The sequence below is a fragment of the Gordionus sp. m RMFG-2023 genome, chromosome 5, assembly GCF_954871325.1.
Source record: "Gordionus sp. m RMFG-2023 chromosome 5, tfGorSpeb1-WG-v2, whole genome shotgun sequence".
In the NCBI taxonomy this organism is placed as follows: domain Eukaryota; kingdom Metazoa; phylum Nematomorpha; class Gordioida; order Chordodea; family Parachordodidae; genus Gordionus; species Gordionus sp. m RMFG-2023.
Window position 1 is genome coordinate 10831942 of NC_088779.1, and position 60948 is coordinate 10892889.

The 60948-nt window shown below is 27.3% G+C and overlaps 4 protein-coding genes across 5 annotated transcripts in view; 2 read left to right on the forward strand and 2 right to left on the reverse strand.

Annotated features, from left to right (window-relative positions):
• Positions 1 to 8425, reverse strand: part of LOC135929261 (sodium-coupled monocarboxylate transporter 2-like) — a 12956-nt gene extending 4531 nt beyond the window's left edge. Inside the window, exons 1-3 of the mRNA XM_065465763.1 lie at positions 8300 to 8425; positions 2169 to 2284; positions 1 to 239 (exon numbers count right to left, since the gene is read on the reverse strand). The exon at positions 1 to 239 is cut by the window's left edge and continues 95 nt beyond it. Of these exons, the coding sequence (XP_065321835.1) occupies positions 1 to 118 (118 nt within the window). The 5' untranslated portion in view covers positions 119 to 239; positions 2169 to 2284; positions 8300 to 8425. The remainder of the gene's footprint in view (positions 240 to 2168; positions 2285 to 8299) is intronic.
• Positions 8426 to 16492: 8067 nt separating this feature from the next.
• On the forward strand, positions 16493 to 17409 carry LOC135930151 (ataxin-7-like protein 3). The gene is made up of 2 exons (XM_065466935.1): positions 16493 to 17250; positions 17406 to 17409. The coding sequence occupies exons 1-2, from the start codon at positions 16493 to 16495 to the stop codon at positions 17407 to 17409; spliced, it is 762 nt and encodes a 253-aa protein (XP_065323007.1).
• Positions 17410 to 25764: 8355 nt separating this feature from the next.
• LOC135930153 (zinc finger CCHC domain-containing protein 9-like) lies at positions 25765 to 26361 on the reverse strand. Its single transcript, XM_065466936.1, has 3 exons — positions 26243 to 26361; positions 25947 to 26181; positions 25765 to 25905 (listed from the first exon to the last, which is right to left on the reverse strand). The coding sequence occupies exons 1-3, from the start codon at positions 26359 to 26361 to the stop codon at positions 25765 to 25767; spliced, it is 495 nt and encodes a 164-aa protein (XP_065323008.1).
• A 16171-nt stretch (positions 26362 to 42532) lies between these two features.
• Positions 42533 to 54308, forward strand: LOC135929769 (regulator of chromosome condensation-like). 2 transcript variants are annotated; one of them, XM_065466479.1, is made up of 9 exons: positions 42533 to 42614; positions 42659 to 42755; positions 43085 to 43377; positions 43422 to 43607; positions 44034 to 44256; positions 46348 to 46503; positions 46775 to 46897; positions 52590 to 52748; positions 53962 to 54308. In XM_065466479.1, the coding sequence occupies exons 1-9, from the start codon at positions 42612 to 42614 to the stop codon at positions 54132 to 54134; spliced, it is 1413 nt and encodes a 470-aa protein (XP_065322551.1). In that variant the 5' UTR covers positions 42533 to 42611; the 3' UTR covers positions 54135 to 54308. The 2 variants fall into 2 exon arrangements, with proteins under 2 accessions (XP_065322551.1, XP_065322552.1); XM_065466480.1 differs by having other exon boundaries at positions 43196 to 43377.
• Positions 54309 to 60948: the final 6640 nt, after the last annotated feature.

The following is a 60948-nucleotide window of genomic DNA, read 5'->3' on the forward strand; positions in this document are numbered from 1 at the left end:
AATATTGTGTTCCGTACAAATAAATTTCGGGTCCGGTTCCTAGAATGGATATGGCTGATACAAAGGAAGCTATCAGAGAAGCTCCAACTGGAAAAATACCCATTTTTTTATCACCCATCAAAAATTCCTGTGTAGTTTTCTGTTTGCCGCCTATAAAGGCATATGCCGATCCAATTATCAGGGATAAAAATAAAAATACCGCGAATAGAGCGTAATCTAAAGTAGAAAAACGTTTGATACTAGATTGGTTTGCAACGATATCCATTATATTTTTTTAAAAAAGTTTTTTTTAAAAAAATGTATTATATTTTTAATAAAATATTTATTTTAAAAAAATTATATTTTAAGAAAATTTTTAAAAATTTTAATTTTGAAAGTGGTAAATAACAGAATGATAAAAACAAAAATATCATTTATTACAAGAAAACATTAAAAAACAAATCTTTCATTAACCATAAAATTAAATAATTTAATTGGAAACAAAAAAAAGATAAATTTTCTTTGAATAGTTTACCAACTATATATTATAATATAATAACAATCAATTATAAACAAAAGATGAATTTTAGTTGTTTTAATAAAATAACTAGTTATTTTCTTGTCTAACGGCAAGCTTTTCTAATAGATTGATTATGATCATTTTATATGATTGATGAGTTTTGAATATCAATTGATGGATTCTCATCATTATTATTATTTTAAATACATTTCCTTACTACAAGTCATATGTTCCAAGAGTGAGTGAAAATAAAAAAAGGAAAAAAATAAAATTCACTATACATATCAATTTTTTTTAAATAAATTTTGAGTCAGGTGTCAGTATTCCATGTAAAATATATTCTGAATCAGCTTATCCTTGTTTTCAAAAATTATCCGATCAATTTTTATATCCCGAGATTTGATAGATTCTCTAATTAAGGCTTTATTGAATCTTAAATTTTTTCTAAATTATTTTTTGAGCTTATCGCATTTATGAGTAATAGTAGTATCTCTAAGAAGGATCAATATCTTAAGCCCAAAAATCGCTATATTTTAGTGAATAGATAGGGAAATTTTACATTTTAAGAATCATGTAAAACTATTATTTATTAATGTTACTTAAAAACGCGTAGCGTATCATCCCTTTCCACACATATGTAGAAAATTAATATAAATGCTGCTAGTAATGTGCTAAAGCGTGACAGGAACTCAATAAAATAAAATATGAACGCCATTAATTTTTTTTTATTAGTTCGTTTAAATTTTCTGCTTCAAAATTACTATTTTAGAAACCCTAAATTTCCAGTCTATAACAAAATTTTTGAAAAAAAATAAGAATTTTTTTTTATTAATTTAAAATGCAAAACCACATAGTGCACGCGTAGAGAATAAAGCCCTGACTATGGGTCAAGAAGGACTCCGTTTATTGCAGAGTTTGAAAAAAAATCTTTAAAGAAGAAGAAAGATTTTTTAATAACATCTTACTTAAGGCTAAGTCCTCGCATTTGAAACTTTAGAGGAAAAAAATATATAAGCTTTTTGTATAAAAACATGTCCAAAATATAATCCTAGAATAAAATTTTAAAACTTCTGGAACTTTTAAAACAATTCAAATTTTTTAAAAGAATAGCCTAAAATATATTTTGTGAAAACTCATATAAATAAATATTTTGTAATTTTTAGGCATAAAAAATCTTTCAGAAATAACGATTAAGATTTTTGCTCAAAATATTTTTAAAGATTTTTTTCAAACTCCAGCTTATTGGTTTTGATATGATGAGCCTTGAGGGGCAAATACCTACGGTTAATATGGGAGGGTCTTTGTCCATTTCGGCCAACATAGACGACATCATTATTCATACAAATTTTTATGCAGCATGCAGCTAATTATTCTATTTATGTATTTATTTAATATATCAGATAATTCCATGTAATATTTTAACAATATTTAAGATATAATCTTAATTTGACTAATCAGAAAAGTGGACGAATTTACAATCAAATGATTTTACGATCATAGTTAGGAAAAACGTGAATATATACTCATGACATTGATATTATTACAATTCATATGTAAAATGCTTTGTATTATTTAAAGTAAAATAAATTTTTTGATTTGATAGAAATTTTAAATAGTCAAAAATTTCCACCACATCCTTCTACCAAAAATAAAATTGAGAGAGCTTTACCCCACATTAGGTTAGCCCGAATTTGCGTCGAATGATTTTTCGCCACTAATTTGCGCTGACTGTGAATTCAGGGTTAGGCACACATATGTAAAAGGAGCTAACGATGCCAAGCTATCCTATTATAATTATTTTCAATGAAAAATGAATGATAATTTTATATTATTAAAATGTTAAATAGAATGATGAGAATCAATAATTGAGATTATGAAAACAAGTTTTATAAGGTATTTCTTACATATTTTTCTCTCATGTAATTGTGTCACAAATTATGTGCTCCATTAGGGAAATAGAATAATATAATATTTGGTGATACTTTAAATACTTCCCAAAAGGAAAGACACTTACAATATCTGAAAGAAAGGCAAACTTTGATGATAACATATTAAAATAATGAATATTTATATTTACAGTATATATTGATAAATGATCATATTGCTACTACTTTCCAAAAAGATAACTGATAAACTAGCAAAAGAGGGCATAATAAGCACCAGGTGAATAGATTGGGGAGGGGAGGCAGCAGAGGTATTTAATCTGCTTGCCAACATGGAAAAAATAGTGGGCCCTTTCCAAAAAATTTGGAATAAATAAAGTGATTTTTTTTTTTAAATAATGGATATAGTCAAAATATTAATGTTTATTACCATGAAATAAACTTAATATATTATAAACAATGTATATAGTGTACATGGGATAAAGGATAATCTTTGAAAAATAAATATTTAAGGCTAGATTTAAAAAATAAAAAGTTAGATAAACTTAAATAGTAATATTAAGATCACTATCATAAATATTTATCTTAGACTTCCGGTGTATGGTTCAATTGCATTGTTTATAAGAGCAATTTACAAAATAGAATACATAAATTAAAATGTTTGCGTAAAATATTTTTTGAAGAAATACTAATTCAACAAATACCTAAGTTGCTGCCAAAAAAAAGGTTATGAAATCATTTTTAATTAGTGTTGTTAAATGGCTCGATTTTTAAAAATTGTTAACCCAATATTTTAGCCAAAAATGTTATGCAAGTCTGAATATTTTGCTCTGGGCATTTATTAACGAAATCTCGAGATTTGTATTTTTGGCTAAAATATTGGGTTAACCGTTTTTAAAATTCGAGCCGTTTAACAACACTATTTTTAATCATTAATAGATCAACTAAACAAGAGACAACGGTTTGGATACAAAGCATAATGGAAATCAATTCAGTGCTTTAATGGAAATATATAATAAGATGCACTTTTTCTTACTTCTGCTTGATTTTATTTCAACCACTTTACCAATACTTAGTCATTTTATTCTAAGTATTAAGTAAAATAGTGAAATCGGATCCTTCACGTAATTAGTAATAGCTCCTTCTACACTTTTTTTATTTAGATGGGGGATTTGGCTACAAATAAATCTATAATTTGTTCTACTTTGTTTTTGTTTCGAAATTTTTTGGTTAAAATGAAAAATATCAATCGTTCTACCCCGGTCTCCCTATATCACACATTTCTTCTTAATTCTTAAAAACTTAATTTTGTCCCAATTGTATTTCAGCATACTATAACCTACCCTACTATATTCATATTGATCGAAATGGTAGATCCAGAACCCTGAGTTCCAATATACTTCTAAATCATACACATCATATCGCATATATTTACTGTCAATATTTTGTAACGATTTATAAATATTTCAATTCTAAGTATTGACTTAAACAGCGCCCTCCCCCTCTCTAAGTCAGGAAATATAGGTAAGCTAAAATACTTTTCAAATATATTACTGATTCCTTTCCTACATTTTATAACCTATATATTACAATTTACATTTAATTATTCTTCACAGCCAAAATAAATGCTCTGCTAATTTATTATGAATTAATATCGATTTCAATTTCCCTTGGAGTTATATTTATCCACTCCTTTAAAATTTCCCAAATCATTTGAAACTTTTTCACTGCTAAAGTAAAATATTTCAAAAAAAATGACATAGATTTGATTATGATTATGAGAATAGCTGAAAGCATTATTTTGTAAACTAAGGAAATTAGAACAAATGTAGATGACAAATATCATAAATTATATGTCATTGTTAAGTTAAAATCTGCGCTCTGAGTTTAATACTTGTCTACATCAACTCGGATCTAGGCAAGCCCATCGTTCCAATATTAATATAGGAGCCCTAAGTAATACTATAAAATATATCTCTTTATCCCCCTCTTGGATTTATAACTCAAATGAATAAATGGTTTTTGAATTAATTAGGCAGCACTTACAAATCTGCAAATATTATCACAGCAGAATCTATCCATTATTTCTAATCTTGTTAGAAAGAAAGTTAAATATTTGGCAGATTGATAGTTCATTATGAGATTTTTTAAATTAGGACAAATTAATTTATTAAAATATGTTAATCAAAATTATTCTAAATAACATAAATAAAACTAAAACGTAAAGTAAAATCAAATTATAAAAAGTAAAAATTATATATCTTTCTCTTTTCTTTTCTTGAATTATTACATTTTCGATCTCACTATTTCAGTGGCGTATCCAGGATTTTCTTATAGGGGGGGGGGGAAATATTTAATAATAATTATATTTCTATTTTTAACTATTATTTACTAATTCGTGCTTATGGATAGGATATTACAAGCCTCTTTTTTATTATTTCAAGTTAGGTATATTATATTTAATAAAGTTTTTTTAAATGTAAAGGTTTTTTTAAATGTAAAGGTTTTTTTAAATGTAAAGGTTTTTTTAAATGTAAAGTTGAAATAAAGTGTAATGTCATTTTTTTTATAAAATTTGCTTTAAAAACTAGCCTCAGCTTAAATTCTCATACAATATAAGTAGAATATACTTTTTTTATTGAAAATACTAATAGTAGTTTAAAATATTGACTAGAAAATAATTAAATTAACAAGTTTTTTTAACTTCTTATCAAATACAAGATTTTTAATTATTTCGTTTGTCGTTGGAACCAAATCTCTGTGTATATTTAACAGAGCTAACCCATTTAGCCGAGATTCAGTACTTCGTAAATATGTTTTCAACCTTCTCAAGTTAGAAAAAGTCCTTTCATTCGTACATGTTGTAATAGGCAAACATGCAAGAATATAAAAAAAACCACTTCAAAATATTAGGAAATTGAGCCAAGGTTTCTTTACACCGATTGAGCGCATCAATAGCATGCTCAGGTAAAATAGCTAAACGTATAAATATTTGTACCGAAATTCGAATTCACTGATTAAATTTATTTCAGTATCAATCTCATAGGAATAAAATTTTTCTAAATATTTAATTTTACCAATAGTGGCATTTGAAAATGAAGAAGGATCTTTGGGTAATAAAATTTGAAGATTGCTAAAGACTTGTTTTTTATCTAAAACCCGTACTTTTATTTGCGATAAAAAAGTATCTAAGAATGGGATGAAAATGGATATTTTATAATATTCTTCAGTTGAGCCAATATTTATCTTCATCTCAATAATGGCCTAGGTGCTAGACGAGGTTTAATTAGTATTATATCATAAAATTTAGCCTTCGATTCAACGTCTAGATAAATATTATGAAAATATTTATCTACATTATTATTGTATCTACCTGTTCATGTATATTTTCCGCCAAATCAATAACCTGAACCAAATCTAAGTTTGGTTTTTGTAAATTTCTACAAAGTAGTGAGTTAAAAATAATTTATTGATGCAACTAGCAGCAATGATAAACTCTGATTGATCATTGAATTCAATAATGATATCGCTGCTAACGACACATTACTTTTTTCATGCTCATGCTCAGCCTTATTTATAAATTATCGTTTGATTTCAATCTCTTTGACTAAATATTTTTCCATTTTATTAATATTTTTGAATAATATGTTGGAAAATTGATATTCAAATATTTGTAAAATTTTGATTGGTGGGGGGGGGGTTCTGGGGGTGGGGGTAAAATTTTTATTAGCTTAAAATGATATTTATGAAAATAGTCAAATTTGGGGGGGGAATTTCCCCCTTTCCCCCCCCATTGGTTACGCGCCTGCACTATTTATACTACTAAAATTTACATATCATCGATATTTTCATATAATTGTCATTTAATTTGATTACAATTTAAACCTTCCAATTACCTTTACAATTTAAACATTTCAACTATCTTAACAAATTTTTTTAATAAATCGGTCCATTTCTAACAGTAGGAAAAATTCGCTAAGCCTTGAGGCAATAGTATATTTTTAGAGCTATCTATTAGGTTTAAACCTCAAGCGAGGCTAGGGTGATAGTTTTCGTTTAAAAAGTTGACTTAGCATTTTTAGAGTTGGCTAAAACCGGGAAAATGGAGACATTAATCATCAAAACTTGTTGATGCCCATTTAAAATATCAAAAGCGGCGGAGGCATAAAATTTCTATAAAAATAAACATATTGGAAAATAAAACTTTTTGCTTCTCTATTTTATATGTTAAAAATTAAAAACTTTTGACTATAAAAATTCTAATTATTATAACAATAATAAAAGAAAAGGGATTCAAATTTAACACCAAAAAATTTTAAAATTATTTGGCGAGGTGCTTAGCCCCGCCCCCCTCAAAATTTGGAAATACGGCTAAAAATCAAATTCCCTAGCACGAAACATAATAGAACTATTTTGGAATCAATTTTTATTTATATGGGAACGTGGTATACATATAATAGTTAAAGATTATCTGACTATGAATACCAAACACCTATATTTTAAGTTCTCGGAAAATTTATTAACTTTTCAAATTCCTTAACTTTTTTGGCAAAGGTATATTTCATAGTACTGTAAACATTTAAAAATAGTGTTCGTCGTTCATTGGCACAAAAATCAAATGTGTTCAATTTCAAAATTCATGATCGAAAAAATAGGAAAGTGTTCAAATTCGTGTAGGGCATTCCCGTTCATTCATAACTAAAAAAATTATTTTTTTGAAATACTTTTTGCATTATATAATTGCGCCATTATTAATCGTTATATTTTAAAATTCTTATTTTGTAGTAGAAAATGAGTTAAAATCTATTCCAATATAATATTTTGTTAATTATATTTTTCTATTAATTTTTAATATGGAATTGTGTTTAAAATTTTTTATCCTAAAATGCTTTTCGCCGGAGCCAAGGATAGGATTGCATTTGGAATGATATTTTTGGGAAAAGGGTTTTTATTTCTAGAAATTTGTTGAAAATATTTTATTTTATCTTTTGTTAATCGATAGATAATCATCATCTGAATTTTCCACAAATTCTTCGTCAAAAAAAAGGAAAGATTTTAGAGTAGGACTCTGTTCTACAGCACATTTCTTCATTCTCTACTAATTTCTTTAAATATAATACTAGGTTATTTTCAATTATTCTTTCCGTGAAAGCATTATCCAAAATTCGAATTCAAATATATATACTGATCTCTATGTATTTAAATATAAAAGATTAAAATATGAGTACAATTAATTTGATAATGACAAATTAACTTTTATCAATCCCATTCTCATCTGACAATAGGTTAAACATGTAATTAATTTTTTTTTTAAATTTTGAGTGATATTATCAATATTGTGGGCTTTAAATAGCCCCATTTCAAGTACTCTTCACTGTCTCAAATGGAAAAATTGGTGAGCATTCCATGATCTAATGCAATATTTTCATATACAGATTTATTTTAATTATTTAGTTTAAAAGAAATTAAAATATCTATTGTAATTAAGGACAGGAGAAAGATATTTTATCTTAGACCGAACTATCAGATATATCTGACTATAAAATTTTTTTATAAACTTAACATAATAAAATTTAAACTATGTTAGAATAAAATAAACATACACGGTCAAAATATAAAGTGGGCTGTGAAATATTTGGAGGAAATTAGTGAATAAGAAAATTAAATTTAATATCATTATAAAATTTTAAACTTTCCATGAAAATTCATTTATAAACAAAAAAATATATATAAACTTTTTAAATTAAATAAACTTAAAAAACGAATCCATTTGTCAAAAAAATGAATATCTTCATGTTCAAAATTTCTCTCAAAAAGGAAACCCAGTTTATACTGTGTTTTCAAAAAAAAAACGAAGCAAAATTATATAAGGTGTTCATTTTAAATGAGACATTGTTTTCTATATCATTAAGATTACTTGGTAAGGTATGTCTTTTTATTAAAAAAATAATAATAATTTGCACAAATCATTTGAAGATTGAAAATTTTGTATTCATCATTTTTAAAAAAAAAAAAATTGTGTATAGAAAAGCCAATTGTTAAAATATTTGAATAAATTATCGAAATATTAATTATTTAATAAATAATAATAAAGGAAACCAAATTACTAAAATTAATCATTTTATAAAATTAGCCAATTTAAGTTTTAAGAGAAAAATCGCAACTATAGACGAAAATAAAAATATTTTTACAGAAAAAAATAATAATTGATAAATAACCTTGGATATAAGTAAACTGAATTATACAGTGAAAAATGATGTTATAAGGAACTTAAATTATTTAAATTGTATATAAGTATAATTAATTCATTAAAAATTAATTTTTATAGAATAATAAAATAAGGCCAAACAATAAAGAATTTATTTATATTTTCGTTAATATCTTATTTATCACTTATTATAATAGTCAGTTACTCTTCTTTTTTTCATCGGAGGTTTCCATTTTAATCTAAGATTTTTTATACCGCATAAATATGACTTGTCCCTCCCCCTCCCCTCATCAAATCCGATTTATGTTTAGGGTCATCTCTTTCATTCCTTGCTTTAATCTCTTTTTTTATATGTTTCTATAGTCATCTTTTCTGATACATTTTTGATAGTTGAGAGAGAGATTTGGGCATATATTTAATAAGACTGGTCTAATTATTGATTGCATAGGCTTGGCCATTAATTAATGATTGCTTAAGAGTTGTCAGCTTATTAAGTTCTTCAATGCGAAAAACTACTCTCATGTATATATGTAGTAATGGGTAAAATCGCGAATGTCTATTAACTATTAATTAACATTTGCCCAGACTTAATTTTCAACGCCTCAATAAGATTATGAGGATATTTTGAAGGCCTAAAAGAGGCTATATTTGTTACATTTTTAATATTTCATAACCAAACCAATCACTATATCGGAAACATACCAGTAAGCTAATCGCCTTATATTTCATTCTTATAATATTTAATTTTTCTCACTAGATTTTGATAAAAAAAGAATTTTTTTTTAGTATAGCTACCAGGGAATAGCATTTTTTGCACATGTCTAGGCCGACCCTACCCACCATTAATAAAATATTTTACTAATTTCCATGGGCATTTAAAATTTTAAGAAAAATTAGGTCCCGGCCTGTTTATTTTTTTAAAAAAAATTTTCCCTCCAATATATTTTTAATGTCTATATTTATCAGGGATGTGAACCCGAACCCTGAAACCATGTATTTTGACAGGACCTGGAAACGAACCCTGTTCAAAAGTAGATGGTTATTGGTTCTAGTAAGTGTTGTTAAACGGCTCGATTTGACCCTATTTTTAAAAACGGCTAACTCAATATTTTAGCCAGAAAAACATTAGGCAATCCTGAAGATTTTGGTCATAGATGGTACAAAGGTTTGGACATCTAGCAAAATCTCAAGGCTTGTGAAATATTTTTAGGCTAAAATGTTTTAGCGGTTTTTAAAAATCGATTCAAATCGAGTCGTTTAACAACACTAGTTCTAGGTGTCAAAAAATATTTTTTTAATTAAAATAAATTTAAAAAAATTTTTACGATTTCTTTTCCCATTTTTCAAAATTTTCTGGCTTTTATACTTCCATTTTATATCTAATATATTGTTTTAATTTATTTCCATCTTAGAAAGTAAAATATTGTGAATTTTGTTGTGTAGATAATAATATTTTATTATAAATGATAATTTATTAATATGCTGTATAATAGGAATACGTTTCTTACCTTGTTTTATATTAATTTTAGAAAGTAAAATATTGAGAATTTTGTATTAGGTGAGTAAAGCCCCCTTCCTCTATTGCAAATTTGCTAAGTATTATTTTAAGGTAATAAAAATTTTACACCCAAAAAAATGTAAACAATATATTACGAATGAAAGATAAATTAGTAAAAGCTAATCTTTTAAAATAACGACTATAATTCAAAATTTTCAGGAAAAAGCATTTATAAAAAAGGTTGAAAGGCCTAAATTTATTTAATGAAAATCTAATATAGCCAAAGTCCTACAATAAATGAACCTAAAGATCTCCAATAAAATTTATGGGGAAAACCCCACCTAATAGTGCCCCCCCCCCTAACAAATCCTGGATATGCCTATGTTTTGTAGTGTAGGTAATAATATTTTATTATAAATGATATCAAAACTATGCGATTAAATAAAACATCTAAATTATAAATTATTTCTAAATATTTTACTTGTAAATTATGTATGTGTAATTATATGGATAGGGAATGAAAAAAATTAATAAATGGAAAAACTTGATGATATTTCGAGTCAATATTTATTTAGGTTTTCCAAACTCTGAACCCGAACCCTTTTTTTTAGATTTTATTCCTGAATTCTGATATGGACCCGGACCATTTTTTTTGAAGAAGGGTTCACATCCCTGATATTTATATCTCATTTTTTCCAAACTATCGCATTTAGATATCTGAATTGTGTATTTGCAATCGGATAACAACATAAATGACTTGTTTATTATTTATAGATTTATGGTAATTAGAACAGCTCCTAAACTTAAAAGAAATAATATTGTAATTTATTTTAATCCTAATATAGGCATAAAATTTTTAAAAAATATATCAATTTTAAATTTTTTTCCAATATGCAACATCTCATCTAATGTATTTTTGTATTACACGGTCGTCATTTTTATATCCATATTCATGATTTAGTTGGCACAATCTCATTGACCAATCATAAAAATATTCGTTAACTTGTTGACTGGCTATGTCGAATTTAATAATTTTTTTATTATGGTTTAATAATTTTAATTTCTTAATAAGAAACTCATAGTTACTTAATTCAACTTTCAAACACAAGGATTTTAATTTTAAATACATATATATTAAATAGAATTTCTACCTTAATGCCATTACTGCAAGAATGACTTAAGAAGTATCTCTTTATCTTATCAATGTCGATGATTCCTTAGGGTAACCTAAAAAAAATTTTTTAATATACGAGATATTATTATTTTCTATTTTATTAATATAAACACGACGTTAAAATCTAACAAATAAGCATGATGTCATGTCAGTCGTCCATACCATTAATAACATACATCTTATCTACACTCTTATAACGGTTTAGCATGTCCTCGATTTTATCAAATTGCAAGTACAACGCATCACTATTAAGTAGTCTTATAATCAATAAGGTGATCCATTGTCATGTCTAAAGAGTGGCCAATGAATAACAACATCAGAAAGGAATTTACTTTAAATATAAACATTTTTTAAAATTTAAGATAGAAAATAATTAAAATGAGGATCCTTAATATTTTTAAGACTTTTATAACCATTTTTATTTCATATACAAGATACAATGCAAAATTAAAATTTTATTATATATTTTTTTTCAATGTTTTTTTACCTTGTGTTATTTACATAAGAATTCGCTATGTTACTTTATATATATTTTTTAAATAGGATCTGCAGACTGAGTCATGGTGCCATAGGTAGCAACCCTTTCCCAGCAGTGGTCAGATGGGCATTCTTTTGAGGAATTATTTTATTTTATATTAATGGATTTTATAAAAGTTTTAAAAAGTTGACTTAAATTTATTTTTTTATATCCTTTTCAATAAACCAGGGGGATTGTAGCCTGGGAATCACAAATAGCGCGGAATTAGAAATGACCATGATGAGTTACAAATGGCTATGGATCACAAATCATAATATTAGAGTTTAAACAAAATATAAAATAGGTTGGGGCTGAGGAGGTGTATTAAAGAAAATATTATAAATTTATGTATACCCATAATATAAATTAGTATATTTTCATTAGCTAATTATATTAAGATGGAACACTGAGAAATAAGAAATCAAAATTAAACAAATTTATACTAACATTGCAGAATAATAAGTATATACGAATAAAGATGAATATTGTTAACTCGTCATTTTTTATCTTATATCAGGGGCGTCGCTAGCCTTTACAATCTCAGGGGGCTCAACTAAAAATTTTTTGCCTTCCAATTTGCGAGCCTTCGGCCTGCTTTTGCCCGGCCTTCGGCCGGGTTTTATATTAATATTTTAAATTTTCTAACTCTAAATAATTATTCTAAATGTCATTTATTATATTTTACATGCAAAATAAACTAGCATATAAAAATAATACAAGACATTTCTAAAAACAATATTTTTTAATAGAAAATCTATTTATTACAGTATAAAATATTTTCGATTGTTAATATAAAATGATTTTGCGTCTAAAGAATAATAAATGATAAAAAAGGTTAATTAATTCATATCCTCAATTGATAATAGTTTTTGAAAATTACATAATATAATATAATTCTTAGCAAATTACATTGACAAAAGGTCATGAAACTAATATAACTCCCTATTACCATTTTAGACAATGTTTTATAGAATGAACTAATAAGGAAATATTTATAGACCTTACCAAATCTACAATTCTTGAAGAAGAGAATATAAACGACCAATCCAAATCATAAAGCTATATGATGGTTAGAGCTTCCTCTTAGATGACATGATGGAAGCTAGATAAGTAATCGAGAAAATTATTGTATGATATTAAACTTCTAAAAGATTATCTTCTATTTTTAATGTTATATAAACGACTACACAGTTGGCCTATTGCTTATCTAAAATGTGCGATCATATGCTCTCAGCAGCTATAGTAATAATCTTAAAATACATAGCCACACAAATAATAGATGCTGGTTAATTTGCAGTCCTATCCATGACACTCACAATGGTAACCCATCACAATTTATTCTGTTAGATAAATTGATAAACAAAAATATTAAAACCTTTAGAATAAATTATGCAAATATATTGAAGCCTTGAGTTATTTACACGGCAAGGATGCCATATTAGAAATGAAACATAACTACAAAATAAGAACCAGAGTGATATCATGAAAGCAATTAAGATTTTATATATTATTGTCGCATCATCTCTAGTTGGTATATTATATCTTAAAATAATAGTAGTTTCTAGTTTGTAATAATATCAAAAATATATTTGTATTAAAGATTTAACTCAAATCTATTTTTCAAAGAAGAAAAATATAGCTTTTCTAAAAACACGTAAAAAATAGAAGAAAAGATATCTAATTTATTACATGTGGGATGAATAATGATACGTTTTTTTATTTTAAATAAATAGATGGCGTTAAATATTTGTAAGCAAATTGTTACTATAATTTATTATCAAAAGCATTTATTAGTAAATATTAAAAATATTAACTGTAATATATTATATAACTCAGATACGTCTGTAAAAGTGGCATTTTACCTAATATTTTATAAAAAATTATATATAATAGAGGATTATAAACTATATGTCTACTTACCTTTTATAAATAAATCTCTTATACTTATTTGGATTTGGACCTTGAAAATAATTTTAGGAAGAGACATGATAATTAAATTTAATAATCAATAATATAGTTGATTAGTGATTTTGAACTCGGCTAAAATATTAAATTATTAATTTTCAATTAATAAATGATTATATTTATTAGGGTTATATAATAATTTAAATAATAAAAGTCAATTAAGCTTCAACTGTTTAAGCTAAATTAATATTTAGTGAGTGATATTGTTATATTTTTAACATAGAATTTGATTGCAAGCTGACTTAGTATTTTATATGAATAGTATTCATTTAATAAAAATTATGATAGTCATTAATTTTTTTAATAAAATAATATCTATATATTACTTAATAGAATTATAGAAGAAATTATTCAGAGAGTAATTAAAAAAATTTATTTTTAGCTCGGAGATATTAAGGAGCCATTAAAAAAAAATTTTTGCTTCAGGAGGCTATTCAAATTTTTCAAGGGGCTCGAGCCCCTGCAACCCCTAGCGACACCACTGTCTTATATAAAAATATAATCATAATTTTGAACAGTATGAGAGATAAAGACAGTAAAACATTAAATAAAATAATAAAAAACTTGCAGAGGTGTTAATATCAAGTGGATTTCCTTATAAAATCAAGGTCCATTATTATAAATATCTCTATTACGAAATGAGGGTATTTCTTGCTTATCATATTCTCTAGATCGTGGAAGTAATTCATAAGATAGCAAATGATTTAATGAAAAAAATGACACAAGTTAATGAGAATAAAATATAGATGATTTTCTAAATACATATTTGCCTTTAAGAAATATTTAGATTTTATAAATAAGGAGAAATGAAGGGAATGGGTAAAGAAGAAAAAAATGGAAAGAAAAATGAAAATTGAAAGGGGATAAGGAAAGAAAGAGCAAAAGAAAAAGAAAGGGAAATGAAAAGAAAAAGAAAGGGAAATGGAAAGAAAAAGGAAAGGAAAAGAAAAGAAAAAAAGAAAGAAAAGGAAAGAAAAGAGGGAGGGGGGGGGGGGTGAAAAGGAAATAGAGGAAGAAAAAAAGAAAGTGGAAGGAAAAGAGAATATAAAGGGGAAAAAAGGAAAATGAGAAAGGAAAGAAAATGAGAAAGCGAAATTTAATAAATAGAAAATTAAAAGAAGAGACAAATGGAAAGAAAGGAGGAAAGCGAAAGAAGGGGGCCAAAAAAGGGTAATAGTGCGCACAAATTGAACATTTCAACGCTGCATTTCAAAACACAAATAATGCATTTTAATTGCATACGTTTAAATTGAGTACGTTTGCGTTTTGTATTTTAAATTATTGATATGTATTTTAAAACGCTGCGTTGAAACGTCAATTTGTACGCACTATAAGGATAGATAAAAGGCAAAGAGAAAAAAACGAGAAAGGAAAAGTAAAAATAAAGATAAGCAGAAGGAAAAGAAAAAATAAAAGCCAAAGAAAAAGAAAAAAAAACAATAGGAATAGAAAAAGGAATAGGGAAAGGGAAAATAAAATAAAAGGGAAAGAATAAGAAAACAAAAATGGAAAGAAAAAGGAATAAGGAAAAATGTGTAAAACGAAGGCAAAGAAAAGGTGGAAGAAATAGGGAAAAAGATCCACCTATTTCCTTACAAAATATCCCAGATTTTAATACTATTTCTCCTCAAAATTGTGTATAAAAAAATGCTTTGCTAGGGGAAAAATTATTGAGTATTTTAAATATCTTGTAGTGTTCCTCCTGTCCAATTATTAAAAAATTGTGCATATATATATATAATATAGATTTTTTTTAAATATCATCATATCTTTCATAGTTTTGTTTATATTTGTTGTAAAAATCTTTCATAATTCAACAAATTTATTATGTACTTTAATTTTGAATATATGATATATAAACCTAAAAATGAATTTAAAAATAATATTTAAATAATAAATATTTTTTTGGGTTCATGATGTTATTTCAAAAAAATAATCATTAAGCGAGGACAATACATAATGAGGACATGAGAAGTGAGAACATGATGTAGCGAGGACATAAAGTAATGAATTAAGTTAAATTGTAAAATAATATAAGATATTGATAAGGTTAAAAAAAAGTATCTTATTTGAATCACAATATTTCAAAAATTAAACGATAAAAAGTATATATAAAATAATAAAATTTAAATTAGTGTAAGTATTTTGAGGGAAATTTATCCTATCATTAGTGTTGTTAAAGGGTAAGATTCGGGCCGATTTTAAAAATAGCCCGATTAAGATTTTAGATAAAATAATATTATGTAAGCCCGGAGATTTTGTTGATAGATAGCAGAAAAGACCTCTATTTGAAATCTAGAGGATTACATTATATTATTTGGCTAAAATCATAATTGGGCCGTTTTTAAAAATTAGCCCAAATGGGCCGTTTATCAACACTACCTACCACCCATTCTAAATCCAGGTATGCCATAAACAAGCTTTCAAAATATCTTATTGCTGCAACTACAAGTAAAAATTATTGGATAATGCCTTAAATACTATTTAAATAATGATTTAATTAAAATAATTTTTAATCATTACTTAATAAGTATTTACTTATTACAATTTTCATTTAATACTATTAATAATAAAACAATTTTGTTTGGAGGGATTATCTTAATCCTTATTTGCATATGATAATTTTAAATTCGAATAATTCAGGTGCTATAGACTTTTTGTAAATCAATATTTTATCGACATTTCTTGCTTAATATTTTTTAATCCACATGAAAATGGAATTACTTTATATTTGTTTTTAAGATATTAATGACTACCTCTCACTCGTTAATTAAAGATGATATTAATGATAAAATTGAAGAATATATATTATTGAAAATGATTGATACATTATCATTAGGAATATGCTTAGAAATGCATAGGTCTATCAAATTTAAATTATTTAGAGAAAAAGATCTCGATACCAAAGATAACAGTAAATTTAATAAATATACAAACCATACAAATCTGCATTTAAATTCTAATATTCCTTCATTAGTATGTAAACCAAAAATTAAATCTAATTCAATTTTATCAGACAATTACTTTTATAATAGAACACGTACATTTACTAATAGTCAATATGATATGATTAAAAATTATCAATGTGTATGCATAAATTGTAATCGTAACATTGCTGCATCAAGGTTTGCTCCTCATTTAGAAAAATGCTTAGGTATGGGTAGAAATAGTTCAAGATTAGCAACCAAAAAAATTAAAAGATCAATTTATATAGAAAATACAAATAGTAATGATGAGTCATATGATGATGCTATTTTAAATAATGATAATTTAAGTGAATACATAAATGAATTTGATAATCCAAATTCAAATGTAACAGATGGTTCATCAACATCATCTATCTCAAATTCTAGCAATAAAATTAATAGTTTTAAAAAAAGTTTAAAAAAGAAAAAGAAATATAAGAAAGAAAAATTGGAGGACAAATCATATTTTGTTCAAGATGTTACAAATCATTCACCATTGGAAAATTTATTACAAAATGCCAATAAAGTGGATTATAAAAAGTGCCTAAATTTAAGATTCCAAAATTCATATAATCATATTCAAAATCCTTCACTAGATAATTTAAATTTGCCAAGTTCAATATATTCACCATCAAATATATATTTAATATCCCAAAGTAATTTAATGCAACAAAATATCTACAAAAATATAAAAGCTGATTCACAAAATCCAGATAAAAAATTTCTTTTGAAAAGTAATGAATATGATATCAAGGATATATCAGAAATGGAAGTTGGGGATATTGTTGTTTTAAAGCTGAGTTATCTAATTGAAAAGAAATTGATATCCTTACCATTAAATAAATATTTTCTTAAAAATTCAAATATATCTACTAATCTTGAATTTCAAAATTCAAATCCACTATTTCAAAGATGGATAGGAGAAGTTATTAAATTTTGCAAATCTTCAGAATCTCAACCCTTAGTGGATTTAAGATGGCTTGACATAATATTAGAAAATAAAATTGACAACTATAATTTATTCAAAAATTTTGCAGAAAAGCAGTGTCAATATTATCGACTTATCAAAAGTAATTATACTTCTATATATATTTTAATGTTTTTTATCTAGATAAAAAATTGTTAAACCAAACTTATCCAATAGAGAGTTCTAATCAGTTAACCTTAACCATTGATGCTAATGCTATAGCTATGCTATTCAAATTTGATTTGACTCAGACTTTATCAGAAAATTCATTAAAAGTTCTTGAACACTCCTCTATTAATTCTTGAATCAAAACCAATTACTTAATGTGCCTATATTACAATATTATTCCATTTCTTATAAATACTCAGACTATATTTATTTGTATTATGTAAAGTTTTAGTATGATGTTTGAACTAAATAGCTATAGTATTCAAATGTGCAATTATTTGTTTGCTTTCAAAATGAGGTCATCATAGGATCAGCTATTAATCACAAAATATTTCAATAATATATTTTCTACTCATTTAATTTAATATTTAACAAAAAAAATATTGCTCAAAAAATTGTAAAATTAGCTTCTAATAAACATCTTTTATTAGGTATTCTTGAGTTTGAAAGCTTTTATTTTATGTATAATATAATTTTGATTTAATTTTCTTATTATGAACTTGTTAAAATTATATAATAATGTAAATTATACATGCATTAATAAAATTATTAAAAAGTAATCTACATGTATACATATAAGGAGAGGGGAGTGGACGCTAGGCTACAATAATGTATTCATGTCCTTCTCTTATAGATGTATTTACATTTGAATTTTATAATAAATAATTATTTAATTTTTAATAAAATGGCTATGAAATTAGTGTTAAGCTTTAAAAAACATCTGTCATATTCCTCCAAAGATACAGATATATCAATTATTCGTTTTTAATGAATCGATTAATTTATCATTCATGTACAAGTTAGCCACGTCAAAATTTCCAAGCGGGGAAAATTCTTCAAACGAGAGAAAATTTGCCCACGTTCGGCCTGTGATGGCGTGATCTTTGTCCAGTCATATGGGCTTATTCAACTTCCTTTATTAACTTATTACCTTATAATTTTCTTTATAGTGCTTAAAAATTAAGGCGCTTTATTGCATTTTATTTAATGGTAGATATAGAAGAATAAATCTATTAGTTGGATTTTTTGTTAAGAAATTATTTCACGAATCTAAATTTGTTTCTTAAACGACATTGAAAATGAATCTTTTACATAAAATATGATTCTTTTTATTAATTGGCAATTGAACTTTGAAGATATCTATTTAAATGATATTAATAATATCAAATTTACTCATTTAAATTAATATAAAATAATTTTTTTGCTTTTACCCCCAAAAGAAAAAATGCCGAACTTGTGTGTCTTATTATTGATTAAATTATCCAGGCACGTAGCCATGAATTTTCTTCAAGGGGAAATATTTTTTTTAATATTGAAATGATTGTTTTTGAGCATTAAAAATTTATTAGAACTAATATAAATTTATTAAAACCAATCATATTAGAAAATATAATAATTTGGTACACAAATAATAAAATATTGGAAAACACAAAGTATTGAGAGCGAAAATAATACGTTTGAAAAATATTATTGGTATGTAAATCACAGTAAAATATAAAATTAAACATTTTATAATGATTTAAAAAGTTAGTCAAATTATCGTTCATAAATGAATTTGATCTTTGCGATTGGGCCAATTGTTTTGTGTTCGGGATTAGATCTCGATGAGTAAAGCTAGTCTATTCAATCAATATTAAGATGTCATAATTTTAATATAGTTTTTATTCTCTGTAGAAAAAAAGGTCCTCTCTTTGTGCATGTATTAATTTTTATCATAACCAAATAGTTATTTTAATATATTTAGAAAACTTATAAAATATACCTTAAAGTATGTAACACTCTCACTGTATTTCTTGGAGAATTATCTACAAAAATGAATCTCATGCCATTTAAATTCTGAAATTAATTGACTTTCGGATACATTTTTATCCTATGAAAAAAATTTAGCATATTTAATTTTTCAATATCAAGATTTGATATATCCTCAGATTAGAGGGAGTTATAAGATATAGTATTAAATTTGAGAGCTAATTGGTAAATCACAAATCGTTCCATGATTTGAATCAAAATTAAATCCAAAAGTGGAATAAAAATGGTTATTTTATAGTAATTCTCAATTCAGTCCACCTTAATATTGGAACGATATGGTTGTCGGTGAAAATCGAGACTTGTAAAAAATCTTTCACTTTAATAATCACATAAATCTCGATAAATTCCTGATCGATATTATTTTATAAGTCAACTACTAAATTGTCTATCGGTTTCAGCAAATCCAACCAAAATCTAGTTCTCCGTCCTAAAAACATCTCCTCTGGCGACGGCTCCTTTTCTACTGTTGTTATAGTACGCCACGGCCACCCACATCTCTCCGCCTCCATCCTTTGACTTTCTCAACCAGTTCTTTACCACCGCTACCATCCTCTCCGCTTGTCCATTCGAACTCGGATGATATGGATGCGCTAAAATGTGTTTCGCTCCAGTTTCTGTACAAAAGATTTTGAATTGTCTACTAATGAAGGCAGGACCCCCGTCCGTTACCACTATCATAGCAACTCCAAATTTGGCCCATAAATTTTTTAATATTTTTATCACGATCTGTGTTGTTAATCCTCTTACTTCCTCATATTCTACCCATTTCGAAAAAGCATCTACCACTAATATATATATTTTATTTTCGAAGTCAAAGAAATCCAAATGGATGCGCTCCCAAGGCTGCACTGTCTTCGGCCACACACTTTCTTTATCTTTTCGGGACATCGGAGCCCAAGAATTACATCTAACAGGTTCGACTGATATTTTCAATGTCTCGGTTCATTCCTAGCCACCAAACATATTCACGTCCCAACTGTTTCATTCTTTCCATTCCTTGATACCCAGCATAAATCATCGCCATTACCGCTTCTCTTAGTTTGGGTGGTACAACACTCCTATTTCCTCGCACCAAACACTCATCTATTATCGCTAATTCCTTTTGTACATATTTATAGGTCCTCTCTCCCTCCCGTCATGTTTTCTGTCCCTTAAGGCACTCTTTGATCCGTCTCAATTCCTTATCTTTCAAATGCCCACTTTTAATCACTTCCCATGTTACTGGACCGCCTCTAGATACTCCTGCCATGATCTGAATCAGCCCTTATTCAATTACTTCCTCCCTTTCCTCTTGTTCTTTCTCCTCCAAATCTTCTCCAGCTTCGCATCTGGATAAAATGTCTGGTAAATAATTTTCCCTCCCTCGTCGATATTTCACTTGTACATCAAAACTGCCTACGAGCAATAACCATCTCTGCAGCCTAGGCGATAGCATTAGTTCCTTGTTGTCCTTCCGGAATAGATGCACCAACGGCTTGTGATCGGTGTAAATAATAAATCTGCCCCCGATCAGATATTCACGGCACTTTGTTAACCCGAAAATAACGTCCAATGTTTCTTGCTCAATCACTGAATACCTGGTCTCTGCCGCTCTAAATTCTTGAGAAAAATAACACCGGCCTTTCTACCCCATCAATAAAATGCAACAGCGCTCCTCCTACACATTTATGAGATGCATCCACCGTCAATATCACCTCCAATTCATTATTAAAACACACTAAAACGGGTTCCTTTCCTATTCGACCCCTCAATTCTTTGAAGGACTTCTCTTGTTCATTTGTCCAATCAAATTTTCTTCCTTTCTTTAATAACTGATATAAGGGCGCTGCTATTTGAGAAAATCCTTTCACGAACCGATGATAATAATTTACCATCCCCAAAAATGCCTGTACCTCTGCTTTATTACTGGGTCTTATCATATTATTAATTCCAGTCATATTTCTATCCACCGGCCGCACCTCCTTTCCTGTGATCATGTGCTCCAGATAAGTCACTTCGGTCACTCCCAACCAGGGTTGCCATATCTCCCCACATCAGCAGGAGACTCCCGCAATTTTTTAGTTTACACTCAGACATCTCTCTCCCGCAAAACTACCGCATTTGGAAATCTCCAGCAAAAATCTCCCGCAATTTTCTAATTTTTCCCTCAATTATTTTTTTAGTATTTTAACATTATAAATAATAATTTTGAGAGACATTAATTGATGATTTTTATTTTAAAATAATTTTAAATATTTATTCGAAAAATGTCTAAAAATTTCTTTCTATCCTGTTTTATTTTTATCCAATAATAAATCAACATCGTTTCATTCATATAAGTCAGTACAGGGGAGTATATCAACATCGATTGCAATACAAAAATATTCTCAATTAATAAATAATACAGATGCAACTACATCATCTATCATGTAGTTCAACATTCACAGAGCTATATCATCACAATGTGGGTCATATCTTTTTCTCATGATATTAACGACTCCAATATAAGTGCAAACCTTACTTGTGGCAGTACAAAAATGAGCAAGGCTATCACAAGTGTTTTAGTACCTAAATCCTAGAGGTCAATTCTAGACCATTTGAAAGATGGGCATCCATATTCAATTCTAACATATGCATCTAATAAGGGAAATATTAAAACATTTCCTTTGATCCTTCGCTATTTCAACAAGAATATGAACATTTCCATAAAACTGTTAAAATTTTTTCCTCTGATAGTGAAAAATTCAACGATGTAGCTAGCCATATAATGGTAAATATAGCTGATTCAGGGTTATCAATGATTTGCATGTCCGCTTTTTGCGCTGATAATGCCTCTAAAAATTGGCTAAAACCAAATATATAATATGTCATGCCAGGAATTTTATAAATATCTCAATAACGACGGTAAACATTTAGTTCTATTATTTAAATCTCAAAAAAATATAATTAAGTTTTAGCAATGGCGCCATAAAATTTATTGTCAATTTTTAACTGTAAAGATGAACACATCTGCAGCATAATTTTGTGAATCTTTGTTATAGATTCTTCTGATTGCAACTACACATTAACAGCATGTAGTAGATTTCCTACATGTGAAATCATTTGCAAATATACGTCTATTCATTATTGAAAAAAAATTTTAAAATATTAGTAGGACAGCTTTTATAATCTTTATTTAAGAAATATTTTTTTAAAGGTTTATAAAATTATAAAATTTTAAAATTCCGATGGCGGGTATTGGGAACATATCGCAACCAACATTGTGCTGACTCAATTCTGTAAATACACTCTGTTTCTACCAAATTCTGAGGCATTATCAGATCAAAAAGCTGACATGCAATTTATTGTTAATCTCGAATCTGCTATATTTACCATTATATGGTTAGCTATGTCTTTGGATTTTTCACTATTTGAGGGGAAAAATTTAATAGTTTTATTGAAACGACCTTAATTTTGATGAAATAGCGGAGGATCGATTATCTGTTAGAATTGCATATGTATGCCCATTTTTCAAATCGTCAAGAATTGACGTCCTGGATTTAGGTCCTAAAACATTGATGATAGCCTTGCTCTTTGTTCTACAAGTATAGTTTTCATGTCGTTAAATATTATAGGAAATGATTCTACCAACATTGTGATGATAAGTATCTCTGTGAATGTTGTACTACAAGATAAGTGATTACAATTACCGCAACTGTAGTTTCATCTGTATTATTTCTTATTTTTGGAATACCTTATTATGTATTTAAAGTGATACGTGATAAATAAGCGCCTATCCTTATAATGTAATATATACACACACACGGTAGATTTCCAATTACGGTCGTTTTACGGGACATTTGCATAAAATATATTTTTAATTGTAAAATTAAAATCGTTTTTTTTAATAAAATTTTATCTTGTTTACATTCTTTTATATTTAAAAAAGATCATTGGTTTTTTTTTATAAATTAATATATTATAAATCAAGATGTTATTTTATTTTAAAAAATAGTTGCCGACTTTGTATTTATATAAACTAAATAAAAATTAATAGGCGGATAATTAAATCAATTCAAAATCCTGCCCGCAAAAATTTTTTTTAAACAATTTTTATATTTCTACTGCAATTTTTATATTTCTCCCGTATAATACCAAATTTCTTCCGCAATTTGAAAATTTTGACCTGGCAACCCTGCCCTCAACACGCTTTTCTCCCCGCTGGCTCTCAATCCTTTCTCCTTGATTCTTCGAAATACTTCCTCCAATCTCTGTTCATATTGTTCGGGATTTTTCCCCGTCACCAAGACATCATCCATATAGTAGAAAACTCCCTCCATTCCCTGGAAAACCGCAGCCATCGTAAGCTAAAAAATGGGAGGTGAAACACTAAGTCCGAATGGTAATCTACAAAATGTAAACAATCCTTTCGGCGTAGTAAACGCTAATAACTTCCTTACCTCCGGCCTTACCCGCAGTTGCAGATATGCATTAGTGAAATCCACTTTAGAAAAATAAAGGCTTCCCTTTAGACTAGCCAGTATTTCCTCGATTCTTGGCAAGGGATATTTAACCTCCACTACCCACGGATTTACTGTAACTCGAAAATCTGCGCATAAACGAAGTTTCCCATTGGCTTTTTTCACAGGCACTAAGGGAGTCGCCCATTCACTGTACTCCACCGGACATACACTACCTTTCCTTACCCATTGATTCAACTCCAATTCCACTTCCTTTCTTCATTCAAACGGTATCCTCCGTAACGCACAAAACTTCGAAACGCAACCATCCTTCAATTTAATATCTACTTCATAATCTCTGAGGCATCCTAAATCTTCATTGAAAATTTCCCGATAACTTTGTACTAATCTCCGTACTCCTTCTTAATTTCCTCCCCTCATTTTCTTTAATTATCAACTCTTCTCCCCTAGGCCTTGTTTCCTCCTCCATTACCGCCCGATTTCCTTTCATCTTTGTATTCGTCATTTCTCGATTTTCCTACCTGGTGGTATTCATCACCATTCGATTTTCTTTCTGTGATTCCTCCTTCCTCTTTACCTTTCCTTCCTCCTCCCTCCTTGTAATATCACGACTCCTCTCATTGGCTACAATGTGCCTAGGGTAATTTCTACCTACTTCTTCTCTTGAATCATTATTTACGGCATCTCCCCCGGAATTTCTTTCCCCCATTTTACCTTTAGGATTCTTCTTCCCTATTTCGCCCTTGGAATTATTCTCTTTTATTTCTATTCTATCATTACCTCCCTTTATTTTCTTCGAATTATTTCCACTTATTTTGCTCCTTGAATTATCGCTCCTTGAATTATCGCTCCTTGAATTATTGCTTCCGGAATTATTTTTCCTTAGTTCGCTCCTTAAATTATCGCTTCTTGACTTATTTTGATGGGTTTCGCTCCTTGAATTATCGCTCCTTGTTTCGCTCTTGGAATTGCTCTTCCTTGTTTCGTTTCTTAAATTATCACTCCTGGTTTCACTCCTAGAGTTATTTCTCCTTGTTTTGCTCCTTAAATTATCGCTCCTTGTTCCGCTCCAAGGAAGATTTTCGCTGGTTCCCTCATTAAACATGGTCTCAATTCCAGGCAACACATTTTCTCTCAAGGTCATAACGGCTTATTCCTCACTCGTTATTGGTACAAATATTCCCCACCATGAAAATACTCCCCAAAAACTATACCATGGACTACCAGTGATCGAATCCCAACCCATCACCGCTTCTATATTCCGATTAACAATCCATAAATCCAATATTTCAACCCTTTCTTCCGATGTCGCCACTATCTCCACCCTACCCATGGCTGCCAACAAGGTTCCCTCAAACTGCCTTATTCTCAACCCCTCATTCTCTATCCTTTCCCCAGGCTAATTACTTTGATATCCATTATAACCAATTACCGAAATGGCAGCTCCTATATCAAATAACATAGGAACCATTCTTCCCCCAAATTTATCATGACTCTAGGACACGGATCATGGACTATCCCCTCTTGTAGCATATATACCATCCCCTCTTGTAACATATTTACGCATTCCTCTTTATTCGTTTTTCGCTGATTAAATCCCTCCTCCATACCCCCTAACCATCTCGCCCGACCTGTACTGCAATTTTTTCACTATCATATAGTCACAAATTCTCACAATCCCTCGCAACATGCCCACCCTTTCGGCAATTCCATATTTTTCTCCTCTAACTCCCCGATATTAATTGCCCGTCCCTCTTCCTCTCTCTCCCGCTCAATAGTCCTCACATTTAAAGCGTTTGGATTCATCCCTCTCTGTGGGAAACCCCCTTTGTTATTGTAATTGTTCGTATTACATTCCTCCTTTGCTCAAACCTACCACAACCAGCACATCTTAATCTCTCTTGTCTATCCGGACAGTAAGGGGTTATATGTCCTAATTTTCCACAACCAAAACATTTCGCCTCCCTGCAATCTCTGAGCATATGACCTGGTTTACCGCAATTATAACAACTCATTACCCCTCTTTCCCGCGATTCAAAATTTTGTCTTAATTCTACTTTCCTTCCCCGAGAATTTTCTCTGGACTCTCTATACGGTCGGAATATTTGATTATTTCCAAAATTTTGTTTCTCAGAGCTATATCGTTCACCCTTTAATTAACTCCTGAACCGGTAACCAAGTAACTTTGCCCATCATATCCTCTTCTCCATTATGTCCCTCAATGGTCAAAGTTTGTCCTTTAATTCTTACGCTGCGACTCCTTCTCATTCTCCTGCCCCAAACTAAACTACATATCCATATTAATAGTATAACCAACGCTCCAAAAATATTATACTGAACCGCCCAGTATTTAACAAATTTTAAACTTTCCATCACGGCGTTATAAAAAATTTGTGATCAATTTCAAAATAAAAATCTTGGTTATCTGTAATGTCAACAAGTAAGATATTATAAGTAACGTAAATAAGCCAATGATGCATATATGCATGCACACTTAATAGGTCAATGGATGAAAAAACTCTTGTAAATTTCTTGTAATAGATTTATGTTTAAAAATATTTGGGCAGCACTTTCTACAACTTTCGATAAATATCGTCTAACAGCTTTTAAAATTCCAAAAATTTAGGAAGCACTTCCGTGTATCTAGCTAATTTTCTAAAATTTTGGGTAAATTTGTCTAGCAGATTTATATATGGAAAAATTTGGGCAGCATTTCCTATCTGGCTTAATTTCTAAAATTTTGGGTAAATTTGTATAATAGATTTATAATTGAAAAATTTTGGGCAACACTTCCGTGTACTGGGTTATTTAGTAAAATTTGCGCGAATTTCTAATATATTTATTTTCGGAAAAATTTGCGCAGCACTTTCATGTAACAGGTTTTTAATGGCCAAAAATTTGGGCAGCACTCCCGTGGCCTTTTAATTATATGGTGCCAGCCGCAAAAAAGAAAAGAAAAAGTAATATATTTTAATATTTTTTAAAACAAAAATGTCTTAACCTCATCCCTTTCATTTATTATATGCCTTAATTTTATACTATTTAATTTTTTTTAAATTCTCTTTTTAAATCCCTTATTTTGACCTTTTAATTATAAGGTGCCAGTCGCAAAAAACGAGAAGAAAAAGTAATTATATTATTTATTTTTTTCCATGGGGACTCGGAACGAATAAAACGTGGGGATTCAAGATCTTGAATCCCCACGTTGAGATTTCGAATCCCACATGATTCCATATCCCAATACGAACAAATAACCCATTTATAATAATATTCATAAATTCTCATAACTTCCGCTAAATATTTTTTTAAAAAATATTTGTTGTATATAATAAAACATTTGTAATACATTTCAAAAAAAAAAAATCATCCATATTATATCTAATAATATATCGGTTTCAGCTACTGTTTCAGATGATTCTGATATTTATATAAGGGCATACAAAATAGGCTCTTCTGGATCCAAAAAATGCTACAGCTTTATGTTGAAGGCTCCATCTTGTGCAGGCTTTTTGGTTACTTTTTTCCTGTAATTAGCGAATTCTGTTTACTTAGATTTCTAAACATTTCGTACATTTTAGTAATTTTATAATCATGGTTATTTGTAGAGATAAATTAAATAGAATTTTTTTTTGGTAGGTAAAATATTCTTATATCCAAAAGTGTTTAAGGTTTAACAAATGTAAGAAAATTAACTTCAAATTTTCGTGATAAAATATTATTATATAAATTAATTTAACTTTTTGCTAATATTTAGAAAAGAATTAACCTATTTGAAATAGAATACTTTGCAATTCACAATTCATTAAGACCTTTTATATTTTTACAAAATTTCTTCAAACATCTATTATAATTTTATTTAAGATAAAACAAAAAAAACTATTGATAATAAAATATTTATTTAAAAAAATATACAAAAACAATTAAAAAGGTGAGATGGGGTAATTTGAATTGCTAATGGAACCATTATCATGAATAATAAATAATGCAATTGCTCTAATAAAAACCATCGTAACGACTTGCTTTAGGTAAAAGGCTTAATTAGGATCGCCACATGTTTTATCTAATTTTTACCGAATGTGATAAATTTTAGGAATTTCTTTTTATGATTGGTTTTTTTTGTTATTTATGCTCTCAATAATTTTCTGGGCTGATAACAATTGCGTGTAGATTTGATTTTATGATTATATATTAGTGATCTGCATCGAGTCTAATTTTTCTAGCTCGGCCCTGCTCGATGAAACTTTTTTCAAAAAGATTTGTCTTGCCCGATCCCGAACAATTTTTTCTTATTTCTCCCAAAAAAGTAGGGAGGGATGCGAACCCGGAAAAATTTTTCCCGGGTTTTTTAAGGTTTAAAAAAATAGGTGGGTTCGATTCGGGTTTAGTTCAGGGAAATATTTTTGAACCCGGGTTTGGTTCCGGGTTCAGATCGGGTTTAAGAGTTTTTAAATTGATAAAAAAATATATTCTATATTTAAATCATAATTAAAAAACTAGACATAAATTTGGTATAAAAAATAAATTTTTTATTTTATTTATAGGCAAAATATAGTTAAAAATACAAAGCATAGTCATGTATAGATTTAGAAAATTTTATTTAGACGTATTTCTTTAAATTAACAATATCCAATATAATAATTTTTACTTTGACTTGTTCAATTTCATTTTCTTCTAATTAATAATCATTGAGAATAAGCTAAAAATTAAAAATAAATAGTGTAAATGAATTTATTGTTTAAAATTTATTAACAATCCATAGAACACTTCACTTAATTAGAAATTTGAAAATATTATAAAATGTCAATTAAATTTTTAATATTTGTTTTACAATTATACAAAAATAATACACTGAACCCCGGTTCAAATAAAATTCCCGGGTTCAGTTCGGGATTTTGAAAATTTTATAAACGGGGTTCAGGTTCCGTTCAGGTTCAGATTATTTTCCCAAAAACCCGGGTTTTCTTCTCCGGATTCGAGTTCGGTTCGTACCCTGGCAAAAATGACCCAAAATAAAAATTATTTGTCAGCCCCCGATTTATTTAAATATAGAAAAAAAAATTTATTGAAAAATATTAGCTCCTAGTTTCTTGCAAGAATTTTAAAATATATCAATTTATTTGAGAAAATGTAATGTATCATTCGAACCAAAATTATTATTTTTAAATAGGCCCGACCGCTCGTTCGAGCCCGATACGGGCTGGGCTGTGATTTTCATATCTCCAATATACATCATTTAGTCAGTGACGAAGCTTTCATAGAAGAAAGGGAAGTATTGTCTTGAAATTTTTCCTACAAAATTCTTAAATAAACTTATAATATAATCTTTATAATATGTTTAAAAAAACTTACTTTTACTATGTCAAAAAAATACTAACTACGTTAAAATATTTACTATTGTATTTATTACATTAAAATAAATATACATGAGGGAGGCAAATTCTATATTGCTTATTTTTTTAATAAATAAAGAGAAATCATGCGAATGTATTGCGTAATTTTACGTTTAAAAAAAAAGCAATGGGGAAGCTAATATAAAAAATGCTTATTTTTTTAATAAATAAAAGAGATTTTTTTTTATATTATATTTTCTTCCTTACTTTTTTTAAATAAATTTTTTTTTCTTTTTAAAAATTAATAATTAATGTTAATAATTGCAATTTAGTGCTGTAAAGTAACGTCAAAAAATAACGTCGTTACTAACTTCGTTATTTTTTTTGAAGAAAAGGAACCACATTAGTTACCTTTTTCTAGAGGTAATGGTAACGAGTCTCTTTTTTTTTCGAGTAACGGAACGCAAAAAGTTACTGGTTACTTTAAATTTTTTCTTAAAAATATTAAAAAGGGAAAAACATATTCTATTGTACTATGAAATTACTTTTATTTATTTTTTAATATAAATAATTTTTGCCGATTTAATTCATATTAACTACTATTTCTTCATTTTTATTTAGAATTCTCGTTAAATTTTCAATCGGATGCGAATCTATTTAATATTCAATAAAAGTGATTGTTAATATATTATTGAATTTTATAATTTATTTTAAGAATATTATGTCCATAGTACTTACTTCTTCAGATGAAAATGATTTAACCCTTCCCTTTCCCCAATTATATTTACACCAATAAAGAAAATTCTGGGTCTACACTTTATAAATGTAAATTATGTCCCAACGCAAATATTTCAATCTCAATGTCCAGCACTTCAAACTTAAAGCATATTAAGGTAAAAAGATAAATTAATATATTATTATTTTAAACAATACTTTAATAATAGAATATTAAATCATGAGTATTAAAAAAACCATTAAAAGAAGTATTACTACATAATATTTTGAAAAGCTTAATCATGATATTAAAATATAAGCAATTAAATTATACTAGAATACCGCTGGGAACCAACATTAAAAGCCCAAGATTAATAAAATATTGGTATTAGTTCAAAATATTATATTGGGTTTAAACAATATCTTCTATATCTTGTTTTAGTATTGCTATTGGTTTAAGTTCAAATTGTTAATAAATTTAAATAAAATAGTGATTTAAGAAACTTTGATTGAATAAATATGTATTTTTAAATATATAAATGTGGAATAAAACTATGAAGCAATATTGTTTTAGAGAACTGAACTTAGATAATTTTTCTGATTCCTTCTTAAATGTTAATTCTGAAAAGGATAAGAAATTGAAAAATTACATTTGGCAATCATAATTTCAATTTTTATTGTTTTTCTTGACAATATGCTTAGTGAGGGATTAAAAAATGCAATTAAATTTTTAAAAGATTTATCTTCAATTATTAAAAAAGTTAAGCTATTTTTAACTATTTTTAATTAAAAATTCAAGCATTAATATATTTTAATTAAAAAATTATAGGTACCCTCAAAAATGAAAGAGATTAATGAACATATGAATAGTAATATAAAAAAAAATTGAAGCCAATTAACTCACACTTATTGAGATGCAGAATCCATCAACATTAAACATAAAAATAGCACAATTAGCTGTTGATGAATTAGTTTTTAATTTTGTAATTGAAGAATTACAACCATTTCCCATTATAGAATGCACTGCATTTATTAATATTATCAAAAAATTGCAGCCAACTAAATATGTGATGTCTAAGGCTACCCTCGTATTAAAAATTAGCATATGATAACATGGTAAAGAAATTAGCGGATTTATTGTGTATCCCAAAAATTTTCGGTACACTATGGATTCTTGGTCAGCTTATCATCGGTAAAATATATTTTTTATAGATTGATAATATTATCTTTTAAAAAGTTCTTATTTAGGGATGACGGCACTGGCTACACTTAGAAACTCTTGAGGGGTTTCAGCCTGCTTTGCTTGTAAAAGACTAAACCAAAAACATATATTGATTATCTGGCAAAAATAATCTTTGAAATTTTTACCACATATAAGATACAAATTAAAGTTACCAAAAGCATTACTGACAATCCTAGGAATTATATAAAAGCTTTCAAGTAAAAAAATTATAATATGTTTATTAAAAATTTATTAGAGTATATGGAAAAGGAGAGGAATCGGAGAATGAAATAGTTCCTCTGTCATTATTTGATCTATTTGAAAATCAAAATACTAATGATAATATTGTATACTTACCTAAGCATCATTCCTGTTCAGCACACACTTTAAATCTCACTGATAGTGTTGACATTGAAAAGGCAGGCATAAGCGTTGCAGGAGGGGGGGGGGGGGCAAGGGAAAATCCCCCCTTCAGAAATTTATCACTTTTTGTGAATATCATTTTAAGCTAATAAAAAATATCCCCCTTATTCCTCCCCCCACTCCCTGACCCCCAAAAATGTGTGCATATATCTTAAACAATAATTTGAAAGAAAGATGTAAAAGTTGTTATTTTTTAATAAAACTATTCATCATAATTTATACTTATATATAAAAAAAATGAACCAAAAATGTTTTTTAAGAAATGGAATAAAAGCCAAAGATAAGTCTTAAGACAAAAGTGAAATGAATTATAATTATTAATAATAGATCCCAAAATTACTAAATAATATAATATATCATAAAACTATTAATAAAATTAAATCATAAAAAAAATTAAAGCACAATACAAAGAGTGGAATATTATATGTCGTAGATTTACAGTATATCTAATTTTAAGTAATTTTTACCAATATAGCGAATACAGAAAACTATAAAATATTGATAAGGACATCAGAAAATATCTTTTAAAGACATTGTGGGATGAATAATATGAAGATTAATTTTTAATATCATTTTTTATTTAAAATAAATAAATGGCGTTAAATAATTGAATGCAAATTGTTGCTATATTTATTATCAAGAGCATTGATTAGTAAAATTTTATAAAATATTAACTGTAATATATTCTATAACTGTCAAATATGTCTGTAAAAGTGAAATTTTACCTAGTATTTTGTAATTAATTCTATATAATAGAGGAATATCAACTATATGTCTACTTACTTTTTATATATAAATTTCTTATACTTGTTTGGAATAAATTATTACCATGCTTTTATATTAATGTATATACAAGTAATTTATTATATTTTTTTATAAACTAATAATAATATATTTCATATTTGTTCCAGGCTTATTTTTTTTATTAAAATTAACCTCCTATCTTGTAAAAATATTTTATGACTATATATAGACTAAGGTAACCCAGCCGAAGGTCGGGCAAAAGCGGGCCGAAGGCTGGCCCAAAACGGGGTCTGAGGGCGAAGCCTCCAAATTTTTTTAATTCTCCCGCCCTTTGTAAAATCAAGGCTACGCCTATGGGAAGGTAACGATGTCCACATTTTAAAACCACTTCAAAAATTATACATTTTCTAAATGTAAACTATTGTGGAATAAACATGTATAATCTTTAACTGCGCATCCATTTTTTAGGAAAACATAGGAAGAAATCTGATTAAACCGGTTATCACAAGAAGGAAGTCTTTTTATAACTCAGTGAAATTAATAGATTATCTTATTAAGGAGAATTGCCAAAAATTTGAAGAATCTTGTGATAAATCTGAATTACAGACATTTTCAGATAACGACAAGTCGTTCATTTATTAATATTGTATGGTTATTGTTAATTAAGAAATATGATATTTATATATATGATTTTGTAGGTTATGGAACCCATTGCTACAACTCTTTCAATTTTAGAGAGCGAAGAAAAAATGCTTATGGGATATCTCACTCGTACGATAACTATTATAATATTAAAACTTAAAAAAATGGCTTTGAATAATTTCAAGTTTTGTAAGCCGTAATTCCTGAAAAGCATAGATAGAAGAGTTAAAATATTGCTTACAATTTATTTTTTGATTATCCTTTTTTTCAAATATATTCAAACAAATCTAAAAAATTAAATATATGCTATCCGCAATAATTCACCCACTATTTAAATTGGATTGGCCCTGGATAAAATTAGAAGTCAAGAAAAAAAGAATGATAGAACTTATTTCCGTTTGAGAAAAAACCTTGATAAAGAAGGAGCTGAATAAACCCCTTCACCCAACAGCAACACACATACCAGAATATTTTCTGATAAAAAAATTTTGATGAGGAAATGAAATGAAGATTCTTATTTTCAAAATTAAGATAATTTTCTAAATATTTTTAATAAATTTCCCAAATTAATATTTTTATTTATTAAATATAATATTACTCTCCCAACTTCTGCGCCAATTGAACTTGTGCTAAGCACGGAGAAAGCTGTGTTCCGCACTAAGCGCTTTTGTTTGTTTGATTAAATTTTGAAAATTAATTGTTGCTAAAAATAAATAAAGAAGTTACAAAAAGATGTTATCTTATATATAATATATTATTTCTGTATAATTTTATTTATATTATAATTATAGATATTAAAATTATTTTATAAAAAGATCTTATCTTTCTTATTATATATTCTTTTTCTATAATTTTATTTATATTATAATTATAGATATGAAAATTTTTTTATATAAAGATCATCTTTTTTATTATATTTTCTTTTTCTATAGTTTTATATATATTATATATTGTAAGAAAAAAAAATTTTTTTTGTATATAATATTTAATTTTTAAGTAACGAGCAACCCGTTATTTTTTTGAATAGTCAGTAACGCACGTTCCTTTTTTAAAAAGGTTACTAGTAACGGTAAATCGTTCCTTTTTAAGATAACAAGTAATGGTAACGTGTTTCATTTTTGTAGTAACGTTTACAGCACTAATTGTAATTATATTATTAAAAATCTACAAAGATTATCAGAGTTGTATAAAAAGTATCTATATCTATATACTAATTTCGAGGTATTATCTGTTTATAGATACTTTAAAGATACATTTTGATATATATATATTTTCCTTTTTAAAAAAAAATAATATTTAAGTGCAAATTTATCTCATATGTATGAGCATATAATTTAAATAAATATATATTATAAAAATATTAAGACTGAAATATATATTAAAACTTATATATAAAAAGTTATAAATATTATTTTTTTCCCATTTATATTTATAATAGATATCAGTTCAAAATTGTGAAGGATACATTTATCATGCAAAGGAATTATAAATCCTTGCTTAGCGACGCCCATTAATTATAAACAATACCATTTAAGCATAAAATTATTTTAAGCAATTAAATTTATTTAGAATTTTGTAAAATAATTTTATAGATATTCCGCTAACTTTTAATGAATAAATTAGTTTAATGTAAAAATATTTTTTTTAATCTTAAATCTATTTTTGATTTCTATTGAAAAAAACTTATTAAAAAATTTAAAATCTAGCAATAACTTTTATAATTTAGTATTTGATCATTTTACTCAAAAAAAAGAAGAATTCTACTTAATATATTTTAATTTTTTATGGTATGATTAATATAAAAATAAAAATAAATTTCAATTGCTTCTCTAATAGTAAACTTGACGCTTTGTCACAGTAATTGGATAAATTGTGAGACTCTTTATGAGTCCTGATTTATTCAGTTGGAGAATGTAAATTTATTTTTATTTATAAATCACAACTTATTGCTTATTTTTTAATTATACCTATTTTTCTAAAATAAAATAAAGAAACTTAAACGTTTACAATATTTATTTGAAAGAAAATAAGAAATAAAATAAACTAAGAAAATAATACCTAAGTTCTAAAGGCTAAAGGTAAAAACTAATATAATTTTTATAAATAATTTTAGTAAGCGGCACAGCTTGCAAAATTCCTCACCAAAGATATCAAGAATATTGGTGACAAATGGGATAAACATTAATGCTATGGTCATACTTATTTGCAAGAATTTATATGAACAAATTCCGAAGGCGTTTCTATTGGGTCGAGCTGAAAAAATTACTAAATTTGTAATTCCAAGCAATTGGAAGACCAACTTTTAAGACTGATGCTATCGATATTTTTGTTGTTGCTTTAAGAGAAATGATTTGACTCAAGGTTATTTAGTAGTGTTGTTACCGATTTAAGTCGATTTCGAAAAACGGCCTAATTAAGATTTTAGCCAAGATTTTATTTTGTAAGTCCCAAGATTTGGCTAATAGAGGTCCAAACCTTTCTGCCACATATGAGAAAAATCTCCAGGTTTACTTAATATTATTTCAGCAAAAATTTTAATTGGCTCATTTAAATAACACTATTATTTCCAATATTAGCAATTTTCAAGTTTTTAAAATATGTTACTAACCTTTGCATTGCCTTGGGAATCGGTTATTTCTAATATGTAGTGTAAAGGATGTTGTACTTGGGAATCTGACAATAAGGAATAATTAATACATTTTGTAAGATAATATGCAATTTTTCAGTAGAGTAGAGAAGGCGAATACTTTTGCTTCGAAGTGCCAGCAACCATTCATGGCACAGATACAGATTCTTTGTTAAAAAATGAATCTTAGATACAGGCACTAATATATTTTTCAAAATATCAAAAAGATACAAGATAAAGTATATTGGTATCTTTTGCCTAATTAGAATACAAGATACTTTTAAATTATCATTACCAATTAAATTAAAATAGTTTATATAATACAGTTTTTATTATTTATTTTGAGCATAATATATGCATATAATAAGTATGAATATTTACAATAATTAATAAAATTTTTAATGATCAGTTAATTAAAATAATCAGGCATTTTAATATTAGTAATAGCCCATTCTTATCATAGGGGAAGGGAGACTAGTATTTTTAATGGGAATATTAATTTGCAAAAGAGTTTTTAAAATAGATTCATTATTTTATAAGAAAATCAAATTTTTTAAATAATTTATCATTAGACCTTTGACGTTTCAGCGTACATAACATTGTGTCAAAACTAAATAACCATTCAATTGGAGCTGATGAAGGTATTGCAGTATTATATTTATAAAAAAAATTCTTTAAGGATAATAATTAAGCACTTATAATGTATTTCTACTTTATTTAATATAATTTTAAACCTCCAGCTCAATGTTATTTGTATTATTGAACTTAGCAACATTTGTTTCACCAAAAAAAGATCACTATTTTCTTCCTTATATGTTAAATCTATTAATGTTATAGTTTGAACTTAATTATATACATTGGTTCTACATTTAGGGCTTCTTTTATTAATATATTTTAAAAGTATTTTTTTTATCATCCGACTCAATCCACAAGTTCTTAAAATATGGATCCGATATTAATGTCACAAAAGCCTCATTATATTAAAATCATAGGAAAATATTTCCTTAAAATCTTTTAAACCATCTTGGGTAGATTTTAATAAATGTAGGCAATATTGTTAACTTGAATTTTTAAGATAACCTATGCCCCTTTTAACTACACATAAATAATGTACTTTAATATGTTTAACAAATTTAGTATTTAATCCTTTATCATTTTTTTGTTTGAATCAAATTCCATAATTTAAATTTCATTACCATCTTCTTCACTATCATGAGTGTATCATTCTACAAATTAAAAAATATTACATAAAATTGATAATGGTGTTCTATCTAATCAAATTCAATTGGCAAAAGATTGCCTGATTAATTTAAGAAGTATAATTTAAATTATTTTTTTTATTATTTTTTAATCCTAATAAATAATAACACTGAATTTTTGGATGTTTTTTCTAATGCACAAGATTGAAGGAGAGAAATCTATCTTTTGTTCAAATTTCTAGACTTCAAACATTACAATCCAAAAAGGAGAGGTGTATATACTTTCATCATTAAATATAATATATTATTTTAACTTTAAAACCAATGTGTTTTTGCTATACATTATTTGATTATTATGCAAAATCAAACATCATTTTTACTCCAAAGGAAATGGCGCAAAAGTCAATCGTTAAACATGATTTCGAATATCTGTGAATTTTGCCATTTAAATTCAAATCAAATTTTGAAGAAATGTTAATGTATCTAAATATTTATAAGATGACTAAAACGAGGGATGTAATTATTACACGTGTCCTATAAGTTAAAAAATCTTAAGATTTGTCAGATTCTGAGGATTGTAAATTTAGTTAATTAAAATTTTTTACTAAGACATCATTTAGCTTCTTCTTCTGATGATGATGAAGATAATTCTGAGACTTATGATTCAGAATGAAAAAACTATTATTTTACCTTATCGTCTACTTTTAAAATTTATTTAACAATTTTATATAAATATTTATTAACCATTCTTACTACCTCATGTACTGACTAAAGGGTCATGATTAAAATTATGTTAAATACAGGGCCGTAGCCACGGGGAGGCCCCGGGGGGGCTCCCCCCAAAGCAATTTTTGGCCCCCAAACCTGGCCCCCAGAAAAAATCGTTGGCCCCCAAAAATTTATCTGGCCCCCCCAAATTTAAAATTTTTTTTTAGAATTGATTATTTTTATATTTTTAATATAAATTTTGAATATTTATTCAAAAATATTCAAAAAACATGCCTATTTAGAATTGATTATTTTTATAATTTTAAAATAAATTTTGAATATTTATTCCACAAACATGTCTAGTTTGTAAAAGTTTTTCTATCCTGTTTTATTTTAATTTTTACCCAATATTAAATTATCATTCATTCATTTTTTTTTCATTTGTTTTTGTTGTGTATAACATTCTCTATAGGTATCACATTTATATTATAATATATAACCAGTTATTTTATTTTACAACGTTTATTTTAAAATTATGAAGAAACAATCAGTTATTAACTCTTATTTTAAGTTAAAGTTAAACAAATGTCAAGCAACATCACTTCTACAAACTACTAGTAATACTACATCAGAAATTTCAGAAACTGATTCTTCTCATAGTTAGTATAAATTTATATTATTATTTCATGACTTATATGATATTGATATAGGGCAATACCTATATATTATTATTTCATATATATTTATTTTATATAAGATAAGAGACAGACATTTATTATTAATATTATCATTTTTGTATAATAATTTTAATTATTAAAATAAATATATTCACTCATATTTCAAGATATGAATGAAGCTAATAATCTAGAAAATGATCCTCACTACACTCAGGAGGAGGAAGATGGTAAATAGTTTAAAATTTAACCCAAATTTTTCTATTTATATATTTTTGACAATATCAATAGGAGTAGGAGATTATGGTGTTTCATTATTACATTTTGATTTTAAAACAAATAAAGACGAAGAAGAGACTCAATCATCTTCATCTAGCAGCTCAGTCTCTCATTGTCAAGAGGAAACTAGTAATTGATTTATAAATATAAAAATATAAAATTTTTTTGTTAATCTTTAAAGATATAATGTTTATGACCTTTTTCTAGTTTTTAATACTGAATATCTATATTTTTACTGATCAACTTTACTGATAATCTTCATCAGGGTTGGGCACTACAGTATAGCAAATACTTGTATCTTAAATACAAGATAAATTTTGTGTTTGTTCATTTTCAGCATGCCCTTCCTTCGCCCATCCTGATGACCATTATTATTTATGACCCTTTCCCTCATTACAATTTATTAATTATAATATTTTTAGTGTCAAAAAAGTCCTTTAATGGTTCAATTCGAATCCCAGGTGACCTTGGCCAGAATAAACCAAATCAAATCAAATTAAACAATTACGCGAAAAAAGATATCCATGGAATGCAAAGATCATTTCAAAAATCATGGTATAGAGGCCGAGACTGGTTGGAGTATAGTGTAGAAGCTGACGCTGCCTTTTGTTTTCCATGTAGGAAATACTTGTGTAATCCAAGTGATGAATTTGGACAAATGGGGTTCAGAAATTGGAAAAATGCGTTAGCTGCCAAGAAGGGACTGCTAAAACACGAGAGCTCAAAAGCTCATTTAAATTCAATTACAATATGGCATGATAAAATCAAAATATAAACAAAGGTACAGAAATAACTAAAATGTTGGGAGGTGATCAATTTACTCGTAATCAATATTATATCAAATCAATATTTGATTTGATGCTATTTCTTAGCATACAAGAGCTACCTTTCCGTGGGACTGGTTCAACAAATATTACGGATGCTGCAAAAGATGAAAACATAATTTATTCTTCTGGGCTATTTATAGCAATGTTTTCTCTCCACCATCCAAAAAGACCCTGAATTAAATAAAATTATGAAATTTATACCCCAAAATGCCCAGTAAACATCACCACAGATTCAAAACGAAGTAATATCCATTATGACAGATATGGTGCTTGAACATATTTCAGACAAATATAATAAAAGCGAGATGCCTTTTTTTGTCTTAAGGCTGATGAGACAAAAGATACTTCAGGTTGTGAAAACCTGAGTAATAATTCGCTATATTTTTTCTAGAGAAATCCAAGAAAATTTAATAGGAATCATTAATTTAGAGTGTCTTTCTGCTGAAAGTATAACAGATTGCATTTTAAAGCAACTTAATGATCTAAATCTTAATTCAGCTAATATAATAAGCCAGGCATATGATGCAAACGTTATGTCTGGCCGAAATAGAGGAGTGCAAAAACTTCTTCAAAAAAAAATTAATAAAAATGTTCCTTTTATACATTGCTACAACCACAAGTTGCATCTTGTGGTTCAAAATTGGTATAATAATATTGTTATTATTTCTAATTTTTTTAATTTATCAAATGCAATATATAATTTTTTCAGGCGTTTTAACGTATCCTGTAAATATACAGGCCACACCCTTAAGAGACTTTTAGACCAGAGGTGGATTGGTCATTTAGATCGCATTATTTATGAGAATTTTGAGGCTATTGGTGAAGTATTATTTTACTTTTCTAATAGAACTCTTAATTCAGAGGTTTCAATTCATGATTCAGTCGAAGGCTCTGGTCTTTTATCTCAATGTATTAATATAAATTACATTATATTAGCCATCATAATTTATGAGATATTAATTACAATAGATCCACTAAATAAGTATCTACAATCAGTAGGTACTAATCTAGTGGATGCTAAAAATTGTATTGATTCTACTATCAATATATTAAAAAATAAAAGAAGTGATAATTCTTTTGCTTTGATTATGATTAAGGCTGAAAAACTTTTATCAAAATTTAATCTTACTCCCCAAAAATCATCACGGGTACGTAAAACGCCTAAAAATTTTCAAGATTTTTTAGTTGATAACAAACTAGAATTCGATTGTGAAAAAGACTCCAATTGGAGTTTTTTAAAAAGGATATATTATGAAATTATAGATAACTTTGTGGATCGTTTTTTAGACCGATTTACAGAAGATGATTTTAATCTTTTTTAATCTTTTAATACATTGTCCCCCCTTGACCCTGATTATTTTTTATCAGATAAAATGGCCCCATTAAAATCCCTGTTAAACTTAAATATGGAAACACTGCATCATAAAATGAAGCTAGCTTCGGAAGCTAAAGAAAATCATAATTTTGAAAATATCTTACATATTATGTATAAAAAAAATATAATCATGCATTTAAAGAATTATATAAATGCTACTCAGCAAGATAATCATTGGGATATCAACGGCTTCTTGTGAGGCCTCGTTCTCTACATTAAAGAGAGTTTTATCGAGCAGTAGAAGAGTCTATGAAGGATAAACGTAAACAAAATTTAGTATTAATGGCGTATGAAAAAAGAATAACGCAGAATTTATCTTTTAGTTCATTTATATTAAAATTTAAAAATAAAAATCGCCGTATTCTATTATAGTAATATTTTGTTTTGTATATGCATATTATAGTATTATTTGTTTTGTATATCCATATTATAGTATTATTTTGTTATTAAATTTTTAATAAAAATAGGAAAAAATTTCTTTGAATGCGTAATTATTTGTTTGATTTTAAAAAAATAGTGCCCCCCTCCCCAAGTAAGCACTTGGCCCCCCTAAGTGAAAATTCCTCGCTACGGCCCTGGTTAAATAAGACAAGACTTCGTTGTACCATGAAAGATTCATTTCTTAATAATTTATTCATTTTATCAATGGAAAAAAATTAACTTAAAGAATCAAATATTTATAAAATTATAAATCCTTCACTTTCTCTTCTCCTAATTTGTCTAACTAAATTATTAATTTTAAAATAATATTTTTAAAGTATATATTATTTACATTTTATTTATATTATATATTAAAGATTGATGCAATAAAAATTATTTTTGAAATTTATGGGAATAATTAAGCATTTTTATCAAGGGGGGGGGGGTGTACTTTTCAAGGAAGGGGGTATTCTGCTTCAATCGCTCAGAAAGTGTAGGGGCCAGCAGTACCCACCTAAATAAATTTGCCACCTTCGGCGATATTTCTACATTATTAATTATACTTTTTTAATTATAAAAATAGTCCCTTCATAAATTTTAAAAAAATAATTTAAATTATTAATTCTCTATTAACAACTATCAAAATATTTTGAATATTTTTTAGAACATGAATTCAATTTAAAAACTCAGATTTACAATGAATGCATTATTATAGTGTTTGGCATGAATATGAGTTTACTAATAGAATCTCTAACCCTTTTAAATTACTCTTAAAAGGATAGCAATATCATTATATTATAATAAGTTTATTATAAAAGCATTATTTTTACAGCAATCCACTTTACACTATTTCATCTAAAAAAATTTTAAATGACCGCCCAATAAATTCATCATGCCTCTAGTCTAAACCCCTTGAATGCTACACCCTAACCCTCCTCTCCTCAAAAAATATTGGACTGTTTCTACTCCAGACCCAATGACTAATGCACATCACAAAATTTAAAACTACAGCAATTTTTATATAGCTATTGAGCTTTAATATAAAAATAATATATTAGCACATTTAATGGATTCGTTGAATATTTTATTATTTTTATCTTTTTTTAAAAAAAAATATCATTGCTAAAATAGAAATATCATGATTGATTATTTGCAATGTCATGGTTTGACATTTTATTCTCACATGAATTTTAATGGAAAATAGTTTATGAAATTGCCTGACTTGACATGTGATAGGTAGCAATCTTGCGATTTTAGCGAAAATCTAGTGTATTTCCCTACTTATTAGGATCGGGTTACAAAAAATGAGCGCGGCTATTCAAAAAAAAAAATGAAATGGTTAGTAATATATAAATTATATTGTTACAAATATTCATATTTAGAAAAGGAGAAAAATACATACGGACGATTCAGAAAAAAATCGGAAACGACATAGTAAAATAATAGATATTAGACCCTTAAGCCAAAAAATCTGTAAAGGTTATATTTTTTAGAATATTATGATAATAAATATTTTTATTAACTAAATTAGTTGCAATGATAATTATTATCCAGAGTTCACGAATTTCATTATAAATTATCAAAGTATCATATTTTAAGTACTTAAAGTTGTAACCCATCTTCAATTCAATTATATCCTTTATTAATTACAACAAGATGAGTTACTATTTTAAGTTCTCAAAATATCTTACTTTATTAATTTATTTTATTATTTTACAAATTATTGAATATACATCATTAATATATTTAAAATGTTAAATGGAATATCAATGAAATTTGTGATTTTTGAATAATGTTTTTATTATTAGATGATGAAAGTAAAAACGAATCAAAAGAAGATAATCAAATTAAAAAACGTTATTCTAAATATAAGCAAACACTAAAATCAAATTTTGTTGAAAATGGGTTTTCAAAATTAGATTCCTATAAAACTGAAGTATTGGCTCTTGGCGAAGGTGATGTTGGCCAATTAGGATTAGGAGAAGATGTACTTAGTGCTACTTATCCAAAAACAATAAAAGATTTAATTTTTAAAGATGATAAAATTGTAAAAATATTTGCAGGTGGTATGCATTCCATCTGTTTAAGTAACAATAAAAAGGTTTTTAAAACTATTATATAAGATAATTTTTATTTTGTAAAAAGTTATATTCCTTTGGTTGTAATGATGATGGAGCATTAGGAAGATTTTGTGAGAATGATGAATTAGAAAAGGTTCCCAGAGAAATAGAATTTGAATACAATATTGACATTATTAATATAACAACTGGAGATTCACATTCATCAGCATTGACTAACAATGGAAAGGTTTATACTTGGGGTGTTTTTAGGGTACAATATTTATTACCATTTATTGTTATTTTTTTCATTATCTCTTAAGTTAGCTTGTTATTATTATTAAGATAATTTGTATATAAACTTATGAAACTTAATATTGATTTTACTTTCCATAAATCTTGTTGTTAACTTAATATCTAGTAATCTTACAATTTTTCTAAAAACTTAGATTCTTCAAATGTCAGGTAAGGCCTTTATTTTTCAACAATTGTTTGCTTTTATATATAATTTTAAAAGATTATAGCTTTCTCTTCTATTTAATTAAAATCAATATTTTCTTGTATCTTATTAATATGATTTATTATCTAACTATAATTTTTTTGAAAGATATCCTTTAAATATTGGGCTCCACTTTTTAAAATATTTTTCTTAATTTTTGCCACAACTATAAAGCTTAACTAAATATATTATTTAATTTAGGATGAAAATGGAATCCTAGGACTTATCTCTAATAAAGTTGAAAGAAAGCCAGTTCTTATAGACACAGAACCAGTTGAATCAATTGTTGAGATCAGCTCAGGAAATAATCATATGCTCTTGTTAACAAACCATGGAATCGTTTTGTCTTTAGGATCTAGTGAACAGGGTCAATTAGGCAGAATCCCAGCTAGATCTTGTACTAAAGAACAACGTCGTGGAATAGGTTCACAAATATTTAATAGCAGTTGTATATCCTAAGAAGGGGGGGGGGTTAAGTTGTAACATCATTAAGTTGGCACATGGTGCCCCACAAAATATTGTCTCAAGCTGTATGTAAAAATTTAGCCTTCCTTTTTTGTAAATGGGAACTCTGGGGTTATCTGCTTTGCCTCTTGTAATGACTAAAATAGACTAATTTAAATCAATCCACAAATTTTTTGTGTTATGAAGCTCTGCAAATTCGTTTTTTTTAGTCTAAGCTTAATCCAAATTGTTTATCAGATTTTTAAGCTTGGCTTGGCCCAAAATTTATATTTATTTTTAAGTTCAGCCTTTTTTAGGCCTGATGGACTTGCCCAAAATTTTTATTAAAAAAATAAAATAATTAAAGAGCATTTTAAGAAATAAAAAAGGATGTGCTTGATCTAATCCAGGCCCCAATCTTTCCAGTATAAATCTGTTTATTTTTCAAAAAATCGCCTGTGTCTTAAATAGTTCATCTTTTCAGAGACATGTGACTGGCCCTAAGTTTTTTTTAAAAAATATGCCCAGGCTGTGCCGTATAAGCTATAAAAATTGAATATAAATGTAATATAGTTTTTAAAAATTTGGGTTAGGTCTTAGAATAAAAAAACCCATGTCAGGTCGAAAATATTGTTTTTAAAAAATCTGGACTGGGCCATGCAAATCATACATCTGCGTGTCTCTGGTATATTAATGCCATATTTTAAAAAAATGAAAATTTAAAAAAGAATTTTTACCTTTTTTTATTTTAAATATGTGAAATTAATAATCAAAATAATTACAAAATGCAAAACAATGAATTTCCTAGATGAATAAAATATCGAATACTGTTATTAATTATATTTATTCCTCTGTTGAATACATAATGATTAGAGGTATACCAATACTAGACATCTTCCATATCCTGTTCATGGGCTGGATATGGGCCTAATAATATATTTGCTTGTGGGCCTGGGTTATTAAATCTTTTTTAATGGGCTGGTTTTGGACTTATTTTAAAAATTTAGTTTATTTAAAACAGTTGCAGAATATTGCAATTTTTTTCTTCTAATAATAATATATCTCAGAATTGTAAGCAAAATAGTTGCCTAAATACATTTAAATATGTTTATTTTCATTAAATACAATTAATTAAAATTTTGGATATTGATTTGGGCCAGGCATAAATTTTTTGAAACTTATGGGCTACGGAATTTTTTCTAATAATAAATATCGGCTGCTTAAACATTTTTTTTACTGTGGGCCTGGGTCAAGCTTGAACAAAAATTTATGCCTATGAAGGCCTTGACCAAATACAACTTTTTGGAGCACAATCCTATCTGATATTATCAATATTATATGGATATTGGCTGATTACCAATCCCATATTGTATCTAATTGTGTTTTTTATACATATTTAATTTTTTAAAATTTTGTAACGAAAATATTTTAACACTCTCCCCTCCCCCCCCCCCCCCCATTTTCATCCAAGAAAATTAATTTTTGGATCCACGCCAATATATACACCCTTTACTTGAAATATTTTCGCATTCCTTTTCACATTTGAATTTTAAACAACCAAGTTTTGAATTATCAATAATATTAAAACTTAAATATTTTGTGGGGCATTAAACCGTTTCTTTTTTCTATAGTACTTACTAAGTGAGTAGAAGTGTTTGACGATATGTTTTTCTATGAAAGGCGTTGTTATTCAAATTGATACGATTTAAATACGCAGAAAAAACGTTTACAGATATGGATAATAACTAAAATAAATTAATTGAAATAAACTTTAAAGTGAAATCCAAAATTCGGCATTTTATTTACGAAGCCAATAAATTTTTATATATACGTCAAATAAATCAAATAGAAATTTTTAGATATAATTAATTATTGTTCCTTTTTGGGAACACAATTATGAAATTGATTTTCTTTATTTTTAACTTATAAGTTAAAAATAGAAATATTGCAACTAGTTCTCGATTATTGTCCTATTTTAAAATATAAGAATTTAGTTCCAAAGTTTCTAATTTAAAGTAACCTAATAAAAATAGGTATAATAATGAGTGGATTTTTTTTTGGGAAAAAACAGAATTATTCTTGGAAGCATTACCAGTCAGCTTCCCATTGTTCAAAGGCAAGACACCTTTTATTAAGAAGGTATTTGGAACTAGCTACGGTTCTTTTGCAATCGAGAATTTGACTAACAAAATCTACTCTTGGGGACTTAATAACTACAAACAGATAGGTTAAAAAATTTTATGATAAATATTATTTTTCATACTTTCATACATAGATACACATATACATTATTTATTGGTGTCTAAAATTTTTTTATTGTACAGATCCTTTTTTTAGCAACTTAAATCAAGTTAAATTCTTAGTTTAACAATAATAACGATTTCTTTGTGTAATAAATTAACAAGTCATGACTATCAAAATTTTAAGGCTATATTTTTACAGATTTGAATTCAGAATTAATATTGTTGTGCAAAAGAATATTATTTTTTTATAATTAGGTTACAAGTCAAAACGTAATGATCTCATCGAGTATTTTCCTGTAGTGGTTAATTGGGATATAGCTCATGAAATTAAGCAAATTACGGGTGGACCTCATCACACTTTAATACTCGATTTTAAAGGTTGGTAAATTACTAAAATTTGTAATTTAGATATAATTATGGAATATTTATAATATTTTAAAGTAAGCATAATCTTTATTTAAAAAAATTCAAGGTTTTTATTACATATAGTGTTGTAAAAAAAAGTGTTGAACGGCGTTCCTTTTTTTTTGACGAACTTTGAACGTGAACGCGTTCCTTTTCTTTGATGAACGCGTTAAATTTTAAAAACACTTTTTATTTATATTTATTTGAAAAATTAATATTAATCCGCATTTTTTAACAAAAAAGTCTTATATTTTTATTTATTTAAAAAATTAATATTTAATCCAATTTTTTAACAAAAAAGTCTTATATTTTTTAATCAGCTGTTTTTCCTTCTCATATTGCAATTAACGTACCATAGTGCTACTGCTAGAGAAGATAAGATTAAAGTTTATTAATTTGAATATTTTATATTTTAATTTAATAGATTAGCATTTGCATGGATATAAATATTTCATCATCAGATTCTGATAATCAAAATTCAATATTAGATGAATTAGAATTACCATGCCCCAAATATCAAAAATATTTCACTGTTTTAAAATCAATTCCGAGATATCCTTTTTTTTTGACGAGGAAGAAGAGGGCAGATTGGAGGATGATAACATAGCTCAATTTTTTGAAACAATGGATAAATAAAACATTAAATGTTTTTAATAAATTCCCCCTTTTAAAAGAATTGTTTATCAAGTATAACACCACAATCCCTTCATCTGCCCTTGTTGAGCGAATTTTTAGTATAGCTAACGCTGTATTAACTGACAAGCGTTCATGCCTATCAGATGAAAATTTTGAAAAGCAATTATTATTAAAAATTAATAAGAAAATTTTTTTATAAATTTATTTTTTTATCGCTCTATTATATTGTATTTATAATTATAATATCAAAATAAAACTATTATTTTTTATCATGGCTAATATATTGTGTTGAAAAATATAAGGCATTTATTTAAATTAAATTTAAAAAAAATTTTATCATAAAATTTTGAACGTATGAACGCGTTCATGAACTTGAACGCGTTTCTTTTTTTGAATTTGAACGTGAACGCGTTCGATTTTTTTAAAAATGTTTACAGCACTACATAAAAGCTATCGCAATTATTATTTTTATCACTTAATCTTATATTAAATTTATATATTTTTATTAAAATTTTTCAAAGATATTAGAAATATTTTAAAATGTATAATATATTTTTTAAAAACGATAGATCTCGAAATCTAAATGATAAAAGGGAGAAAACTTGAAACGTTATGGGAATTATACTGAAATTAATAAATTTAATATTAATAATTTCATGATTCTAATCAGTAAAATTACATACTAAATACTCTTTTAAATTCCTTACTCATTTTCACGATAGAAAGAAAATATTATGAAAATATGCTACATATAAGAAAAAGATAGGATAAAATTTTAGTTAAAAAAATAAGAGAGCAAATCTTTTTTAATTTAATAATCCCAAAATCCTCTATGCTCTGAGATTTGCACTAATCTATGTAGTGATTTGCTAGTTTTTCATGAAATCCAAATCAAGGGTCTCCTTTGAAAATATATTGAACATAAAATTTCCTTATTCATCCTGGCTTCAGGCCATCTGCCCCAGCAAAGGTGGTATCGGTATTTGATCCCCACTACAACTTCCTCTTTCAGCCTTTTTTCATTCCACTTAGCCTCTCAAGTTATCATCAATAATGTACTTATATAGGTCCTGACCTTCTCAGGCCTTTACCCTTTGGGACAGCAACAGTTTGCCCATCCTCTGTTGTCCAGCATTCAAAAAGAGTGGGATGTTCCTTTGATCTCCCATTCTGTTGATTACATTTCGATCAGGCCCTTTGAGGAAAATCCTATTACATAATATTAAATGCAAACTCAGGCTATAAATGGTTGGAGCTATCACCAGTTCTAATCTCGGCCTTCTCATGATTGGCAAACAACTACGTATATCCATAGCTCTTATTGGCTGTAATGTAGTTGTACCCTCCATTTGAATCAATTGTGCCCATCGAATTGAATACCTACCATCCCTTGCACTCCAATTTCTCACTGATGGCAACCCTGCCATAAATCCATCAACTCTTACAGCTGCCTTCAAGAAGTTAATATCCCATTCACTCTGGAACCATTGGGTTTCAAATGAATGCTATACCCCCTGATGGTTATATCCCTTAATACCAGGACTAACAATCTCCTACTGACTGGGACTATACTTGTGTGGATTTTGCACAAAGTCTTATTTTCTGCCATCGAAAAGGTAGAAGTCCTTAAAAAACCAGAGTTGTTAAACGCTACTTTTAAAAGTTGCGCACTACCGCTATCGCTTGTTAAAAAAAGTAGCGCTACCGCAATCGCTATTTATCAAAAAAAGTAGCTTTAGCTATTTTTTATAAACAAAATTTTATTTTTTGTTTATAATGTTATTGTATAGTAAATATATAAACATCAACATTTATAAATATAAAATATAGTTAGTTTTGATTATAAAAAAATTTATGTAATAAAAATAAATATTTATGGTAATTTGTTGCATTTTAATAATAAAATCATTTCAATATTATCATCCCCAATCTAGAGCGACGATCAGAAAGTATAAGTTTTGCCTTATTAAATAATCTCTCGACACTAGCACTTGAGGGTAAGGGCGTATTTAATCTTATATACATATCTTTAATATAAGATAGATTATCAATAATTTTATTTGCAAGTACATCGTATGTCTGGCATCCTATTATCATTTTGAGGGCGTATTTAATCTTATATACATATCTTTAATATAAGATAGATTATTAATAATTTTATTTGCAAGTACATCGTATGTCTGGCATCCTATTATCATTTTGAGGGCTAATGCTGCAGATATTCTTTTTAAAGTTCTAGGGTCTAGTCAATGGCCTGTGATTCCCAAATAAGCTCAAAAATATTTAATTAGATCAAGTTATAAATATAAATAGGTTTTTACCTTCTATTATGTGTTCAACTATCTCCCGTGGTACATATATATGATTCTGATAACTCTACTATTAGAGCATCTTTCATCATTTTAAAGTTATCTGCTATTTTATTCATTAGTGTCTGGCGGCATAAAATTGTTGTACCAGGGGGATAGAGTTTTAATCATCATGGTAAATGATGGATTATCATCTAAGGACATTGGCTGAACTGTATAAATTATAAAATCAACAATAACTTTATCAGCCAATTTCTGAGAAATATTGTCATTTGCATTATTAATTAATTTGGTTTGAATTGAATTAGTCTTTTTGGATGTAGAATCGCCTATACCAAAATTATTTAGATGACTTATTAATCTATCAAATTTCTAATAAAATATCTTTCATATAATTTTTTTTATTATTTATTTTTATTCATAATATAAAAATATAGATAGATTATCAAATTCACTCCATAATTTATAATATATTAGAAAGAAAATTTAGTTAAATTACATATAAGCAAATGTAGGTGAATAGTTTTAATTGTCTCATATTTAAAATATATGTTCGTCCGGTAGCTTGAAGACCACATCTAAAATTTGTAATTTATGTATCCACAATTTGTCAATCAAGGAGGGATATTTATAAGAATTTGAGGGTCCAGGATGCAAAAATCTAACTAACACCTCTTTTTCGTTTTTTTTCTACAACAGAGGCCATCCACCGTTCTCAGATACATGTTATATATCCATTTTTCTTCCATAGATCAAATTCGCATTAATAGAGTGAAATGCTGCATTTAATATTTGCGATTCTGCTGAGCTTGAATAAAATTTAACATCAATATTATCCTGAGAAATTGGAAGAAATTTTTTGCGTTCCTTGTATTGTACGGCTTTATTAAATTTCTCTTCTAAAATTATTTGCTCTTTCTCATATTACCCTTCCTTAATATAGGAGAAATCTATTCCTTAATAAAAAAATTATAATATATATTTATAAATTAGAAATCTTATATCTTTAATATTTTCTTTAGAATAGACAAAAAACTCTTTAGGACAAGTTATTTTTTCTGAAACAGGTATAAACTAACCCTGGCCACTAAACGTTTGACTGTACCTCAGCAGACCCCTTCACAAGCCGATTTGCCATGAGATATGGTCCAGAAATGCCACTCAGATTTTATTTCGAAATCATCTTCATGGTGATAGTTTTTGAGATATAAGCATTTTAAAAATTTTGCAGATTAAAAGTGGCTCTTTTTTGCACCTATGAACCCCTATAATTATAAACGTATTTCTCATTTTTTTTTACCTATCTAAATAATTCCAGAAGTTTTAAACAATTTTAAAAGGGGTCGGCCGAAAATGTGCCTTTCTTGATCGATTTGACGGTCTTACAACTCTTGGTGAACCTAATGCAATTATTGCTATATGATTTATTATCGGTAGTGCTGTAAACATCTCTAAAAAAATCGAACGCGATTAACGTTCACGTTCAAAAAAAATTTAATTTAATTATTATAAATAGGGAGCACAAAAAAATTATATATATTTTTAAAATGGTGAAGAGCAGAGCTACATTTTTTCAAAAACACCTGGAGCTTAAAATTGGGAAGCGGGAGCTATCTCCTTTTAGGGCTGGAGTGGAGGATCGCCTCTCCACCGCTCCTTTAAATTTATCCATTATTAAATGTTTAGCCAAGTTTTATATTGGTTTTTCATCTAATCATTTTAAATATTAAACATTCCTTTTTATATTGAAAATTTTTTGGAAAATCTTGTAGTCATATTAATATTTGTTTTAAAGATATATAATAAAAAATAGTTTTAGATATTATGGATTTAGATATCATAGATGAAGAAATCTAATTTCCATTTCCATCATACAAAAAATATTTTAAACTTCTAAAAGATATTGATCCAAAAGATCAAACAAATACGGGCAAAATGTCTTTTGTGTTTAAATAAAACTATTTAATTTTCAAAAGTGAGCAGTTTCAATCTAAAAAAGCATTTAAAAGTAAAAAATCTTTTTTTTTAAATACAAATTAATTTGGATTATTTTTTTGGATTCCAAGAAATTGATCATCAGGAAGATAATATATTGGACAAATATTTTTTAAATAATGATACCAAAATTACTATTTTTGTTCCCTGAATTAAAAAATATCTATAAAATACAATACCCTGATTCCCTCTAGTGCTCCTCTGGAGTGCCTATTTAGTATTGCAAAACAGGTCTTAGGGGGGAGGCGTGGATGTTTGATAGATTATAATTTAAAATTTATTACTTTTAAAAGTAATAAAAGGTTATAAATATTTTGATAGATAATTTAATATAAATAAAGCTTTTTGATAAAAAAATATAAGATTTTATTTCGTATACCCTCTAAAAAATGAAAATCAAAGGAGCGGTTATGGAGTGGCACTCCATTACTTGGAGCGAGAGCTAGCTCCTTTTAAAAATGTAGTAGCGGGAGCGGGAGCTAGCTCTTTTTGAGAAGGTAGGAGCGGGAGCTAGCTACTTTTAAAAAGGAGCGTTAACAACTCTGGTGAAGAGCAAAAAAAACAAACTTAAATTATTTTAATCTAGCAAAATTTTTAAACATAATAAAAATAAAATTTCTTTTTTAAAAAAAAGTATTTTATAATAAAATGAACAAATAATATGATTGTAATTGCCCCCCCCCCCCATCAAAAAAGCGTTTTTTATTTTTATATATTATTAATAGGTTATGTTTACTCAATGGGACGAAAAGAATATGGCCGACTAGGATTAGGTGAACTAAATTCAGACATTGACACGCCTACTCCCATCCTATTATTTAAAGATAACCCATGTAGAGAAATATCTTGTGGGGAATGTGTGTCTTATGCCATCACCGAATCCGGTATAATATATCCTTTTATTTTTTTTATTTATATTTATCAACATTTAAACTAAAAAAGACTCTTGGCATTATACCTACCTCATCCTTATAAAACACAGATATGAGTTAGTGTTAGTTTATATTTAAAAGTGTCTCCACTTTTATTTTATATAAATTAGTAATATATTTTAATTATGGCTATTTTTTGTCAGCAACGCACAAAATCATAATTAATGATTTTTTTTAACTTATAAATAAGAAAATTATTATTTTTTTCTCAGAGTCCTACAGACCTGGAACCCAACCCTAGCTGGGCTTAAGAATTTAGAAAAAAATAGAAATATGGGCTAGGCTTAAAAATAAAAGTGCTGGGCCAATTCTTTAAGAATAAATTTAAATTTTATCGATGAATCATTTGGATAATATACAATAGTGATCTGCATTGGGTCTAATTTTTCAAGCCCAGCCCGGCCCGAAATTTTTTTATAAAGTTTTGCCCAACCTGGCCCGAATCCGAAATTTTTTTAAAAAATTTTACCGGCCCGGCCCGAATTTATTTAAATATAGAAATTAATTTTTATAATTACTCAAAATAAACGATATATGTTATATGGCGTCTACTTTCTATTAATAAAATCACATATTTTTATTATTTACATAAAAAAATTGATAAATTTAGATATTTTAAATAATTTCTAAGACCCGACCCTGCCCGAATTTTCTTAAAAAATATTAGGCCCGGTCCGAAGCCAGTTCGGGCCAGGTACGGGCCTGTCCTACTATTGCAGATCTTTAATATACAATATGGAGTGTTATTTTTAATTTTCTTTAAAACAATTTGCAAAATGCAGCCCAAATTATTCAAAATAATGTAATTTTAAAAATCCTTGCCAGACCAAAAAATGATCATAAATAACAATCCCCATCCAGACTTGAAGATGGATTTTTTTCTTTCAAATCCAGACCAAGCCTAAAATTTTGAAGGGGAAAAAAATCCTCAATAATAATTTTTAGAAAATAATCCTCAATAATAATTTTTAGAAAATAATTCCCGAAATTGATTTTCTTAAAATTTGCAAACATTTTATTTAAGGATTTTTATTTCGTGTGTAATTTTTAATATCTTAATAAACGGGGATTTTTTTTCCGGGGACTTATTTTCCTAAATTCTTATAATATTATTATTACACTTTTAATTTTAAACTCTTTCTTACCATATTTTTTAAACTTGTAGGAGAATCTTATTCTTGGGGTACATTTTCGACTTCTCAGCTGGGTAATGGAGACACTGACGAAGACTCTTTAATTCCAAAACGAATGAAAGGAAAACAATTAGAAAATAAGAATGTTATATCTCTCTCTGCCGGTGGTCAACATACACTTCTTTTGGCCTATTCTACATTATAAGACGCGATTGTATTTTATTTTTGCAATAAAGAGACAAGTATTTTTTAATAGAGTAGTTATTTTATAAAAAGAATTGTATTATTAAAAATAACAACTGAGTTCAGCACTTTCGTATCCATCCAATCAACTTGTTAAATGACCCCCTTTTTAAGATGTGTCTTCTATTATTTTAGAACAAAATCTATGAAACGTAACAATCATAATTTTCAAAAAAGGAATTTAAAAAATCCAATTTTTTAAGTATGTTGATTTTTTTTTAAAATATCCATTCTTGATCAAGAATTATACAGTAATTTTAAACTTTTTTTTACAAAAAACAAATTAGAGCTCAGGAAACACTGATGACAGAAACACCAGTTTTTTAATAATTAATCTTATATTTAAAAAATTCTATTTAAGGGAATTATCGCGATAACTTCCAAAACATCATCATTGAGACTTCCATATATGTCTGACAATATATATGGTGCCTAACCTTTTCGTTCAAAATGTAAATAGTTATTAATATATTGGTTCGACATCCTGATGTTAATGATGAAAATGCTCTTACAATGTTATCCTATCATTGATTTAAATGTAATATAAGATTTTACCTGACACTGAAACACCTTGAGCAATTTTTGCCATATAATTCGAATTGAATTGAACCATAATCTTCCAATAAGTCAAGAATATTTAGATTTACATCCTTATTAATCCTTTTAATATGTGAGAACATTTCTAACATTTCTTTCTCTTATTGAGTAGTGTTGTTAAAAAGCCCGATTTGAGTCTATTTTTAAAAACGGCCCGATTAAGATTTTAGTAAAATAAAATTGTGTAAGCCTTAAGATTTGGCAAGTAACCCAAACCTTTCTGCCATCTATGAGCAATCGCTAGGTTTATGCAATATTATTTTGGGTAAATAATGATAATAATTCTATCTACTAATATCATTCATATGAAGTTTAGAATTTTTTCGGTATCCTTAATTCCAATTTTCTACACTTTTCTCTTATTCGCCATGTCTTTTAGCTTTAAGCTCCAAAATCTTTCACAATTACAGCCCATTTTTTATTTGGGTTACCCTTCTAAGTTTAATTTTAACTTCTAGTCTTGCTATTTCTTTTCCAATATATTCCGTTTCTCTCCTTTCTACATTATCAAAACAACGTAATCTACCTTCCAACCTGTTTCGAAGTGATCATTAACGTTTTCTTAATAAAATCATTCTTCACATGCTCTTCATATTTACCTAGCATCCATCTTAGAATTTAATTCATTCGACTTCTCACAATAAAAAAAGCGAATTAATCACTGACGAATATTTTTGCACTAGTCCGCTCATTTACTACCTCTCAGGAAATTTAAGTTTTTACATAAATTATCACTCATTTTAATTTACTTATTTTCTCCAGGCTTTGTAATCAATTATTCCGCCCCCACCATTCATTTAATTTTTTATTCCCCCCCCCCCCATTCATTTAATTTTTTATTCCTCCTCCCTATCAGAAAGATATACGGAGACAAATGTATCTGCAGGTCCTATCCTATACCTTGTTTTCTCCTTCCCCACTCCACCTCTACAGACATTGAGAATATATAATAGTAATATCGAATTTGCATAATTGTTTTTAATTGGTAATTTTGCGGTTGCAAGAAATCCCCATGGAGGAGGGGATAATTTTTTTAAGAACCATTCTAGGAATTATCTAATTTGATATATAAATTTAAATTCTGTTTAAAAAATATAAATGTTGAAATATAGATGCACAGAAATATTCTTAAGAATTATTGCTTGTATATAAACTTACATAGTATTAATAAAAAAATATATTAAAGAATGAGAAAAATATAATTATGAAGCATATTATAAATGTATAATAAATTCAATCTTCTTTGGGATTGATTAATTTTTCAATGATTAACTCCCTACTTATATTAAGAAGGGTAACCCATTCAATCTATTTTCAGAGGTTGTACTTCTCAGTTGTGTTAATAAAGTTTGATTTGAACCGATTTTTTAAAACGATTTTATCCAGAAAAATATTATACAAGCCAGAAGATTTTACGCTTAGATGGAAAAAGGTTTGGACAGCTATTACCAAAATCTCAAGGATTAGACAATATTTTTATAGTCAAAATATTGAATTAGCCGATTTTAAAATCAGTTAGCCATTTTAAAAAATTACTTCTCAATTATGTTTATATTCTTGTTAGGAAACGTTCTTTCAATGGTAGAAATACTAATGGTTAGGGTTGAAAAATATATATTTTAATATATCAGGAAAAATGTGTTTGAAATCATGCAAAATATTTAGCATCTTTTGGAACATTATCACCCATATTTTACCTTTTATACCATAGTTTACATTCTGCTAAATGTAGTGTTGTTAAACGACTCGTTTTGAGCCGATTTTCAAAAACCGCTAACTCGATATTTTAGCCAGAAAAATATTGCCTAAGCCATGAGATTTGGCCAGTTGATGTTAAAATCTTTGTTCCTTCTACAAGCAAGATCTTCAGGCTTGTGTAATATTATTCTGGATGAAATATTGAGTTAGCCGTTTTTAAAAATCGGCTCAAAACGAGCCGTTTAACAACACTAGCTAAATGCATCACAATATACTCTAACATCCTCGCAATAAAAACCTAAATATTTAATTTTTTCTCAATCAAGATTTGTAATTTTTGGAAGGATTCTGTGGTAGTAATTTGCAAGTACTGTCTGATTAATTAAGAACCTTTCATTCATTTGAGTTATAAAAGCATCCAGGAGGAGGAAAGAGATTCTTTCTATAGTATTCTTAATGATATTTGGAATGATGGTATCTTGCTGCGAGTCTAGATAGACAAATATTAAATTCATAGTGTTCTGCTTTTAACTCAACAATGACATAAATTTATGAAATTTGTCATCTAAAATTTGCCCTAATTTCCTTATTTAGAAACTTTCATTTTCCGGTGAAAAAGTTTCAAATTATTCAATAAGAAATTTCAAAATGATAGATAAATATAACTACAAGGAAATTCACATTAATTCATAGAATAAATTAGGAGCTTCTACTTTATATTTTAATGGTCCTTATAATATTATTATATTATCTGTTTATATATTGTTTTGCCGCTATAAATCAAATATTTAAAGTACGATAATTGTAAGTTAATTTATTTTCTTTGAAATTATATTCAAATATTTTTTATATACAATTAAATATACAATTAACTTTTACCAAATGATATATACTGATAAATTGTAAAGATTATTATTTTACCAAATAAATATCTTTAATTCTTGTCGAACCTTATTGATAAAATCCCTACAGAGTGTATTTATTTTTGCTGTTAATGTTATAAATAAATGCATATTGGAATATATATATGCGAAAGAGGTAGAAATGATTAATTAATTCTAATAAGAAAATAAAACAAGAACAGTAATATATTTGAAAAATATTTTAGCCCATCTGAATTTTTAAGCTGCCCCGCTATGTAAGCGCCTGAGCAATTCGGGCAAGTGGCTAATAAAAAAATTTTAATAAAATAAAAGGGCTTATAAAAATAAATAAAATATTCTAGCAATAGAAATAATAATTCTTTTATAAATTGATTAAACTAGACCGTGACGAAGCATCGATAAAGCAAGGGCAGCACTGCTTCCCTTAATTTTTTTTTTAAAAATTTATAAAATTAATATAATCTTTAAACTATGTTAAAAAAATTTAATACTAATATGACAAATAAAAAAATGATTAATATTTTGCAACGTTAAAATATTACTACGTTAAAAAAAACTTATTACTATTATTTTTATGCTTTTAATATTAAAAAAAATTAATATTTATTTTTACTATGTTAAATAAAAAGTTATTATTTTTACTACGTTAAAAAAAATATATTTGAGGGAAGCAAATTTAATTTCTTATTTTTAAAATTAATAAAGGAAAATACCATATTCATATCTCATATAATATATTTTTGGTGTCATTTTTTTTATTAAATAATTATAAAATTGGGGAATAGATTTAAGTAAACTGCAAATGTTTAGGGAATAATATTTTTTATAAACTATTAATTGCAGGCGCGTACGCAGAAATTTAGTCTGGGGGGGGGGAATTTTTAAGAAATATCATTGAGCATAAATTTATTAGGACTAATAACTTTTCTAATTTTAAATTAATATGAATTATAAATTATATATATAAACCTGCATATAAAACACTATAAAATAAATTGAAAAAATATAAAACGGATATAAATGGCGGCATTGAAAAACTATAAAATAAATGTGAATTATAAAATTTAAAGTGAATATAACCACAATATAAATCACTTAAATGACCCCAAATAGAAATTTGTTTTGAGCCTTTAAAATTTATATATAAAGTATAAAAAATTTAAATGTTGGAAATATAAATTAATACACAAAATGTTTCTTAGGAATAATTATATTTTGTATGTTTTGAGCTAATTTTACAATTATCTAATCCTTGCTTGGCGTTAAATGCCTATGAATATTCAAAAGAGATAAACCATTCAATCTACCTTCAGAAGTTTTACTTTTCACAGGTATGTTTTTCAGAGACTTGCAGGCCCGGCCCCCGGGCCGGACCGTATTTTAATTTTTTATAAATATACCCGGGACGGGCCCGAATTTTTTTTCCAAAAAACACCCGGGCTGGATCTGAATTTTTTTTTTAAAAAAATATCCGGGCCGGGCTATATATTTTAAAACCAAACATTTGAAATCGCCATTATTAGCTATAAAAATCAAAAATAAATATAAAATATTTTAAAAATCTTCTTACCGGGGCATGAGAATCTTATAATCGACGCATTATCTAGGTTACCGTTACAAAACAGTCATTGGCAATTCGTAATATCGATTTATATGCAGATTTCAGAGAAAAACCTGCGAAGGAATTCGGTACAACCGATACTAAAACGAGTGGCACGGCATATTGAACAAGGTTGGAGAGGTTTTGATAGAAGGAAAAACAAGATCTAGTAATTTTCCATACCCAGTAGACAGAGGAATAGTCGAACAGAATGGTAGATTGATAATTCCAACTAAACTTAGGAATGCGTTGTTGGAAACACTACTTCGGAAGCATACTGGAAAAACGCTATGAAATATATTTTTCGGTTGTATTGTTGGTTGACTTGTCACAATCAGAAGTTTTTGGATTGTGAACTTAAGAACCTAAATATAAAATAAAAAAAAAATATATACTAAAATATGATTATTAATCTTTATTAAATTAATAACTATAATCAAATACAAAGTGAAAAACATAATCAAAATAAAAGAAAAATAAAATTAATATAAGATAAATAAAAGTAAAAAATTAAAATCTAAGTTAAACAAAAATTAATAATTTTTCGCATCATAATTTCTCTATTATATATCCTTTTTCTTTAATCAACATTCACATAGTCTCAATTTGCATCTTTCTTTTTTCTTGAGTAGATCTGAATATCTTTCGGTTTCGTAATTTTGTTTAAAAGTAATTTGCCCCTCTTTCGTTTTTCTTAATCTAGTAAATTTGAATATTACCACAATTACAACACCCTTCCACTTAGATTAGTCCCACCATTCTACGAATGATCTCCTTTCTTCCGATTTTGACTTTACTGATCTTGTGTCTCCACCCAATCTATTCTTCTTAATCTTTAATGTCTTCTAATTTTTAACGATGGTTGTTTATTGTCTAATATTCTTCACTTCTAAGGATTGTTTGAATCCGATTACAATCTGAAATTCTTGAATCCTTCTGTTTCTTGTCCACCCCTTGTAAACGATTATCTCTTGATCTCTATCAGCAATTGACGAACTCGATTCACGCCTGTTATCACGATTCACGATGAATTCTTCTAGTCTCTTTTTAATTATATTTAGTTTTAATTCTTTTGGTAAATTATCCTAGTCTTTGCTTGTTTCTAACGGTTTCTGGTAATTAATGATTAGCATATAATCTGGTAAACGATGACGACTTTTGTTAACGCTTTTAGCTTGACAGCATTGACCAGTTGTTCTTGCTAGTCTCCTATTTCTAACGTTCTTTTGTATTAGCCGATTGGCTATTTAACTCTGTCAACGTTTGACGATAATTTGTCTGCTATTAACGATTGTTTCCGAGAATTCTGGTCTCTATCATCATCAACTTTCGTATCTAAAGTTTCCGTCAACAATTGGCATATTAGTAAGCGATTAACGATTGCAGCATGAATGTCTCGAACATCTGTTCTATCTAGTTTCTTATTTAAAATGTTCTCTTATAATTGATTGACGCTTTTTCTCGGAAATTGATTGGCGATAATTTGTCTGCGATTACTATTGTTTCCACAATTCTTGTCTCTATGATCGTTGACTTTTGTATTTTAGACTAGAGTTTCAGTAAACACCTGGCTATATTGGTCAACGATTAACGAATGCATCGTGAACGTCTTGACTATCTGTTCTATCTAGTCTCTTGTTTCCAACGTTCTCTTGTAATTGTTTAGCTCCTTCATCTAATTCTTGTAACTGTATCGATCTTTTAGATTTCTAAGTCTTCTACGACAGTTTGCACTTGCCAGGATCTCGACTTTATCTTAAGATATCTTTATTTTCATTGATCTTTGTCTTCAGGTTTCGAGTAATCGCATCTAAAACATCTACCTAAAATAATCTATTTAACCCTTTATCACTTCTGAAATAATTTATAACTTCCTTATCACTTTTTATTACATTCATTCTCAAATCTAATATAGCAATAAAATATATCATATGTCCACTTTGTCTTAATGTATAAGGTTATCGTCTCTAATCTAATTTCTCCTCACATAATCTATT

What these genes read in the sequence shown, in the direction of transcription:
- LOC135930151 (XM_065466935.1), top strand. Translation starts at nt 16,493, where the DNA reads ATGACTACCTCTCACTCGTTAATTAAAGATGATATTAATGATAAAATT.
- LOC135930153 (XM_065466936.1), bottom strand. Translation starts at nt 26,361, where the DNA reads ATGAGAAGGAGTCGCAGCGTAAGAATTAAAGGACAAACTTTGACCATT. An exon ending in GTTCAGGAGTTAATTAAAGG is followed by an intron (nt 26,182 to 26,242) that starts GTGAACGATATA and finishes CCGACCGTATAG; the next exon opens with AGAGTCCAGAGAAAATTCTC. An exon ending in GGTTTGAGCAAAGGAGGAAT is followed by an intron (nt 25,906 to 25,946) that starts GTAATACGAACA and finishes GGTTTCCCACAG; the next exon opens with AGAGGGATGAATCCAAACGC.
- LOC135929769 (XM_065466479.1), top strand. An exon ending in AGAACAACGTCGTGGAATAG is followed by an intron (nt 44,257 to 46,347) that starts GTTCACAAATAT and finishes GGGAAAAAACAG; the next exon opens with AATTATTCTTGGAAGCATTA. An exon ending in TAATAACTACAAACAGATAG is followed by an intron (nt 46,504 to 46,774) that starts GTTAAAAAATTT and finishes TTTTATAATTAG; the next exon opens with GTTACAAGTCAAAACGTAAT.